The sequence below is a fragment of the Nicotiana sylvestris genome, chromosome 11 (assembly GCF_000393655.2).
Source record: "Nicotiana sylvestris chromosome 11, ASM39365v2, whole genome shotgun sequence".
Lineage (NCBI taxonomy): Eukaryota > Viridiplantae > Streptophyta > Magnoliopsida > Solanales > Solanaceae > Nicotiana > Nicotiana sylvestris.
The window spans coordinates 102185624-102257712 of record NC_091067.1 but is presented as its reverse complement, the minus strand read 5'-3'; the positions used below and the strand labels follow the sequence as shown (position 1 = coordinate 102257712).

The 72089-nt window shown below is 40.7% G+C and overlaps 2 protein-coding genes across 2 annotated transcripts; one reads left to right on the top strand and one right to left on the bottom strand.

The window, feature by feature from the left end:
* Positions 1–40393: 40393 nt before the first annotated feature.
* LOC138881414 (uncharacterized) lies at positions 40394–40795 on the top strand. Its single transcript, XM_070161636.1, has one exon. The coding sequence runs from the start codon at positions 40394–40396 to the stop codon at positions 40793–40795; it is 402 nt and encodes a 133-aa protein (XP_070017737.1).
* Positions 40796–49126: 8331 nt separating this feature from the next.
* On the bottom strand, positions 49127–49822 carry LOC138881413 (uncharacterized). The gene has a single exon (XM_070161635.1). The coding sequence runs from the start codon at positions 49820–49822 to the stop codon at positions 49127–49129; it is 696 nt and encodes a 231-aa protein (XP_070017736.1).
* Between the last annotated feature and the right edge of the window lie 22267 nt (positions 49823–72089).

Sequence of the window (72089 nt, the reverse complement as noted above, 5' to 3'; positions counted from 1 at the left end):
TTTCATTGATTTCCTTCTCTGATTTTTTGTAAAAATATTTCCAACCGGCTAAAGCAATCTTTGATTCATTGAGTGTTTGAGATGGATTGAATTTGGTTTTAAGCTTGGTTTGAATTCTGCTGAGTTACCACTCGATTGAAACTGTTTTCTGGACTGCTGCACTTCCTTCTTGGTTTTTGAGCTTGGTTTTGTCGGAGTCCTGGTTGTTGGGTTCTGCTACTGCTGTTGCTGAGCTACTGACACTCATTTCTTCTTTGTTTCTTCTCTTTTCCCAGGTACATTTCAATCTTTATGGGTGTCATTTGATGTGTAACTTGAAGTACGATTAGAGAATGAGAGGGATATGATGTTGTTGATGGACTTTACCTCGTCTTCTTTCAGTTTTATAATCACCATGTAGCTTTAAATGTTCTGATTAGTGTATTTGTCAAAGAATGGGTTGTAATTGAGAATTAGACCATGCTAGTTTTCCTTTTTAGTATTTCCGTAATTGGTGTTGGATTTCCCTCAGTGGTTCATCTGTTTCTTCTTTGAATCTCGTCTGTATTAGTGTAGTAAGTTAAACTGAGTTTGCCAAATGACTTTTAGTTGAGTTCTGTATGCAGAATGTGGGCATGAACATGATATTCTCTAGTTTCTTTATAAGTTAGTTTCCAATTTAGGATCATTTGGAATAAAGGTTCAAAGTATGATGAATGAGTTGAAAAGAAACACTTGCTAATGCGTGTCTGTTGAGTTTTGGTCGAACCAGCTTAGTCTGTGAGTGCGTAACCATGTGATGATTTCTGAAATTATTCAACCAAATGATTGCCTTAATGTATCGTATTGAATACTCCCAGTAGTTTATGATTTGCAAATGTGAAATACCCCTTTTTCTCCTTTGTTTGCACTCTCGTTTCTATGCCCATCTCAGTTTTGTTTGCTTCCTCCTCGTTGTATTCAATTAACTAGCAATCTTATTTTGCGGACCATTCTGAATCTGTCGGTTTTGCTGTTACATGGGTTCGATTCGCGACCCTTGTGACACTTGACTTGAGCGTGCTTTAATGGGAGCTTCTTGTTTAGGCTCGCTGGGTTACTGGGCCTCACATTGGGAAATGAAGTAATTTTCACTTAGTCTTAGCCCCTTTAGATTTACAATTTAAATTCAGCTGTGTTTTAACAAGTAGCTATAATTCCCTTAGATCTTATTTAGTTAATTTAATTAGTGGAAACGTGCCATTCGAAATCAAATAGTTTATGGTCCTCTAAGTATAGTTGAAATTCCCTTTTAAAATTGGAAGTCGAGGTGTGCGAACAAATGACAATTTCATGGCCCTTGTTTTGACCCCTAGAACTCGAGGTGCGCCATTTAGCAAATTTCCATGGCCCTCGCAAAGTTGCAAATTCATAATTGCTTAGGCGTGTTAGTTTAGTAATATTACATTCCTAAATTCAGGTGCGCATTTACGTGACCCAAATCCAAATCTCAACGATGTTAAAATATGTCAAAATCACGGGTGCATTTATGTGACGTGATTCGAGACGTGTTTTAATAGCGTTGCAATTTTCATTAAAAATATTTAAATAAAAGTGGTAAAGTTAAAATTGAAGCATAGGCTAAGACATGTATTAAAATCAGATAATAAGCCAATTATAAAGTTGAGCGACCGTGCTAGAACCACGGAATTCGGGAATGCCTAACACCTTCTCCCGGGTTAACAAAATTCCTTACTCGGATTTTTTGTTCGCTGGCTGTAATACAATGTCAACCTTTTCCTCGATTCGGGATTTGAACCGGTGACTTGGGACACCATAAATTATCCCAAGTGGCGACTCTAAATTTAATAAATAAATAAATCCCGTTTCGATTGTCCTTTAATTGGAAAAACTCCCCCATACATCCTCTTCCGGGGGTGTGGTAAAAAAGGAGGTGTGACAGCTCTGGCGACTCTGCTGGGGATCGAACCTAGAATTTCTGGTTCAGGGTTCAGAATTCAAGCTTAGATAAATTGTTATAATTGGCTTGTTTTATCTGATTTTTTTACATGTTAGGCCTAAATGTGCAAAATGTTGCTTTTACCGCTTTGATATTATCTGAACTGTATATAAACTGTTACGAAACCCTTCTCTTCTCATCTTTAGGGATGTGCTCGCTGGTCGAGACTCCTTATTCTGTTAGTGTCATACCTTGAAATAAGAAAGAGGCTATGACAAGTTACTAAGCCGGATGGACTTTTGGTTCCCGGTAGTACGTAGCCCCCTCCTCGGCTCAAGTTGTCCGCTCGGATACACAGTCTAGAACATATACCCAGGTTTTGAACCTAGAATAATTCAGCCTCATGCCGGATCCCTAGTAGGAACTTTTATTTGCATCATGTGCATTTTTACTTTGGAGACTCAACACAGGGGTTGGGTCTGTCTAGGACAGGTGTACCCGAAATGTAAAGACCATTATGATGCATTTTGTTTGCTACTTGTGCATTCATTTGCTTCGGATTTGCATGTTGATCGGCTTATAAGGAAAAATTAGAAGGGTTAATGAGATGGTTGAGAGGGATAAGTGTCTGTTTTGAAAAACCAATGTCTCAAACATACCGAAATTCTGCCAAAATTTTGAAAAAAAAAGAGAGAATTTTGTAGTTTTCAAAGAAAAGAAAAAAAGGGAAAATCTTTGTGTTTTAGAAAGGAAAAATAGTTGGTTTTATTTTGACAAATTTTCCCGAACTACGCCAGTTTGATTCCCACCGGATGTGGGATACGTAGGCAACCCCCATCGGGTCCAACTTCCTTTTTGCAAAAATAGCCCAAAAGAACAAATATTTTACTTTTGTTTGAAAATAATTAAGGTGACGCCATTCTTGTCAAAAATAGCCGAATGTCCCTAAAAGGGAGCCGGAAGGTTGTTTTTGCAAGAACAACCACATGTGGTCATTTTTTTTCAAGGTTTTCACCGGTTAGCCAACACAACCTTAAAATCTTCGACTCCGAGGTGCTGAAAGGCCGTATTTGCAAAACCGAATTTTATTTAAATGAAAAAGTGTCAATTTGTTTTTGAGTCAATTGAATCGTGATTTTTGCTTAACCACCCTAATAAATGTGCAGAATGAGCACAAGTTAGAATTTGCCAATAACAGTCGTGAACAAGATCCCTTTGGAGTTGCATATGTGGTGGGATGATTTGGGTAAATCGATACAAGACACGGTCAATCAATACTTGGGAGGCCTCAATGGGTTGTTGAAGATTAATCCTAGGGGGACATCATAAAGGCGTTGGTTACATTTTGGGACCCGGCCCACAACGTATTTCATTTCTCAGATTTTGAACTTACCCCAACATTGGAAGAAATAGCCGGATATATTGGGAATCCCAAAGTTCCCCTGAGACACCAGTACCTGATTGCTCCAAGGGCCGTAGTCCGTCCACAGGTTCTTAGACTTTTTGAAAATAAGCAGGGGGTCCACAACCCAGACTTGGCAGCTGGTTTTTGTACTTTGCAGTTTATATACAACAGATATGGTCATGTACGAGGGTTCAACAAGTCGGAAAATAAAATCTGCAGCAAAGGAAACCGCCTAAAATGGGAAGAACATTTATGGTGGTCTTCTTGGGACTTTTGGTGTTTCCTAGAAAAGATGGGAATATTGACATACGAATAGCCGGAGTTGTTAGCACTTTGCTTACTCTGGCCAATAGCACCCTCGCACCCATGATAGTAGCTGAAATCTTCCGCGCTCTCACAACCTGCAAAGCTGGAGGAGACTTTTTTGAGGGGTGCAACGTGTTGTTGCAGATGTGGATGATCGAACCCTTATGCCATCCTCCTCAATTTATGAGCTATGGGTCGATATAGAAGACATGCGTAGAAGAATTTTACACAAGGGTTAACGGTATCAGCCTGCCAGAAAGGGTCACAGAGTGGGAAGAGCACCTCCGTTCCATCACTGCAAGTCATATAGAGTGGACATTCGGATGATTGTCTGTGGATGAGGTCATATACATGCCATCCACCGGGCCTCATTTCCTCTTGATGGGACTCAGGAGAATACAGCCTTATGCTCCATATCGGGTTTTGAGGCAGCTGGGGAGATGCCAGATAGTTCCAAGAGATGAAGATCTTAGTGCCCAAGTAGTCGAGATCAGACCTAATGGTCAATTTTATGAAGCATCAATCCACCAAATCTGGAGCGAATGTCAATACTTAACAGCCAATAAAGACCCCATCTTCAGGAATTCGTCGAGGCATCACAGGAACAATGGGACCGGTTGGTCAAAGAAAGCGAGTATAGGGCTACCATAAGCAAATTGGAAAAACAAGTCAGGGACCTTCAGTTTGAAAATAGCTTGCAAGCTGCGGCGGATGAAGGAGAAAAGAAAAAGTTAGCCATAGAAAATAAGGCCCTTCGAGCCTAGATTCAGAAAATGAAAATAGCGGCAGAAAACCCAGCCCGAAGTGCCAAAGATGAGAAACTCATAGCTAACTTTAGGTAGAAAGTGAGTGATTATAGTTTTGATTTGAACAAAGTAGAAAGTGAACTAGCCAAGGCTCGAAAACAATTGGCTAAAAACGCAGATGAACGAGAACGCCTGGTTAAGCAGTTGAAAGAAAAGTACAATGATGAGGTCGCGGGATTAAAGAAAAGGGTTATCATCACGGAGAACCAAATGATCAAACAGGCAAAGTCGAAAGAGAGCATTCTTATGCAGCATTGGCACAATTAGAAATTTGCAACAACTTCAGGAGCAGAATCAAGCGATCGAGCAAACTTTGAAGGCCAGGGCCCACCAGATGGGGTGTTTGTTACAAGAAAAAGGTGTCATAAGAGAGAGAATTAGAAACATCACTGATTACATCGTTATGAAGTGCCAAATCTGTGAGGATATGACTCACACTACCTTCTTCGCGGCAGTGATGACATTCGTTAAGCAGATAATGAGTGATGTGGACCGACTTCAAAGGGATCTTGCATATAGGCCCGCGACGAGATCGAGTGACGTCCCGCGGGCACCAGGAGCATTGATGTATTCATGATTTTTCATTTGAGTCTGTATTTCTTTTTTCGATGGAGTCTTTCAGTTGTGTTGAGTCTGTATTTTCCTTCTGCTGGAGTCTGTCGTTTGTGTCGAGTCTGCATTTTCTTCTGTCAGAGTGTGATAGTTTATTTTTGGATTCTGTATTTCATCTTTTCATCAGCGTCTGTTAGTTTCTCTTGGAGTCTATTAGTGTTGAGTCTTTGTAATCAAAGTGTTTGCTTTTTCTGAAATTGAAAATCCCAATTCTTTTTACTATTTGCTTTCACACTTATCTCCCAGAACTACGCTCGAACTGATCCATGCGGGGTCATGATACGTAGGCAATCTCCATATGATTCTACCATAAACAAAAGATAAAAAGAAAGAAAAAAGAAGAAAAAAGAAGAGAGGAAAACAAGAGAGAGAAAAAAGAGAAGAAAAAGAAGAAGAAAAGAAAAGAGAGAAAAATAATAGGAAGAAGCAATGGCAAAACAAGAGAGAAATGAGAGGATAAAAACAAAAGAAAAGGCCAGAATGGAAAAAGAGAAGAAAGAAGTCGCAAATGGAAAAGCCAGGATGACGCAAGCAGCCGATCAAATGCATAATAAAAACAGTTAACTGCTTAGGTGCATGCATTCCCCAAATGTGCGGTTATTAATTTGTTAAAGTCCTAACCACTAACAAGGTTGTTGTTGATACATTGAGTTCAGGCAGGTGGTTAGTTGATTGGCATTCTGGCAACTCACTCATACAACATCCGATCAAAAGGCAAGCTAAATATGGCCAACCAAGAACCGGAGACAAGTATTGTTGACCCATCAAAAGAGGTGGAATAACTAGATGTTAATGCAATGAAGGAAGAGATGTATAAGTTAAAGCAGCAGATGGCTGAAGTGTACCAAGCCTCGGCCAAGGGGCATCCACCACCAGTTTATCCCGCCAACCCTGCCTATGTCCCACCATCGGCCCAACCTCAGGAGCCTCCCAATGTGAACTCATCTCCAGCCTTTCCAATCTACCAACAATGATATAGCGCCACTTCCCATACTTCTCAAGCTCCACCACCCAAACAAGTCCCACACCCTCCCCCACCAATTACACCTATTTTTGCGGCACCTCCACCTGCTACATTACACCGATATTCCAATGAACCTCTGTTACAAACTCACGACAACCAGTACTATCCCCCTAAACCCACCTTCATTGTTCCAGAACCATATTCTTACACCCCTCATCTTGATCTCCCGGCAGAGACCGAGAAGCCACCCAAAAATCCCGAGCATGAAGAGATGATCAGAAAGGTCAAAAGCTTAGAACAATCGTTCAGAGATATGAGGGGGTTGGGAGATCAAGTAAGTGTGGCCTATAAAGATTATGTCTGTTCCCAGATGTTCAGTTACCAACAGGGTTCAAAATGTCCAAGTTTGATCTGTTCTATAAAGATTGTAGCAAGATGAGAGGAGCGGGCGGAAGAAATGAATTGTTGATGGCATGTTTCAACCAAAGTTTGAGTGGATCGGTATTAGAATGGTATACCAGACAAGATCACAGCAGGTGGTACACATGGGACGATTTAGCCCAAGCTTTTGCCTGCCATTTTCAGTACAATATCATCTGTCATTAACAAAGATTGAGAAGAAGCCCGGTGAGAGTTTCAAGAAATATGGATTCCGTTGGAGAGACCAAGCAGCGAGGGTTGTCCCTCCGATGAAAGAAAGTGAGATGGTTGATTATTTCTTGAAGGCTTTGGAACCCACTTATTTTGGTCACTTGCTGTCAGCAGTGGGCAAGTCCTTTAATGAAGTTGTAAAAATGGGAGGCATGGTTGAGGAGGGACTCAAGTCCAACAAGATCATGAGTTATTCAGCAATCAAAGCGACCACCCAGGCCATTCAAAATGGTACTGGAGGTATATTCGGGAAGAAGAAAAAAGAGGATGTTGCTACAATTGAGTCGGGAGCTTGGGTTGGATCCAGGAACCTTCCACGTTACTATAACCCGCCTCGACCCTACCACCAAAATTACCCCCACACTTCATATAGTCCACCACAACACTACTACCCACCACCCGATCCCTATTTTTCCAGCCATCACATACAAACTTATACCCAATCTCCCGCTCACGCACAATGGCGTGCGCCGGCTCCACAAAGTCCATACTTAGCTCCACAAAATGCCCATCCACCCCTGAAAGCCTATAGAAATCCCCCTGGAATAGGTTTTCGTCCAAATCAAGCCTTTAATAATGAGAGATTGTAGAAACAGAAGACCTTTACTCCTTTGGGAGAATCATATGCTAGCCTATTCCACCAATTGAGACAGTTAGGTATGTTGAATCCGATCGAGGCTAAACTGCCAAATCCCCCTCCAAGAAATCTTGACCGCTCGATGAGTTGTGAGTATTGTTCAGGGACCCCGGGTCATGACACAGAGAAATGCTGGAAGTTGAAAACAGCTATTCAAGAGCTCATTAATACTAATCGAATTGAGGTCCAAGCCCCGAAGGCACCCAACATCAACCAGAACCCGTTGTCGGCCCATCATGAGACTAATATGATTGAGATAGTGCATAAGGGAGGGGAGTCTAAGAATCCTTCGCAAACCGTCAGGATGATTTGGGCTAGTGAAGCCAAGCCGTTTGAAAAGTCAACAAATGAGAAGTCTGTGATCAAGTTAAACGGGGAAAATAATGAACCATCTATGGAAGTCAAGAAGGGGTCCTCAAGCGACGTTGCAGGAAAACATGAAAGAGCAAAAGTGGTTGTGCCAGGAGTGACAAACAAGCCTGTGGTAATTGTGAAGGGCGCCTGCACAGATCCTGTCGTTATCAAACCGGTAACTCAATTACCGATAGTCAACAGCAAGGCAGTCCCATGGAATTATGAACGAGTGACAGTGACTTAAAAGGGGAAAGAGGTTAAAGAAGAAGTGTGTGAGACCCATAGTTTGACTCGATCGGGGAGATGCTTTACCCCCGAGGAGTTGAGAAAAGCTAAGACCTTGAAAGATAACCCAGTGTTGGTGAAGAAAGCGGTGACCGAGGAAGAAGCAGAAGAATTTCTGAGAAAGATACACGACTATTCCATTGTAGAGCAGTTAAAGAAGACACCGGCTAAGATATCGCTCTTATCATTATTGATCCATTCAGACGAGCACCGTCGGGCTTTGATGAAGATCTTGAACGAAGCCCACGTTCCTAACAAAATCTCAGTAAACCACTTGGAAAAGATAGCTAACAAGATATTTGAGGTAAACAGAGTCACCTTTTCTGATGATGAGTTACCCGTGGAAGGTACCGAGCATAATAGAGCCCTCTATCTAATGGTGAAATATGAAGATTCTGTGGTTACTCGGGTACTGGTTGACAACGGTTCCAGTGCAAATATTTGCCCGCTTTCTACTCTGAACAAGTTGAAGGTGGATGATGAAAGAATTCACAAGAATAGTATTTGCGTTCGGGGATTCGACGATAGAGGAAAAGATTCAGTCGGGGACATAGTGCTCGAGCTTACAATAGGGCTAGTTGAATTTACTATGGAATTCCAGGTGCTAGATGTGGTTGTTTCTTACAATCTGCTGTTAGGATGACCCTGTATTTATGTTGCCAAAGCGGTCCCGTCTACTATGCATCAAATGGTTAAGTTTGAATGGGATAGACATGAAATTGTTGTGCATGGCGAAGATAATTTGTGTGTTCCCAGTGATGCCATTGTTCTATTCATAGAGTTTGAAGACGACAAGGGGCCATGGGTTTATCAGGTTTTTGACACGGTATCGGTAGAGAAAATTCCTGAAGGGAAGTGCGTGCCAAATCCAAGGGTAGCTGCTACATCAGTCATGGTAGCCATTGAAATGTTGAAAAATGATTTTGTGCTGGGCAAGGGTTTGGGTGCATCTCTACAGGGTATCGTACAGCCGGTTTCTCTTCCTAAGAACTTGGATACATTTGGTCTAGGGTTCAAGCCCACAGTCACAGACGTGAGAAGAGCCAGAAAAATGAAACAGAGGTCATGGGCCCTTCCAAAGCCAGTCCCGCGTCTTTCCCGATCATTTGTCAAGCCTGGTACCCGAAAACGCTCAGTGATGATGGTCCACAGTTCAGTGGTTGATGTGGATGGAGATTTGATGGAAAGGTTCGAGAGGATATTCGCTGATGTGAACGTGTTGGAAGCTGGAGAGGGTTCTAGCAAGGTGGATGTGCAATTTGTTGGGCGTAGTGCAAAGATTAACAATTGGGAATCTACTCCTCTCCCCACCAGGAGGGAGTTTTGGTAGTTTGCTTTGATTTTCTTTCAATTTATCTGGATTATTCCAGAGTTGTAATTCAGATTCTATGTTCCGTCCGTTTGGATGTATAAACCCTGTTATCTTTAATTTCAATGAAATACAATTTCTCTTTTCCTCTCTTCCTAATAGTTTTATTTTTGTTTTACTTTCTTCCTTGTACAGTTCTTTTTATGCTAGCTTCAATGATATGACATGCATACGGAATCTCCGGCCCAGTCTTAAAAGCCAATCTAATTCTGAAATAGTAATTCAAGAAATAAAGTGTGATGTTGAATCGGAATATGACGAGGATGAAGCCATTGAAGAGATTAGTAAAGAATTAAGTCATTTTGAAGAAAAACTCAAGCCTAACCTGAGTGATAAAGAAGCAATCAATTTAGGGGACCAAGATAATGTCCGGGAAACTAATTAAGTGTCCATCTTGAACCACAACTCAGAGAGGAGATAATTAAAACACTATTCGAGTATAAAGATATTTTTGCATGGTCCTATGATGACATGCCAGGTCTAAGCACTGGCTTGCTGGTTCACAAATTGCCCACTAATCCGGCATTCCCCCCCTGTCAAGCAGAAGCTGAGGAAATTTAAAACTGATATGAGTGTGAAGATTAAGGAAGAAGTCACCAAACAGTTTGAGGCCAAGGTCATTCGGGTCACTCGGTATCCCACTTGGTTAGCCAATGTAGTGCATGTGCCGAAGAAGGATGGCAAGACCAGGGTGTGTGTTGATTATCGAGACCTCAACAAGGTGAGTCCCAAGGACAACTTCCCACTGCCGAACATCCATATATTGATCGATAATTGTGCCAAACATGAGATTGGTTCTTTGTGGATTGTTATGCGGGCTACCACCAGATCTTAATGGATGAAGGAGACGCAGAAAAGACAGCATTCATCACACCATGGGGAACGTACTGCTATCGGGTCATACCATTTGGTTTGAAAAATGCTGGGGCAACCTATATGAGGGCAATGACGACCATACTCCACGACATGATACACAGGGAGATCGAGGTTTATGTGGATGATGTGATTGTGAAGTCTAGAAAGCAGTCTCACCATGTCAGAGATTTGAGAAAGTTCTTCCAAAGGCTCCGCAGGTACAATAACAAGCTTAATCCTGCAAAATGCGCATTCGGTGTTCCGTCTGGAAAGTTGTTGGAATTCATAGTCAACCGACGAGGTATTGAATTAGACCCATAAAAAATCAAAGCCATCGAGGAATTGCCACCTCCAAAGAACAAGAATGAGGTGATGAGTCTGTTGGGAAGATTGAATTACATCAGCCGGTTTATTTCTCACCTCACGACAACTTGTGAGCCTATCTTCAAATTGTTAAAGAAAGATGTTGCAGTCAAGTGGACAGATGAATGTCAGGAAGCATTTGATAAGATAAAGGGGTACTTGTCAAACCCACCTGTGTTGGTCCCGCTAGAACTAGGGAGACCTTTGATTCTGTATTTGATAGTCCTGGACAATTCATTTGGATGTGTGTTGGGATAGCATGACATCACTGGCAGGAAGGAGCAGGCCATATATTATCTCAGCAAGAAGTTCACATCTTACGAGGTTAGGTACATTTAGCTTGAGAGGATGTGTTGCGCCCTAACTTGGGTAGCCCAGAAGATGAAACATTATTTGTCATCTTATACTACTTACCTCATCTCTTGCTTGGATCCGTTGAAGTATATCTTCCAGAAGCCTATGCCCATGGGTAGGCTCGCAAAGTGACAGATCTTGCTCACAGAATTTGACATTATCTATGTGACTAGGACCTCAATGAAAGCACAAGCATTGGCCAACCATTTGGCTGAGAATCCTGTGGATGAAGAATACGAACCCTTGAAGACTTACTTCCCTGATGAAGAGGTAATGTAAATTGATGAGTTGGAACATATTGAAAGGCCAGGATGTAAGATTTTTTTTTGATGGTACTGCTAACATGAAAGGCGTTGGAATAGGAGCGGTACTTGTTTTTGAAACAGGGCATCGTTACCCTGTTACAGCGCAGCTTCAGTTCTACTATACTAATAACATGGCGGAATACGAGGCATGCATTTTTTGGTTTGAGGATGGTTGTGGATATGGGTGTCCAGGAAGTCTTGGTCTTGGATGACTCGGACCTTCTGATACACCAGATTCAGGGAGAATGGGAAATACGGGATTTAAAACTCATACCGTACTGGCAATGTTTGCATGATCTTTGTCAATGGTTTCAATCAATAGAGTTCAGGCATATTTCGAGGATCCACAATGAGGTCGCCGATGCTTTGGCTACCCTGGCATCGATGTTATACCATCTAGATAAGGTTTATGTTGACCCGTTGCATATTCAGGTCCTTGATCAGCATTCTTATTGTAACATGGTGGAGGTAGAGCTCGATGGGGAGCCTTGGTTTCACGACATCAAGGAATACATCTAAAGGGGAGTATATCCGGTACAAGCCATAGGTGATCAAAAGAGAACAATTCGTCGCTTGGCAAGTGGATGTTTCTTCAGTGGAGGAGTTTTGTACAAAAGCACTCCAGATCTTCGGTTATTAAGATGTGTAGATGCCAGACAGGCCGCGACTATCATGACTGAAGTACATTCTGGAGTCTGTGGACCACACATGAGTGGGTATGTGCTGGCAAAGAAGATTCTCCTGGCAGGTTATTATTGGCTCACTATGGAGCGAGATTGTATCAGATTCGTGCGTAAATGTCATCAGTGTCAAGTGCATGGAGATTTGATTCATTCTCCACCATCTGAATTACATACAATGTCCACACCATGACCTTTCGTTGCTTGGGGAATGGATATCATTGGAACAATCGAGCCAACAGCGTCCAACGGGCACAGGTTTATTTTGGTGGTCATCGATTATTTCACCAAGTGGGTAGAGGCTAAAACATTCAAGTCTGTAGCCAAGAAGGCAGTAGTCGATTTTGTGCATTCAAATATCATTTGCCAGTTCGGGATACCGAAGGTAATCATTATAGACAATGGGGCTAATCTCAATAGTCATCTGATAAAAGAGGTATGTCAGCGGTTCAAGATTACTCATCGCAATTCTACCATATACCGCCCTAAGGCAAATGGAGCAGTTGAGGCAGCCAACAAGAACATAAAGAAAATACTTCGGAAAATGGTGGAAGGTTCTAGGCAGTGGCATGAAAAGTTGTTGTTTGCATTGCTGGGTTATCGTACTACTGTTCGTACTTTAGTGGGGGCGACTCCTTATTTGTTGGTGTATGGCACTGAAGCAGTGATACCCGCAAAAGTGGAAATTCCATCCCTTCGAATTGTCGCAGAGGCTGAGATCGATGATGAGAAGTGGGTCAAAACCTGCTTGGAACAATTGAGTTTGATCGATGAGAAGAGACTGGCAGCAGTGTGTCATGGCCAGTTGTATCAATAGAGAATGGCAAGAGCATACAACAAGAAGGTGCATCCACGAAAGTTTGAAGTGGGGCAGTTAGTATTGAAACACATTCTTCCTCATCAGGTTGAAGCAAAAGGAAAATTCGCCCCAAATTGGCAGGGGTTGTTCGTTGTGACCAGAGTGTTGTCCAATGGTGCATTGTATTTGACAGATGTAGAAGGCAAATGTGTAGAAATGGCTATCAATTCTGATGCGGTCAAGAGATATTATGTATGATTTCTTTCTTTGATTGTACTTGTTTGTATTTGGCATGTCTCGAATATTAAAATGACGAAGGTATTTTGTTCTGCTATCTAAATACTTTATCCCTTCTTTATTTTCTTTCATACCCCTCCTTCGGAATTAATAGCAAATATCGGAAACGCAAGCGTCAAGATAAGTAAAAGAAGGAGAGAAAAAGAGAAAGGAAAAAGAAAAGAGAAAGAAAGAATGAAAAGAGAAAGAAAAGAATGGAAAGAGAAAGAAAAGAATGAAAGGAAAAAGAAAAGAAAAAGAAAAAGAGGAAAAAAAACAACAAAAGAAAAAACAAAAGAAGAAAAGAAGAGAAAGAAAAAGAGAAGAAAAATCACAACAAACAAAGTAATTCCTATGTCATGAACTACGTTCGACCTGATTCCTTTTAAGGATACGTAGGCAGCCTCACAGTTCGGTCCCATCAAAATAAAAATCGAAAAGTCCCCAAGCAAGAAACTGGGGCAGAAGTTGTGGTTGTTGTAAGAAATCTGGTTCCAAAAGTTGTAATTTTGAACCCATGATAAGTTGTTTTGAGCCTTTTATGCCCTTTCTTTCTAATCCCATCCAAAAGTCCACATTACGGTCAAAAGAAAGACCTTCTGATCAGTCTTCAAGAAATGCCAAGGCAAGCAGGTAGCGGTGATTCACATCAGGGGCAACACTCTGGTCCAAGCAGGAGAAATAGAAATGAGAGAGTCTTATTGGTGAAAACCCTCACGGGCACCGTAAGGCGATGAGAGTTGAGAGAAATCAAAAATAATTGAGGGCAGCGTAAGGCGACGAGAGTTGAGAGAAATCAAAAATAAGAGAGTCTTATTGGTGAAAACCCTCGCGGGCACTGTAAGGCGAATGTGAGTTGAGAGATGAACTGACGAGAGAGGTCTGCTGGTGGAAACCTTCCAAGACACCGCAGGATGAACAAGGTCAGGATTTGGTTGAAGAAATCAGGTTATGGAAATTTCGGGGCAAAAAAGTGTGGTAATTGGAAGTTGATTGGTTGGACAGATTGGGCCGAGTAATCCAAAATGCGTGTCATGATCATTGGGGTCGGTTGCTCCACTCAGATAAGTCCTTTTTCTTTTTCCTCTTCAAATAGTCTTCCAGTTTTGGATTTCCTTATCCTTAATTCTGAAAGCCATTGCATTTCATTTCTTTTGGGTTTATTCCTCTAAGATGTTCCCAATGTTAGTTCTGTTTAAGCAAATAAGAAGGAATTTCAAAGCTCACTACTAGCTTCAAGACTGCAGAGCACAGCGCGGCCAGAGCATCCCAAATATAGCATGATGTAAAATGGGGCAAAGTGCCAGCAAGAGTTCCATCGGAAAAATGATTTGGTAATTTCATGGGAGATGCAGAGGTTCCGTCAAAGGGGTCAGAGGTGTGAAATAATGGTACAAGAATAGAACACTTGGGTCATTCAGGGCCAGTTCAGGGAAGCCAGTCAAAACAAAACAATGCAGCGGAGAGACCTTCAGCAAAGAATGCCATCAGCTAACCACCACATTTTAAACTGATAGAATTTTTCTTTGATGAAAATAGGTGCAGGAAATTTCGGTTGTTTCGGGGAAACCCTCCGTGGAGAAAGGCAGTCACCAAACAGGTTTGGATTTTTGATTTTCAGGACCCAATGGGACCTAATTTTAAGTTCAGAAATAGCATAATCTAGCATAAATGTATCCCAAAGGAATATAAGTTGGCTTAGAAGTTTGCATATTCAAGATAGGATTCAGTTAGGAGTTTCCAGGACCCTCCTGAATAATGGGACTTAGCTTTAAGATTTCGATTAGATAACAACATGTAGCATAAACTCTGATGTAGGACAGTATAATTTAGCCTTGAAAGTTGTCACCCTTAAGATAAGATTTGACCTTTGATTTTCAGGACCCTCATGGATAATGGGGAATAGTTTAAATGTCCTCTTAGATAGCAAGATTTAGCAAAAGTCACACCTTTAAAGGATATAGCATAGATTTAAAATTGTCGTTTAGTAAGAATTGTCAGGATCCCCTGGATAATGGGACCTAGCTTTCAAATTCTTAGTAATACTTGGTAATATGATTTAGTTTTACACTCACATCTGTGCCCAGCCACCAAACTGGGGCAAAAAAAATTTCTTTGTTTTTGCCTGTTTTGTTGAAATCAGGAGCCCGCCTGGAGAGCAGGGAATACATATTAATTCAGCAATCAGGAGCTCACCTGGAAAGCAGAGAATACATTTCAAGTCAGCAGTCAGGAGCCCGCCTGAAAAGCAGGAAATACATTTCAAGTCAACAATCAGGAGCCCACCTGGAGAACAAGGGAGCACAATTTAAATTTTACCTTTCAAGTTCTTATTGATAGTTGGTAATGTGATTCGTTTTACACCCGTACCGGGGCAGAAAATTTCCTTTGTTTTGTCATTTTGATTGAAGTCAGGAGCCCGCCTGGAGAGCAGGAAATACATTTGTTGAAGTCAGGAACCCGCCTGGAGAGCAGGGAATACATCTCAAGTCAGCAATCAGGAGCCCACCTGGAGAACAAGGGAGTATAACTCAAGTTTTAGCTTTCAAGTTCTTATTGATATTTGGTAATGTGGTTCGTTTTATACTTACATATGTGTCCAGATACCCAAACTGGGGCAGAAAAATTTTATTTGTTTTGTCTATTTTGTTGAAGTCAGGCGCCCACCTGGATAGCAAGGGAATACTGTTCAAGTTCAGCAGTCAGGAGCCTACCTGGAGAGAGGGAATACATTCAAGTTAGTAGTCAGGAGCCCTCCTGGAGATCAGGGAATACATTTCAAGCCGGCAATCAGGAGCCCGCCTGGAGAGCAGGGAATACAGTTCAAGTTAGAAGTCAGGAGCCCGCCTGGAGAGCAGGGAATACATTTCAAGTTAGAAGTCAGGAGCCCACCTAGAGAACAAGGGAATACATTCAAGTTTCAGCAATCAGGCGTCCACCTGGAGAAAGGGAAACATCTCAGATTACAATGCAAGGCGGCAACAAGGGGATTCCACCAGGAGAATACCAGTCAACAAGGCAACAAGAACCACAAGAGCAAGCCAGAAGATATAGATAGGATTTTAGAATGCATAGATCATAGTCTAGTCTAGCTTCTTTTCGTTTTATCATGGTGTAATAAGGGGGTTCAGTAAGCAGTAGCAGCAGCAGCAGCAACAGCAGTGAAATCAGAGCTTCATGGTAGTCTCAGCTACCAAAACTTCCCGAACTACACTGACCTAATTTCTTTATAGCCAAGGATATATAGGCGACCTCGGAAGCAGGGGTGCAGTCAAATCTTTCAAAAATGTTTCCCACGGAATACTCAAACGGGCAAAAATCGCTCGTACCCGCTCAGTTTATCTTTGCATAAAAACTCTTCGTGTTTCCGAGCAAAGAGGGGCAGCTGTCAGCACGTGATTTTTGCCCTATATGAATTATTCCCATAAATTCAAACAAAATAAATTTTTCCCATTGTTTGCAATTTCATGTATTTTTGTAGCATTTTTTTGATTAATTGGTTGCATTTGTCTGTGCACGTTTATTTTATTTAATTCATCAAAATATAAAAAAAATACATTACATTTGCATTTTTCAATTTATTAGTAGTTTAGTTGTGTTACAAAATACAAAAATCACAAAGATAACTCATTTTGCATTTTTAACTTTTAATTTTGAAATTTTTAGTTCTTTGGTAATTTAGGATTTAGTTAATTATTGAAAATACTTTGTTGAGTAATTAGCTTAATTTGATAATTTAATTTAGCTCAAGAGTTGATTTAGGATTTAAATTATAAAAAAACAAAGGAAAATTGAATTTGGAAAAGGAAAAGAAAAGAAGTAAGGGCTGTTTTGGGCTAAATTGCAATGTCCCAAGTAAATTTTCCCTCCCAAAACCCGCTCGAGTCGAGCCCAAACCCGCCCCTAATACCCGGTCCACCCCCCCAAAAAAACGACGTCGTTTTGGATTGTGGAATCTAAGCTGTTGATCCCCCCTTGATCAAACGGCTCAGAACTGAAGCTTCATGTGTATTTAAGTATCCGAATAACCCTAGCCCCCCCTCAGAACCCCCTTCTGTTCATCACCCCTGCCTCTCATCTCCTTGTCAAACCCTAACGCCGCCCTTCATCCCTTTGCCATTTCCGGTCGGCGTTGGAGCTCGAACACCACCCAATTTTCATCCATGCAACCATCGCCCTTCCCTCAACCCCAATCCACCGCCATTTCTTTCCAAGTCCTCACCGAATCAATCCCGTTTTGAATCGGAAAACAAAGAAGAAAAGAATCCGTCAAGCCTCCAAATTCCCTTGAACGATAGGGTTTGAAACGAGTATTGACCTTTTGTTTTCTTTGAGAACATACGGTTAATGTTTGTTTCGAATCAAATCAAAGTCGTAGATTTCATCAAGCTTTGTCCGGACGACCTTAAAGGTATTCTTTCCGTCTCTTCTCCGTCGTCTTCCTCGTCAATTTCATTATTTAACTATGTTTCTGGTGTTTCTCCTTCATCTTCATTTCGCCTTTTTCTTTTCATTTTTCCTTTTGTTTCTGTTTGAATTCATAGCCATGAGTTAACTTTAATTAATTTGGTTAAAGGGATAGAACTAATTCGGTTTGTTAGTATTGATTGGAGTCTTTTGGGGCCATCGTTTAAATGATAATATTTGGGGTCAGAGTTTTGGGTCTCAGAAGATTCAGGGGCTGGGTGAATTTCTTGGACCCTCGATTTATTGTGACCCGTCCCGACAACAGCCTTAGAGTTCTGGTTGTTCAGTTGGGCCTGACCCATAGTTGGATTAGGCTGGGAGGGTAAATAATCAATGCTCGAGGGGTAGTTTAGGAAATTGGGGAAGGGAATATTTGTGTAACCGAATGGGAAGCTTCTAGGAAGCTGGGGAAGGGAACTTATTTGAACTTCTGAATTTTCAAACAGGGGTATCTAAGATAAAATGAAAATTTGAGAAGGGCCTAAGGGCAGAATTTATTTCCTTATGGCTGCCCTACTTGCCTTGCATATAAAGATAGCTTTTCCTGCCTTTCAAGGCAGAGTCCAAGAGATAAAAAAATCCAGGAAAATACCAAACGGCTGAACTTTACTGTTTCATTGATTTCCTTCTCTGATTTGTTTTTAAAAAAATTCCAACCGGCTAAAGTAATCTTTGATTCATTGAGTGTTCGAGATGGATTGAATTGGGTTTTAAGCTTGGTTTGAATTCTGCTGAGTTACCACTCGATTGAAACTGTTTTCTGGACTGCTGCACTTACTTCTTGGTTTTGAGTTTGGTTTTGTCGGAGTCCTGGTTGTTGTGTTCTGCTACTGTTGTTGTTGAGCTACTGACACTCATTTCTTCTTTGTTTCTTCTCTTTTGCCAGGTACATTTCGATCTTTATGGGTGTCATTTGATGTGTAACTTGAAGTACGAGTAGAGAATGAGAGGGATATGAAGTTGTTGATGGACTTTACCTCGTCTTCTTTCAGTTTTATAATCACCATGTAGCTTTAAATGTTCCAATTAGTGTACTTGTCAAAGAATGGCTTGTAATTGAGAATTAGACCATGCTAGTTTTTCTTTTTAGTATTTCCATAATTAGTGTTGGATTTCCCTCTGTGGTTCATCTGTTTCTTCTTTGAGTCTCGCCTGTATTAGTGCAGTAAGTTAAACTGAGTTTGCCAAATGACTTTTAGCTGAGTTCTGTATACAGAATGTGGGCATGAACATGATATTCTCTAGTTGCTTTATAAGTTAGTCTTCAATTTAGGATCATTTGGAATAAAGGTTCAAAGTATGAAGAATGAGTTGAAAAGAAACTCTTGCTAATGCGTGTCTGTTGAGTTTTGGTCGAACTAGCTTAGTCTGTGAGTGCGTAACCATGTGATGATTTCTGAAATTGTTCAACCAAATGATTGCCTTAATGTATCGTATTGAATACTCCCAGTAGTTTATGATTTGCAAATGTGAAATCCTTCTTTTTCTCTTTTGTTTGCACTCTCATTTCTATGCCCATCTCAGTTTTGTTTGCTTCATTGGTTAATACCTTCCTCCTCGTTGTATTCAATTAACTGGCAATCTTATCATGCGAACCATTCTGAATCTGTCGGTTTTGCTGTTACATGAGTTCGATTCGCGACCCTTGTGACACTTGACTTGAGCGTGCTTCAAAGGGAGCTTCTTGTTTGGGCTCGCTGGGTCACTGGGCCTCACGTTAGGCCAAGCCCAAGTTCTGAAACAAAATGAAGTAATTTTCACTTAGTCTTAGCCCCTTTAGATTTACAATTTAAATTAAGTTGTGTTTTAACAAGTAGCTATAATTCCCTTAGATCTTATTTAGTTAATTTAATTAGTGGAAACGTGCCATTCGAAATCAAATAGTTTATGGTCCTCTAAGTATAGTTGAAATTCCCTTTTAAAATTGGAAGTCGAGGTGTGCGAACAAATGACAATTTCATGGCCCTCGTTTTGACCCCTAGAATTCGAGGTGCGCCATTTAGCATATTTCCATGGCTCTCGCAAAGTTGCAAATTTGTAATTGCTTAGGCGCGTAAGTTTAGTAATATTACATTCCTAAATTCGGGTGCGCATTTATGTGACCCAAATCCAAATCTCAACGATTTTAAAATATGTCAAAATCACGGGTGTATTTATGTGACGTGATTCGAGACGTGTTCTGATAATGTTGCAATTTTCTTTAAAAATATTTAAATAAAAGCGGTAAAGTTAAAATTGAACCATAGGCTAAGACATGTATTAAAATCAGATAATAGGCCAATTATAACAGTTGAGCGACCGTGCTAGAACCACGGAACTCGGGAATGCCTAACACCTTCTCCCAGGTTAACAGAATTCCTTACTCAGATTTCTGGTTCGCGGGCTGTAATACAGAGTCAATCTTTTCCTCGATTCGGGATTTGAACCGGTGACTTGTGACACCATAAATTATCCCAAGTGGAGACCCTGAATTTAATAAATAAATAAATCTCGTTTCGATTGTTCTTTAATTGGAAAAACTCCCTTATACATCCTCTTCTGGGGGTGTGGTAAAAAAGGAGGTGTGACAGGAGATGCTGCTGATCAGTGGATGAGGAAGCACGTGTTTTTTCCATCTGTGAAAGAACTGAGTAGAAATTCAATTAGCATTGAGAAACCAAACCGCACGACAAGAAAGAATGGATGTTAAGTTTTTCCTAACTCTGTAGCCTCTGAAGATAAATACAGACGTCTCCGTACTGATCCCTCGAGCTCTGCTAAGCTTGTCCATGAATTGTGAAACCTAAGTAACCTAGAGTTCTGATACCAATTTCTCACGACCCAGATTTTCCATCATCGGGAGTCGTGATGGCGCCTACTAGTGAAAGCTAGGCAAGCCGACTATTCCATTTTAATTACCCTTTTCATGTCTTTAAGTCCTTATAATTTCAAAACAAAATATCAAACAGCGGAATAATAATATCAATAACAAAGCGGAAGACAAAATCTGATAACTGAACTTAATACAAACTACGGAAGTCTAAATACAACTCTACCCAGAATTTAGTGTCACAATTTCACAGACTATATAAGATTACTACAAATAAAGTCTGAATAGAAATACACGAATCTGTATTTGAATAAGTAAAAACGGAAAAGAAATGATAGAAGGAGACGCCAAGGACCGCGGACGCCTACTACCTCGGGTCGCCTGTTGGACTGAAGGCAGCAACTCACTACGGTCCAAATGCTCTGGTACCAGTATCTGCACACAGTGCAAAGTGTAGTATCAGCACAACCGACCCCATGTGCTAGTAAGTGCCTAGCCTAACCTCGACAAGTAGTGACGAGGCTAGGACCAGACTACCAAATAAACTTGTGAAGTTAAATCATATACAGCGAAAAATAAAAGTAGATATCTATAGTAAAGATGGGAGGGGGAAAGATCATGCTGCAGGGATACCAGATAATAACAGAATATCAAAGAGGAGTGTAAAGAAACAAAAATTCAACTACTAACAGGAATAAGAAAACAAACACAGTATTCACTTTCATTTCTTTCTTGTTGCAGGCGTACAACCCTATCGCATTTCAAATATTACCGTGGCGGCGTGCCACCCAATCCCATTTCACATATTTTGTTGCAGGCGTGAAACCCGATACCATTTTATATGTCTCATTGCAGGCGTGCAACCCGATAGCATTTCAAATATTACCGTGGCGGCGTGCCACCCGCTCCCATTTACAAATCAACATCAGCCACAAAAAATCCCGGCAAGGGCACAAGAGTACAACAACAATATCCCGGTAAGGGAGACAATATAGTAAACAATAACATCCCGACAAGGGAAACAATGTCATAACAATAACATCCCGGCAAGGGAACCAACAATGATAATCAACATATTAAGCATGAACAAATCACAACGGAGTCACAAAAATTACAATACGAGACTCACGGGCATACTTGGCATCGACGTATAGATTCTTATCACCATGCCTATACGTCGTATTCCACAATTAACACATAGCAAATAAGACACAACTCCTAATCCCTCAAGCTAAGGTTAGACCAAACACTTACCTCAAACTTCCATGACCAACTTAAGCCTCAAACACCGCTTTTTCTTTAGAATTCGCCTCCAAATTACTTGTATCTAGTCCAAATTAATTTAACAGCATCAATAAATGCTAAACAATTCATACTCAATGCTTAATTATAGGTTTTCTATCATTTTCCCCAAAAAGTCAAAAATCGACCCCGGACCCGCTTGGTCGAAACTTAAGGTTCGGACCAAAACCCGATCACCCATTCACCCACGAGCCCAAATATGCATTTAGTTTCGAAATCTGACCCCAAAATGAGGTCTAAATTCCAATTATTTAAAAATCTCTAACTCTACCCAAAATCCCAAATTCTACCATGGAAGAACAATATTTAGGCCTAGAAATCTAATAGGTATTGATAGAAAATGAAGGAGATGGTTTAGGAACACATACCTATGATTTTGTGTTGATTTTAATCTTCAAAAATCGCCTATGTTCTGATTTTTGGGGAAGGAGATGTGAGAAAATGGTTTATTCCCGTTTCTGTTACTGTTTAAAAGAGCTGCGCGACAGTGTTCATCGCGTTCAGGAGAACACTGTCGCGATCGCGAAGAGCTGCCAGAAGTGGACTTACACGATCGCGAGTCATCCTACATGTTCGCGAAGGGTTGGCCCCCCTGACCTTCTCGTTAGCAGACCAGTGTATGCGTTTGCGTAGAAGAATTACAACATCCCAGACCAGCCCCCATTTTACAATACGCGTTCACGGGAAAAGAGTCGTATTCGCGTAGAGCAGCCCCCCAGTGCTCCGCATTTGCGTCCCTTACTTCGCGTTCGCATAGAACAAGTTCACCCCAGCCCCAATTTCCCTTTCACGATCGCGAAGCATAGAATATCTGTGCAACAGAAGCAGCATTTCTGCAACTTTTCCTAAGTATAAAAACCTTCTGAAACCTAACCGAAACTCACCCGAGCCCTCGGGGCTCCAAACCAAACATGCATACTAACTCAAAAACATCATATGGAGTTACTCGTGCGATCAAATCGCCAAATTAACAGCTTTAACAACGAATTTAGCATCAAAATTAAACAAAAGTTTCAAGAACACTTAAGTGTCAAATTTCACAATCGGGGGTCTGATTCACGTCATTTCAAGTTTGTTTCTTACCAAATTTTACAGGCTCAACTTAAATCATATATAAGACCTGTACGGGCTCCGAAACCAAAATACGAGCCCGATACCATCACATTCAAACATTTAAATTTCTGAAAACTCTTACAATTTCAGTTAAACAATTTTCTTCAAAAATTCATTTCTCAGGCTTGGAACCTCGGAATTCGATTCCGGGCATATTCCCAAGTCCCATATTTTCCTACAGACCCTCCGGGACCGTCAAATTATGGGTCCGGGTCCGTTTACACAAAATATTGACCGAAGTCAACTTAAATTTATTTTAAGAGCAGAATTTATCATTTTCCACAGATTTTCATATAATGACTTTCCGGATACACGCCCGGACTGCGCACCCAAATCGAGGTGAGACAAAAGGGAAGTTTTAAGTCGGAACACAGAATTTATTTCTAAAACAAGTGATGACCTTTTGGGTCATCACAATATATAGATGTAGAACAAAGCGGGGCATAGATAGAAAAATTCGCTCACTCTCAACAAAGAAGTACCTCAAGCTATTGGAAAATGCTATAAGCTTGACTGTCATGTGGTTTTCCACTAATGTAGGAGTTTTTGAGTCGAAATCATGTAGGACTTTTGTAAGGTTGTAATATAGGCTTAGGGATAGGTATGATATATATGGATAATAGTGATTTAATTCCCTATGGGCACTACACTTAATTTTATTATTTAAGCACAATTGCCTTTGCTCTTATTTAAACAATGACCTCTATTTTGTTTCATCTCTTTCAAGATTTTTTTTTTATAGAGATGCTGGAATTTCTTTGTTTCTATCCCCTTTCTTTTTAATAAATTTATTTTTTTAAGTAGAATTTCAGTAGCAACTATCCTTTTCAGTTCTCATGGCAACATCTCAAAAGATCGACAACCTCAAATAATTATTCTTTCACCAATTATTTTCACAATTTCATCTCACACCTACATTTTTATATTCAGATCAACTCTTAAAGTGCCCAAAAGGTAATTTGGTGAACAAAGAAAAAATCATAACAACAAGCAAGCTAAGGGTTAAAGCTTGCGGAACAAAAAAATAAAAGATAATTTATTTAGGATCAACTAGGCTAACTAGGGATAAAAATAATTAAGGTACGTTAATTTAGGCCTTGACTCAACAAAGAAGGCCTACTTTCATTTCTCAACTCAAAAATCTACCTAGAATTTCGCTTCAACCCACATTCAAGGCAAGTTCCAGATTTCCATAAAAAGCAAGAGAACTAGACACTAGAAGCTATCTGCACAATACACTTGGGCCAACGAAAAATATGATTTCAATCACCAATAAGTAAGTATGAGCTTAGAAAAGTGATTATAAAACCTGTGAATGGTATTTAATCGAATTTGTCTTTTCTAAGTATCATGTTTTTCAAGTCAAATCAAGTTTAGCCAACTTATTTTCCAAAACAAGTTAAAACAACTAAAAGTCCTAAAAAATGATCAGTTCAAAATATTACGACCATGGCAAAAGAACTGAACAAGAAATCCATGAAAGTACATGAAATAAGTTGCCTTATGAATAAAGAAAAATCAAAAAAAAATTCAATTTTTTTATTTAAATTTTTATAATTTTACTAAAAACTCATTTTTCAGTTGTAAAATATACGTTTTTTAATATATATTTAACGGGAAAAAAACTTAAAAGAAATACATATATAGCAAACATATCCTCTACCCCCAAGCTTAATAATGTCATGTCCTCATGATAAATAAATTAACAGTAAATGGAGATAAAGGAGCTTCCCTGATTTTTTTTCCGATTCTGGCCTCATTTCCTTTTTCTTGCCTTCTCAAGATAACTCTCACATAACAAAGACAAGATTATGGCGAAGAAATGTTCTTTTTCATGATAGGAGAAAACTTTCATTATCAATTAATAAAAAAAATTAATATATAAACACACACACACACAAACATATATATATATATATATATATATATATATATATATATATATATAAAAGAAAATATTATACGTTACTACTAATAATTACTTAAACGATTAAAGAGAGAGAAAGAAAATAGTTCTGAGTTTAACGTCACCAGCTCGACTTGTTTTAAAAACTAGGCAAAAAGGATTGTTGAAGCCTGTTTGTCAAAGAATATGCTGATATAAGGCTTCAAACGATGACCGTTTACTTTGAATTTATCTCCCACATTTGTACATTGTATTCCAATGGCACCATAGGAGGTTACTTCTGTTACAATGTACGGTCCTTTCCAGAGCGACTTAAACTTTCCTGGGAGTAATCTCAATCGGCTATTGTACAATAGAACTTGATCTCCAACTTTAAAATCTTTATGGCGAATGAGCTTGTCATGCCATTTTTTTGTCTTTTTCTTATACAATTTAGCATTTTCGTATGCTGTAAGTCTTAATTCTTTCAACTCATCAAGCTGCAATAGACGATTTTTACTTGCATCTGGTAAGTTTAGATTCAACTATTTTATAGTCCAATATGTTTTATGTTCTAATTCCACAGGTAAATGATAAGATTTTCCAAAAACTAGTCTATAAGGAGATGTCCCTATGGGAGCTTTGAAAGCAATTCTATATGCCCATAAAGCATCATCTAACTTTAAAGACCAATCTTTTTGAAAAGAACCTATAGTTTTTTCTAAAATTCTTTTTAATTCTCTATTGGATACTTCAACTTGCCCGCTTATTTGAGCATGATATGGAGTTCCTGTTTTATGAGTTACTCCATATCTTGACAATAAACTAGCGAATTGTCTATTTATAAAATGAGTTCCTTGATCACTTATTATAACTCGTGGAGTTCCAAATCTTGAAAAAATATTTTTCTTGAGAAAAGCACAAACACTATGAGCATCATTTTTTCTAGTAGCAACTGCTTCTACCCATTTTGAAACATAGTCAACAGCTACCAAAATATATTCATAGCCATTAGAAGGAGGAAAAGGACCCATATAATCAATGCCCCAAACATCAAAAATTTTACACACAAAAATAGAATTAAGAGGCATTTCATCCCTTTTTGAAATGTTACCGATTCTCTAGCATTTATCGCAAGTGGCGACATAATTCCTTGCATTTTTTAATAGAGTAGGCTAAAAAAATCTAGTTTCAAGTACTTTAGCTGTTGTCTTTCTTCCTCCATAGTGTCCTCCTACAGCCCCATCATGGCAGTGACTTAAGATGTTGTTCATTTCTGTCTTCGACACATATCTCCTGATTATATCATCTGCACAAAATTCAAACAAGTAAGGATCTTCCCAGTAATAATGTCTTGCTTCTTTTTTATGTTTTTTCTTTTGTTGATAACAAAGATCTTTTGCAATCCATCCTCCAGCCAAATAGTTAGAAATATCAGCGAACCAAGGTGATCGATTTATAATGGTTGTGACTGAAAATATATGTTCATTGGGAAATCCCTCTTTGATATCTTCTACCTTAGTAGGAGGATTTTCCAAATGAGACAAATGATCAGCAACCTGATTCTCATAACCGTTTTGATCTTTCATTTTAAGATCAAATTCTTGCAAAAGGAGTATCCATCTTAGCAATCTGGGTCTAGAATCCTTCTTTGCTAAGAGGTACATTAAAGTTGCATGATCTGTATAAATTGTAACCTTCGTTCCTATCAAATAGGAATGAATTTGTCAAACGCAAATACTATTGCAAGTAGTTCCTTCTCAGGTGTAGCATAATTCTTTTGGGCTACATTGAGGGTTCTATTGGCATAGTAAATAGGCATGAAAATCTTGTCTCTCTTTTGTCCCAATATCACTCCTGTGAGCACGTGATTTTTTCCCTATATGAATTACTCCAACAAATTCAAAACAAAATAATTTCTTTCAGTGTTTGCAATTTTGTTGGATTTCGTGGCATTTTCTATTAATTATTTGCATTTGTCTGTGCACGTTTATTTTATTTAATTCATGAAAAATACGAAAAATATTTTGCATCTGCATTTAGGATTCAATTTTATATTTTTAGATTAATTAGTAAATTAGTTTGTTTTATAGAAAATGAAAATCACAAAAAATAATTCATTTTGCATTTTTACTTTTTAATTTTGAATTGTACAGTTTTCTTTAAACTTAGGATTTAATTAATTATTGTAAATACCATGAAGAGTGATTAATCTAATTGGGTAGGTTAATTTAGTTTAAAAATTATTATTATTAATTTGGGTTATTTTAATTTTGAAAAGAAAAAAATTTTGAAATTGAAAAAAAAAGATGAAAAGGAAAGAAATGAAAGAAATCCAAATCTGGGCTAAACGAAAATTACCCAATACCCAGCACAAACCACCCTAACCCGGTCCGGCTTCCCCCCAAACTAAACGACGTCGTTCCAATAAGTATTAATCTAAGCCGTTGATTTCCCCTTGATCAAAAGGCTCAGAACTGAAGCCTCAGGGGTATTTAACTGTCCGAAAACCCTCCCCCCCCAGAATCCCTTCGGCTCACCACCCTCACCAGAAACACCCCGAAACCCTAGCTAAGCCGCCCCCAAATCACCGGCCTCCGGTGGTGGCGCCACCTCCAAACGCCACCAAAATCACACCCAATAGCCTCCTCACTCCCCTCTTTCCAGATCCATACGCCATTACCCTCGAATGTTGCCTCAGTTCCTCGAATCTTAGATCAGAAACGAACCCCAGAAATCCCAAGTCAAGTTTTGGCAAAATTTCCTGCCGAATCTGATTTTATTCGTGTGTTCTTCGTAAGAGCACACGATTAACATCAGATTTGGCCGGAAAATCCGAGGATCTGAAGACCCAGGCTCCCCTTTTATTTGTCGAACTTTTCTTAGGTAATTTTTCTTTCTTTCTTTTGGTTTAATCTGTCCCTCGTTTGTGTTTAAATTTTTTGTTTCTTCTCCTCTTCTCGAATCATTCTTCATTTGTTCCGGAATCTATTCATTCATGCATGAGTAATCGGAGTCTTGTTAGGTTAGTTTTAAAATTGTTAGTTTGGTTAAGTTTAGTTAGTAAACCATTTAGGCTAAAGTTTAATTGTTCTGTGTTATTTGGTAATCAGATAACTGCTAGTTGGGCCGAATAGATCTTTGATATTGAGGGATGGGTTTTTGGGTCTATTCTGGTTCATTTGGGGTTGAACAGTTGGGCCAAATTGATCCATGGCCCACTCAGTCTGTCTAAGTATCAACAGGGGTTCTGCTAGGTTGGTTTCCTAGAGCACATAACCATGGCTCGAGGGGTAGTTTGGGAAACTGGGGAAGGGAATCCATGAGTAACAGAATTGGGAAGCTTCTAGGAAGCTGGGGAGGGGGACTTCCTAACAAATTGAAATTTGAACCAGGGGTAGTTAAACAAAAAGGAAAATTGGATAAGGGTTCCTAAGCTAAAAGGAAAATTTGAAAAGGACTAAAAAAAAAATTGAACCCTTAAGGCTTCCCTGTTTCTTGCCTATAAAGGCATCATTTCTTGCCTTTCAAGGCAGACCCAAAGCTGAAAGAAGAAAAGTTCAAAAAAATCACAAACGGTTAAAAAATTTGAAAAAACACACTGTTCCATTGAACTTTCTGCTTTGAAACCCTCAGGCTTTCAATTCCTGAGGCAACTTTGCTTTATTTGGGGTTGAAATGAATTGAGTTCGAGTCTTTAAAGTTTGGTTTTTATTTCTGTTGGGTTGTTGCTCGACTGAAATTGGTTTTTGGGACTGTTGCACCTCATTTTTGGGTTTGAAAGCTGGGTTTGAGTTTGTTCGTGTGGAGTACTGTCTAGTTTGGGTTTCATCTTGAATTCTTTGGGTTTAATTTGCTGACTCCATAACTGTTCCATTGCTTCTCTGCTGTTGCTAGCTACTGATTTCTTCTCTTCTGTTGTTTCTCTTTATTCCCAGGTATGTATTGACTCTTGATTAACATATGAAGTGCAAATGTGAAGCCATGTAACCAAATTGAAGAGAAGTGGCAAAATCTAGCTTTCTACTGTCGAGTAATTGTGTGGATGTGTTGTATTTTGTCCATATGTTTAGCTTTACTCTGTATATTTCGTTCATGTGTTAGTCTGGTATTTCATTACAAGGCCTGAATCTGTGGTTTTTCTTTTGAATGAGGTTTGGACTCTCGTTTGGCCTGATTTAGCTGAAGTTTGTTAAACTTTGGAGATGTTTTTCTTTAGTAGTGTTTAAGCATCCCTCAAATTAGTTCTTTTATTTGTTCTTCCTCAACAAATCTGGTTCGTATTCTGTTGCCCATCCATTAGCTTTTTGAATAAGCTCAGTACTTCAGTTTATTACCTAGCCTTACTTGACTCATGAATAAATTCACAAAGGCTTTCAAATAGATATAGGGTCTAATTTTTAAACTTGATAATTCTCAGATTAGTTTAGTTCTTTGCATCTTGTTGTTTTATCTTATGGAAATGACTAAAGGCATATAATTCTGACGAACGCATCGGCTTGGGCCCGATTTGGCATTGGGCCATGGAGTTTGGTTCTCCTCTATCTATGGGCTTAGTCTGGAGCCCAGATCGCAGCACTGATACATGGAGCACGCTGCAGCCCACCTGGGCCTGAACTCATAGCCCATTTCTGAGTGGGTGCGTGCAGTTCATTCCTTGGACCGAGTTGAGCCCAGTTCTCATTTGACCGATGTTGCCAATCTCGTTTGCTATAGGCACAGTCCAAACCAATGAAAATGATGTCCGCACAGGCAATAGTTCAAAATTACGTGATTTCAGAATAACTCCTTGATAATCGAAGCATGCCATCTTAAATAATAATAATAGTTTAAGGCCCCATAATTTTATATAAAGAATTTATACATTTGGATGTGAGGCATACCATATTAGAATGGATATAGTTCATGGCCTTTACAAAGTTGAATATTCCTAGAGAAACCTTTAGGGCCATTTAAAATACTATCGTGGTTGGGGACACGTTCGCGTGACACGGTTACGATTTCTTTAAAAATAAACCGAAGTATACGTTCGCGTAACTTCGGCTAAATGTTCTTAATAATAACAGGCGTTATTAATTGTGGACACGTTCGCGTGACAAGATTTCTGACGCACCAAAAGAAAGGAGTATACGTACGCGTAACTCAATTCTTTAACTACGAATAATCAAGTGATTTAAAAGCGGTAAAGGGTAAATGCACATAGGATCTAAAGTCAGTAATTAAACAATTTTAATAAGCCAAGTATGATCAAAGCGACCGTGCTAGAACCACGGAACTCAGGAATGCCTAACACCTTCTCCCCGGTTAACAGAATTCCTTACCCGAATTTCTGTGTTCGCGGACCAATAATAGAGTCAAACTTCCTCGATTCGGGATTTTAAACCGGTGACTTGGGACACCATAAATTATCCCAAGTGGCGACTCTAAATCTTTAAATAAACAAATCCTGTTTCGATTGTCCTTTAATTGGAAAAACTCCCTTGTATTTATACCCTTTGCGGGATGTAGTAAAAAGGAGGTGTGATAGCTCTGGGCACTCTGCTGGGGATCGAACCCAGAATCTCTGGTTCAGGGTTCAAGAATTCGAGCTTGTTAACATGATTTTTACTTGGCTTTATTTATTGTTAATATTACTGTATTCTGTGAATCTTTTGTGCTAAATGCTATCTGTTTACCACTTTAATATTATTTGAATTGTATATAACAGTCTTCTTACGCCACCCATCTGAGTCTTCTGGAAATGGTGCATACGTTCGCGTAGCCCGCTTTTCTATAGAAATTATACCAAATAGAACGAGGCTGGGCAAGCGACAAGGCCGGGTAGACTTCAGTGCTCCCGGTACGTCGCCCCCTCCTCGGCCCTAGTTGTCCGCTCGGGTACCCCAAGTCTAGACCAAAACCACAGGATTTAAACCTAGAAAAACACAGCCTCATGCCAGATCCCTAGTAGGAACGTTTGTTTGCATCATGTGCATTTGACTTAGGGGACTCAACACAGGGGTTGGGTCCATCTAGGACAGGTATGCCCGAAATAACAGACCATCCTGATGCATTATACGTGCTATGTGAATATTTATTTTGGCTTGTATGCTGACCGGCTAGGGAAAATGAAGCAAAAAAAAAGGGAAAACCAAGAGTGATATAGGGAAGGAAATAAAACCCGGTTCTAAACATCCTGGTATTTGAAAAGCGTCCTGAAACTCCGCCTAAAACTTTTCAAAAAGAGTTATTTCAAAAGAGTCAAACACTGTGTTCTTTCAAATGTGTCAAAACTGACCGAACTACGCAGGTCTGATTCTCACCGGATGTGGGATACGTAGGCAACCTACATAAGGTTCGGCCTTATTTTTGAAAAAAAAAAGAAAAAGAAAAACAAGAAAAGAGAGTGGGTGGTCGAGTGAACGCAATCTTGATGTTTCGTCGAAATAAGCCGATACAGTTTCGGCAATGTCTTAAAATGTTCTTGTCAAGATGGCCTCAGAGTATTTTTCAATTGTCGAAAGGCTATTTTCATAAAAAAAAATGGACAAGTTTGTAAGGGGTCATAAAATGATTCCCCTCAGCCTCAAAATTCGCGCGAAATTGGGAAGGGGCCGCATTTGCAAAACAGCCATTTGGCTAAAGTTGGCATATAGGGGAAGAAATTATGGTTCTTTTCTTTTCCCTTTCATTTTTCTTTTTTTCTTCAAAAAACTGTTTACAAAAGGGTCAACTCGAGTCAACCCTAACCTTAATCTTCCACAGGAACAAATGAATACCATCCAGGAACCGCCAGAAGTGGTCAGGGAACAGGCTCGGCTACACTTGCGTATGTGGTGGAATGATCTAGACGAAGATGATCAGAAATGGGTGAAAAAGCACTTGGGTGCTCTTATAGACATCTTTGAGATCAAACCACGGGAAGATTTGATCAATGCTTTGGTAACTTTCTCGGATCCTGTCCATAATGTCTTTCATTTCTCGGATTTCGAGATCACCCCTACTTTGGAGGAGATAGTCGGGTACATTGAATTCAGACGGGATTTGAGGAAGCAACAACTTATATTTCCAAGGGCTCCATCGGTGCACCAGTTCTTTGACCTCCTGAATATTAGTAAACAGACGAATAAGGAACGTGTGAGCAATGGGTGTTGCGCTTTCCATTTCTTATACTTCAGGTTCGGGCATTCTGCTAGTTTTGAAATGCATGAAAAGGGTCTGAGCAACAAACAAAATAAGGGCCTTTGGCAAATTCATCGTCGGTTCACATTTATTGTGGCATTCTTGGGGATCATGGTTTTTCCAAATGAGAAAGGGACGGTGGATATTCGTATGGCTAGAATTTCACAAATCCTTACTACCAAGGAAAATCATACATTTGCCCCATTGGTGCTAGCAGATATCTATCGCGCATTGACTTTATGCAAAGCAGGGGCTCAATTTTTTGAAGGTTGCAGCACCATTCTGCAAATGTGGTTGATCGAGCACCTTTGCCATCATCCAAGATTCATGAGTTATGGTTCGAGCTCAAATAACTTCATCATCAGTTATGAGGAGAGGATAAAAGATTAAAACACACCAGAAGGATTTGAAGCATGGGTTTCTCATTTGAAAGTGGACTATAGGATTGCTTGTTATCAGGTCTAGTGGACTATAGGATGGCTCCCGAGGACAGAGGCCATCTATATGACTGCTACCAAAGGATACCTGAGGATAATGGGCGTAAGGAGTATTCAGCCATATGCACCGCAGAGGGTCTTAAGGCAATTGGGAAGGTATCAGATTGTGCTTGAAGATGAAGATCTAAGCACCCAGGTCATAGAGTTACATCCAGAAGCTGCATTGCCCGAGGTTGTAGTTCAACAGGATTGGAATAGCTGTCGGTATCTAAAAAATGGCACCCAAGTACCAGACATCGCCAAGGGGGAAGTAGATCCAAATTATGCTACTTGGTTTGAGAGAATGTCTTATGTAAACGATGAGCCAAAGCCCGAAAGGCCCTCCAAGAGGCCTAATGTTCGAGCCTTTGATGATAAAATTCAAGAGAGGTTAGTTTGGGGGGAGAAGGAAAAGGAATATAAGGCCATCATCCATGGTCTACGAGAAAAGTTGAGAAATGTCACATTTAACAATGATTTGCAGGCACAAGAGGCCGAAGGTGAAAGGAGAAGATTGGTACGAGAAAATGAGGCCCTTAGAGCTCAGGTTCGACAGTTGAAAATTGAAGCCGAGAACCCAGGCTGAAGCAGGAAAGATGAAAGGCTCATTTACAACCTCACTCAAAAGGTAGCGAGATTGGCTAAAAACGTCGAAGGGCGGGCATCTTTCATTCAACAGATGAAGGAAAAATATGAAAAAGAGTTCACAGGTTGGGAAAAGGCAATTGGCAACCTCGAGGGTGAAATGGCTAAGCAAGCCAAAAATTTTAAGGCTGAAAGAGAACATTGTTACGCCTTAATGGCACGGCTAGAAGGGGACTTGCAACAAATCCAAGAGCAGAACCAGGTAGCCGAACGAGCTTTAGAAGCCAGAGCCAAACAAATTGGGCGTTTGTTGCAAGAGAAGGGCATCATAAGAGAGCGAGTCAAAAGGGTCGCCAACTATATCGCAATGAAGTGCAGTAGCTGTGAGGATATGACGAGATCTATGTTCTTCGCTACCGTGATGATATTTGTTCGCCGGGTAATGGAAGATCTCTACCACCTTCAGGGGGATTTAGAGAGTTGGCCCGCAGCAATGCTGAACGACTCCTCGCTGGTCCCGGGAACAATTGAGGCATTGATGTATTCGTGATTTCTTGAGTCTGTATTTTCTGTCCGTTAAAGTCTGCCAGTTGTTTTGGAGTCTGTATTTCTGTTATCAGAGTATGTGGGTTGTTTGTTTTTTGAGTCTGCATCTCGTTCTTTCATCAGAGTCTGTTAGTTTCTTTCTAGTCTGTTAGTTTCAGTCTTTGTAATTAGCATTTTTATATATATGGAAACTAAAAATCCCAAAATGTTTTTTACTTTATTTCACAAGAACTACGCTTGGTCTGATTCATGCGGGGTCATGATACGTAGGCAATCTCCATAGGATTCGACCGTAACCAAATAAAAGAGAGAAAGAAAGAGCGGAAAAACAAGAGAGTAAAGAAAGAAAATAAGAGGAAAAACAAGAGAGTAAAGAATAGAAAAGAACGGAAAAACAAGAAAGAAAAGAGAGGAAATAAGAAATCAAAAGAGAATAAAAACGAAGAGAGAACAGAGGCAAGAATGAAAGGAAGGGAAAGAAAAGAGAAAAGGGGGGAAGTTTGCAATTGAAAGTAAGAAAAGGCCGGGATGACGCATGCAACCGATCAAATACATAATGGAGACGGTTAGCTGCTTAGGTGCATTCATGCCCAATGTGCGGTTTCTAATCTGTTAAAGCCTAACCGCTAACAAGATTGTTGTTTGATGTATTGATTCCAGGCAGGTGGTTAGTTGATCGGCATTCTGGCAACTCACTCATACAACACCCGATCGAAAGACAGGCTGAATATGGCCAACCAGGAACCGGAAACAAGTATTGTCGACCCATCGAAAGAGGTGGAAGAAATGGACGTTAATGCGATGAGGGAAGAAATGTATAAGTTGAAGCGGCAGATGGCTGAAATGTACCAAGCCTGGGCGAAGGGGCATCTACCACCAGTTTATCCCGCCAACCCTGCTTATATCCCACCATCAGCCCAACCTCCGGAGCCTCCCACTGTGAACTCATCTCCAGCCTTTCTCCTCTACCAACAATACCATGGCGCCACTTCCCATACTTCTCAAGCTCCACCACCCAAACAAGTCCCATACCCTCCTCCACCAATTACACCTGTTTTTGTGGCACCTCTACCTGCTACGTTACACCGATCTTCTAGTGAACCCCTGTTCCAAACTCACGACAACCAGTACTATCCCCCGAACCCACCTTCAAAGTTCCAGAACCATATCCTTACACCCCTCATCTTGATATCCCGACAGAGACCGAGAAACTGCCCAAAAATCCCGAGCATGAAGAGATGATCAAAAAGGTCAAAAGCTTAGAACAGTCATTCCGAGATATGAGGGGATTGGGAGGCTAAGTAAGTGTGGCCTATCAGGATTTATGTCTGTTCCTAGATGTTCAGTTGCCAGCAGGATTCAAAATGCCCAAGTTTTATCTGTATGATGGGCATGGTGACCCGGTAACACACTTAAGAGGATTCTGTAGCAAGATGAGAGGAGCAGGTGGAAGAGATGAATTGGTGATGGCATATTTCAGCCAAAGTTTGAGTGGATCGGCTCTAGAATGGTATACCAGACAAGATCACAACAGGTGGTACATATAGGACGATTTGGCCCAGGCCTTCACCTACCATTTTCAGTACAATCTCGAAATTATCCTAGACTGTCTGTAGTTGACAAAGCTTGAGAAGAAGCCCGGTGAGAGATTCAGGGAATATGGATTCTGTTGGAGAGAGCAAGCAGTGAGGGTGGACCCTCCGATGAAAGAAAGAGAGATGGTTGATTATTTCCTGCAGGCTTTGGAACCCACTTATTTCGGTCACTTGGTGTTAGTAGTAGGAAAGTCCTTTAATGAAGTCGTGAAAATCGGAGGCATGGTTGAAGAGGGACTCAAGTCCAACAAGATCATGAGTTATTCAGCAATCAAGGCAACCACTCAGGCCATTCAAAACGGTATTTGGGGTGTGCTCGGGAAGAAGAAGGAGGAGGATGTTGCGATAATTGAGTTGGGAGCTTGGGTTGGATCCAGGAACCTTCCCTGTTACTACAACCAGCCGCGACCCTATCCCCAAACTTACCCCCACACTCCATATAACCCACCACAACACTATTACCCACCGCCAGATCCCTATTTTTCTGTCCATCACGCACAAACCTACACCCAACCTCCCGCTCATGCACAATGTCGTGCTCCAGCTCCACAAAACCCATACCAAGCTCCACAAAATAACTATCCACCCCCAAAATCCTACAGAAATACTCCTGGAACGGGTTTTCAACCCAACCAAGCCTTTAAGAATGAGAGGTTGCAGAACCAAAAGACTTTCACTCCATTGGGAGAATCGTATGCTAGCCTATTCCACGGACTAAGACAGTTGGGTATGTTGAATCCGATCGAGGATAAATTGTCGAATCCCCTTCCAAGAAATCTTGACCGCTCGGTGAGTTGTGAGTATTGCTCAGGGGCCCCAGGACATGACACAGAGAAATGCTGGAAATTGAAAACAGTTATTCAAGAGCTCATTGACACCAATCGGATTGAGGTCCAAGCTCCGGAGGCACCCAATATCAATCAGAATCCCTTGCCAGCCCATCACGAAACAAATATGATTGATATAGTGCATGAAGGAGGGGAGCCTAAGAAGCCTTCACAAAACGTCATGATGATTCGGGCTAGTGAAGCCAGGCCACTTGAAAAATCAACAAGTGAGAAGTTTGTGATCAAGTTGAACAGGGTAAATAATGAACCATCTGTGGAGGTCAAGAAGGGGTCCTCAAGTGACGTTGCAGGAAAACATGAAAAAGAAAAAGTGGTTGTGCCAGGAGTGATGAATAAGCCTGTGGTAATTGTGAAGGGCGCCTCCATAGATCCTGTCGTTATCAAACCGGTAACTTAATTACCGATAGCTAACAGCAAGGCAATCTCATGGAATTATGAACGAGTGATAGTGACTTACAAGGGGAAAGAGTTTAGAGAAGAAGTGTGTGAGACCCATGGTTTGACTCGATCGGGGAGATGCTTTGCCCCCGAAGAGCTGAGAAAGGCTAAGACCTCAAAAGATATTCCAGTGTTGGTGAAGAAAGCAGTGACTAAGGAAGAAGCAGAAGAATTTCTGAGAAAGATGAAAGTGCAGGACTATTCCATTGTGGAACAGTTAAGGAAGACACCAGCTCATATCTCGCTCTTGTTATTATTGATCCATTCAGACGAACACCGTCGTGCTTTGATGAAGATCTTGAACGAGGCTCACGTCCCTGACAAAATCTCAATAAACCACTTGGAAAAGATAGCTAATAAGATATTTGAGGTAAACAGAGTCACTTTTTCTGATGATGAGTTGCCTGTAGAGGGTACCGAGCACAATAGAGCGCTTTATCTGACGGTGAAATGCGAAAATTCCGTGGTTACTCGGGTACTGGTTGACAATGGGTGTAGTGCAAACATTTGTCCTCTCTCCACATTGAACAAGCTGTAAGTGGAGGATGAAAGAATTCACAAGAACAGTATTTGCGTTCGGGGATTCGACGGTGGAGGGAAAGATTCAGTCGGGGACATAGTGCTTGAGCTCACAATAGGTCCAGTTGAATTTACTATGGAATTCCAGGTGCTAGATGTGGCTGTTTCGTACAATATGCTATTGGGACGACCTTGGATTCATGCTGCCAAAGTGGTCCCGTATACTCTGCATCAAATTGTCAAGTTTGAATGGGATCGACAGGAAATTGTCATACATGGCGAGGATAATTTGTGTGTGCCCAATGATGCCATTGTTCCGCTCATAGAGGTTGAAGACGACAAAGGACCATGGGTTTATCGGGTTTTCGACACAGTATCGGTAGAGAAAATTCCAGAAGGGAAGTGCGTTCCAACTCCAAAGGTAGCTACTGCATCAGTCATGGTAGCCATTGAAATGTTGAAAAATGGTTTCGTACCGGGCAAGGGTTTGCGTGCATCTCTACAAGGTATTGTGCAGCCAGTTTCTCTTCCAAGGAATCTGGATACTTTTGGCCTAGGGTTCAAGGCCACAGTTGCGGATGTGAGAAGAGCCAGGAAAATGAAACAGAAAGCATGGGCATTGCCAAAGCCAATCTCGCGTCTGTCCAGATCATTCGTCAGGCCGGGTAGCAGAAAGCAACTGCTGTCAAAGGTTCCTGGATAGCTGATTGGTGCCGATGGAGACTTGGAGAAGGGGTTCGAAAGGTTATTTTCCGAGGTTAACATGGTTGAGGCTGGGGAAGGGTCCAGCAAGGCAGATGTGCAATTCGTGGGACCACGTGCAAAAGTCAACAACTAGGAAGCTACTCCTCTTCCTACCCGGAGGGAGTCTTGGTAGTGGGTTTTGATTTTCTTTTAGTAGTCTGGATTATTCCAGGGTCTGTAATTCAGATATTATGTTCCGTCTAGTTGGATGTGTTAAAGCCCTGTTATCTTTAAATTCAATGAAATGCAATTGTTCCGTTTCCTTCATTTCTTCTAATTTTGCTTTTGTTTTCTTCTTTTGAACAGTTCTTTTTATGCTGATATCAATGACATGACATGCATGAGGAATCTTCGGCCGAGTTTTAAAAGCCAATCTAACTCTGAAATAATAATACAAGAAATTGAGTGTGATGACGAGTTGGAATTTGATGATGATGAGGCCTATGAAGAAATTAGTAAGGAACTAAGTCATTTTGAGGAAAATCCCAAACCTAATTTGAATGATACAGAAGCAGTTAATCTATGGGACCAAGAAAATGTCCGTGAAACTAAAATAAGTGTCCATCTGGAACCTCAACTCAGGGAGGAGATAATTAAAGCATTGTTCGAATACAAAGATGTTTTTGCATGGTCCTATGACGAAATGCCGGGCCTAAGCACTGACTTAGTAGTTTACAAGTTGCCCACTAACCCGGCATTCCATCCTGTCAAATAGAAGCTGAGAAAGTTCAAAACGGATATGAGTGTAAAGATCAAGGAAGAGGTCCCCAAGCAGTTCGATGCCAAAGTCACGCCATGGGGAACATATTGCTATCGAGTCATGCCATTTGGCTTAAAGAATGCTGGGGCAACCTACATGAGGGCAATGACAACAATATTCCATGATATGATACACCAAGAAATTGAGGTGTACGTGGATGATGTGATCGTAAAGTCTAGAAAGCAGTCTGACCATGTCAGGGATCTGAAGAAGTTCTTCCGAAGGCTTCGCAGGTACAATCTCAAGCTTAATCCTGCAAAGTATGCTTTTGGGGTGCCATCTGGAAAGTTGTTAGGGTTCGTAGTCAGCCGCCGGGGTATTGAACTGGATCCATCGAAAGTCAAAGCCATCCAGGAATTGCCACCTCCGAGGAATAAGACCAAGGTGATGAGTTTGTTGGGGAGATTGAATTATATCAGCAGGTTCATCACTCAGCTCACTACAACTTGCGAGCCTATCTTCAAACTGTTAAATAAAGATGCTGTGGTCAAATGGACAGATGAATGTCAGGAGGCGTTTGATAAGATAAAGGGGTAATTGTCAAATCCACCCGTGTTGGTCCCGCCAGAACCAGGGCGACCTTTGATTCTATATTTGATGGTTTTGGACAATTCATTTGGCTGTGTATTGGGTCAACATGATATCACTGGCAGGAAGGAGAAGGCCATCTATTACCTCACCAAGAAATTCACGTCGTATGAGGTTAAGTATACTCATCTTGAGAGGACATGTTGTGCACTAACTTGGGTGGCACAGAAGCTGAAACATTATTTGTCATCGTATACTACATACCTCATATCTCGCTTGGATCCATTGAAGTATCTCTTTCAGAAGCCTATGCTAGGGAGGCTTGCAAAGTGGCAGATCCTGCTCACAGAGTTTGACATTGTCTATGTGACCCGAACTGCAATGAAGGCACAGGCCTTGGCGGACCATTTGGCTGAGAACCCGGTAGATGAAGATTATGAGCCTTTGAAAACTTATTTCCCCAATGAAGAGGTGATGTACATTGATGAGTTGGATCAAGTTGAGAAGCCGGGATGGAAACTTTTCTTTGATGGGGCTGCAAACATGAAAGGCGTGGGGATAGGAGCAATACTTATTTCTGAAACAGGGCAGCACTACCCTGTTACGGCTCAGCTTTGTTTTTACTGCACTAACAACATAGCTGAGTATGAGGCATGCATTCTGGGTTTGAGGTTAGCTGTGGATATGGGTGTCCAGGAAGTCTTGGTCTTGGGTGACTCGGACCTCCTGGTGCACCAGATTCAGGGAGAATGGGAAACACGGGATTTGAAACTCATACCGTACAGACAATGTTTGCATGATCTTTGTCAACAATTTCAGTCAATAGAATTCAGGCATATCCCAAGGATCCATAATGAAGTCGTCGATGCTTTGGCTACTCTGGCATCAATGTTATATCATCCGAATAAGGCTTATGTTGACCCTTTGCAGATTCAGGTCCGTGATCAGCATGCTTACTGTAATATGGTGGAAGAAGAACTTGATGGGGAGCCATGGTTCCATGATATCAAAGAATACAACAGGATGGGGGTATATCCGGTACAGGCCACAGGTGATCAGAAAAGAACAATTCGACGATTGGCAAGTGGATTTTTCTTCAGTGGAGGGGTATTGTATAAAAGAACTCCAGATCTAGGATTGCTAAGATGCATAGATGCCAGACATTCCACAACTATCATGACTGAGGTACACTCCGGAGTTTGCGGACCGCATATGAGTGGGTAAGTTCTGGCAAAGAAGATTCTCCGAGCAGGTTATTACTGGCTCACTATGGAGCGAGATTGCATCGGTTTCGTGCGCAAGTGTCATCAAATCCAGGTGCACGGAGATCTGATTCATTCCCCACCATCTGAATTGCATACAATGTCGGCACCATGGCCCTTTGTTACTTGGGGCATGGATGTCATCGGGCCAATCGAGCCAACAGCATCAAACAGACACAGGTTTATTCTGGTAGCCATTGATTATTTCACCAAGTGGGTTGAAGCGATAAATTTCAAATCTGTGACCAAGAAAGCAGTGGTCGATTTTGTGCATTCAAATATCATCTGTCGGTTTGGGATTCCGACGGTAATCATCACGGACAATGGCGCTAATCTCAACAGTCATCTGATGACAGAGATATGTCAGCAGTTTAAGATTATACATCGCAATTCCACCCCATATCACCCTAAGGTGAATGGCAGTCAAGGCAGCCAACAAGAATATAAAGAAGATACTTCGAAAAATGGTGGAAGGTTCTAGACAGAGGCATGAAAAGCTATCATTTGCATTGTTGGGTTATCGCACTACTGTCCGTACTTCAGTAGGGGCCACTCCTTATTTGTTGGTGTATGGCACGGAGGCAGTAATACCCATAGAAATTGAAATCTCATCCCTTCGGATTGTCACTGAGGCAGAGATTGATGACGTTGAATGGGTCAAAACTCGTTTGGAGCAATTAAGTCTGATTTATGAGAAGAGATTGGCAGCAGTATGTCATGGCCAATTGTACCAACAGAGAATAGCGAGAGAATATAACAAGAAGGTACATCCACGGAAGTTCGAAATAGAGTGTTGTCCAATGGCGCGTTATATTTGACAGATGTGGAAGGGAAATGTGTGAAAATGGCTATCAATTCCGATGCAGTCTAGAGATACTATGTATGATTTCTTTGTTTGATTGTACTTATTTGTATTTGGCATATTTTGAAAATTAAAATGACGAAGGCGTTTTGTTCTTCTATCTAAACACTTTATCCCTCGTCACCCTTTTTGAGCCTTATTTATTTTCTTTCTTACCCCTCCTTCGGAATCAGTAGTGAATATCAGAAACATAAGCATGAAAGATAAGAAAAGGAAGAAAAGAAAAAGATAAAGAAAGAAAAGAGAAAGAAAAGATTGAAAAAAAAAAGAAAAAAAAGAAGAAAAAAGAAGAGAAGAAAGAGGAAAAGAGAAAAGAAGAAGAAAAGCAATAAAAAGAAAAGGAAGAAAAGCAAAAGAGAAAGAAAAGAAGGAGAAAAGAGAAAATCACAACAACAAAGTAATTCTTATGTCATGAACTACGTTCAACCTGATTCCTTTTAAGGATACGTAGGCAGCCTCACGGTTCGGTCTCATCAAAATAAAAATCTAAAAGTCCCCATGCAAGAAAACTGGGGCAGAAGTCGTGGTCGTTGTGAGAAATCTGATTCCGAAAGTTGTAATTTTAACCCATTTGAATTATTTTGAGCCTTTTATGCCCTTTCTTTCTAACCCTGTCCAAAAGCCCACATTATGGTCCAAAGAAAGACCTTCTGATCAGTCTTTAAGAAATGTCAAGTCGAGAAGGTAAAGGTAATTTATGTCAGGGGCAACACTCTGGTTCAAGCAGGAAAAATAAAAATGAGAGAGTCTTATTGGTGAAAACCTTCGTAGGCACTATAAGGCGACGGGAGTCAAGAGAAATAAAATAAGATGGTCTTATTGGTGAAAGCCTTCACAGGCACCTTAAGACGATGGGAGTTGAGAGAAATTAAAATGAGAGAGTCTTATTGGTGAAAACCCTCACGGGCACCTTGAGGCGAAAGTGAGTTAAAAAGTCAACAAGTGAGAAAGGTTTGTTGGTGGAAAACTGTTTTAAGGCACCGCAGGATGAACGAGGTCAAGGTTTGGGTAAAGTAATCAGGTCATGGAAATGCTAAGACGACGAAGTACGGCAACTGAAAGAGGATAGGTTGGACAGATTGGGCCAATTAATCTGAAATGCATGTCATGATCATTGGTACCAGCTGTTCCACTCAGATAAGTTTCTTTTTCTTTTTCCCTTTGTAGGAGTCATTCGGTTTCGGATTCTTCTTATCCTTAACCCGCAAAGTCATTTTCTTTTGGGTTTATTTGTCTAAAATGTTTTAATGTCAGTCTTGTCCCAAATAAGTGGAAAAGAATTTCAAAGCTCACTATCAACTCCCAAAAATTGCAATTCACAATGTCGTCAGAGTATACTAACGACAGCATGATGTAAGGTGAGGTACAAGGAATCACCAAAAGTTTCATCGGTGGAATGGTCTGGTAATGTCATGGGAGAGGCAAAGGTTCGGATAGAGGGGTCAGGGGTTGAGATAGCAACATGGGTATAGAACACTCAGTTCGTCAAAGGTCATGGGATTTGAAAGTCAGTAAGAAAGTCAAAGTGGTTCAGGGCCAGTTCAGGAAAGCCATTCAGAACAAAACAATGCAGTGGAAAGATCTTCAGCAAGAATGCCATCAGCTAACCACAACTTTAAACTGACAAAATTTTCTTTGATTAAGGCGGGGGCAGAAAATTCATTTGTGTCGGAGAAACTCTCCGTAGGGGAAAGAGCAAGCATCAAAACAGGTTTGACCGTAAACTTTCAGGACCCTCCTGGAAAATGAGACCTAGTTTAAAGTTCAGAAATAGCATAATCTAGCATAAATGTATCCCAAAAGAATATAAGTTAGCTTAGAAGTTTGCATGCTCGAGATAGGATTCAATTAGGAGTTTCCAGGACCCTCTTGAATAATGGGACTTAGCTGTAAAATTTCGATTAGATACCAATATTTAGCGTAACATTTTGCTGTAGGGTAGTATAATTCAGCCATAAAAGCTGTCACTCTTAAGATAAAACTCGACTTTTGATTTTCAGGACCCTCCTGGATAATGGGGAGTAGTTTGAAGACCCTCTTAGATAACAAGATTTAGCAGAAGTCACACTTTAGAAGATATAACTTAGATTTTTAATTGTCGTTTAACTAGGAATTTCAGGACCCTCCTGGATAATGGGACCTAGCTTTCAATTCTTAGTAATACTTGGTAATATGATTTAGTTTTACACTCACATCTGTGCCCAGCCACCAAACTCAGGAGCCCGCCTGGAGAGCAGGGAATACATTTCAAGTTGTAGTCAGGAGCCCACGTAGAGAGTAGGGAATACTTTCAAATGCAGCAGTCAGGAGCCCGCCTGGAGCACAGGGAATACATTTTAAGTTGAAGTCAGGAGCCCGCCTGGAGAGCAGGAAATACTTTCAAGCGTAGCAGTCAGGAGCCCGCCTGGAGAACAAGGGAGTAAAATTTAAGTTTTAGCGTTCAAACTCTTTGTTTTGTCTATTTTTGAAGTCGAGTACTTTCAAGTCGAAGTCAGGAGCCCGCCTGGAAAGCAGGGAATACTTTCAAGTTTAGCAGTCAGGAGCCCGCCTGGAGAACAAGGGAGTACAATTCAAGTTTTGGTTTTTCGAAATTCTTATTGATATTCGGTAATGTGATTCGTTCTACACTTACACATGGGCCCAGCCACCAAACTGGGGCAGAAATTTTTTTTTGGTTTGTCTATGTTGAAGTTAGGAGCCCGCCTGGAGAGCAGGGAATATATCTCAAGTTGAAGTCAGGAGCCCGCCTGGATAGCACGGGAATGCATATCAAGTTCAGCAGTCAGGCACCCACCTGAAGAAGGGGAAAACATCTCATACTACAATTCAAGGCGGCAACGAAGGAAATTTACCGAGAGAATACAAGGCAACAAGGCAACAAGAAACACAAAATCAAGTTTGAAGATCTAGATAGGATTTTGTAAAGCATAGGTCATAGTCTAGTCTAGTTTCTTTTATTTTTGACATGGCGTAATAAGGGGTTCAGTGAGCAGCAGCAGTAGCAGCAGTGAAATCACAGCTCCATGGTAGTCCCAGCTACCAGACATTTCCGAACTACACTGACCTGATTCCTTTTTAGCCAAGGATATGTAGGCAACCTCGGAAGTAGGGTGCGGTCAAATCTTTCAAAAATGCTTCCCACGGAGTATTCAAACGGGCAAAAATCGCTCGTATCCGCTCACTTATCTTTGCACGAAAACTCTTCGTGTTTCCGAGCAAAGAGGGACAGCTGTGAGCACGTGATTTTTGCCCTATATGAATTACTCCAACAAATTCAAAATAAAATAATTTTTTTCAGTGTTTGCAATTTTGTTAGATTTCGTGGCATTTCCTGTTAATTATTTGCATTTGTCTGTGCACGTTTATTTTATTTAATTCCTGAAAAATACGAAAAATATGTTGCATCTGCATTTAGGATTTAATTTTATAGTTTTAGATTAATTAGTAAATTAGTTTGTTTTATAGAAAATGAAAATCACAAAAAATAATTCATTTTGCATTTTTACTTTTTAATTTTGAATTGTATAGTTTTCTTTAAATTTAGGATTTAATTAATTATTGTAAATATCATGATGAGTGATTAATCTAATTGGGTAGGTTAATTCAGTTTAAAAATTATTATTATTAATTTAGGTTATTTTAATTTTGAAAATAAAAGAATTTTGAAATTGAAAAAAAAAGAAAAGGAAAGAAATGAAAGAAATCCAAATCTCGGCTAAAACTCATTTAATTGTCCCCAGCCCAAACTAAAATTACCCAATACCCGGCCCAAACCACCCTAACCCGGTCCGGCTTCCCCCCCAAACTAAACGACGTCGTTCCAATAAGTATTAATCTGAGCTGTTGATCTCCCCTTGATCAAACGGTTCAGAACTGAAGCCCCAGGGGTATATAACTGTCCGAAAACACTTCCCCCCCCCCTCATAATCCCTTCGGCTCACCACCCTCACCAGAAACACCCCGAAACCCTAGCTAAGCCGCCCCCAAATCCCCGGCCTTCGGTGGCGGCGCCACCTCCAAACGCCACCAAAATCACACCCTATAGCCTCCTCACTCCGCTCTTTCCAGATCCATACTCCATTACCCTCGAATGTTGCCCCAGTTCCTCGAATCTTAGATCAGAAACGAACCCCAGAAATCCCAAGTCAAGTTTTGGCAAAATTTCATGCCGAATCTGATTTTATTCGTGTGTTCTTCATAAGAGCACACGATTAACATCAGATTTGGCTGGAAAATCCGAGGATCTGAAGACCCAGGCTCCCCTTTTATTTTTTCGAACTTTTCTCAGGTATTTTTTCTTTCTTTATTTTGGTTTAATCTATCCCTCGCTTGTTTTTAAATTTTCTGTTTCTTCTCCTCTTCTCGAATCATTCTTCATTTGTTCCGGAATCTATTCATTCATGCATGAGTAATCGGAGTCTTGTTAGGTTAGTTTTAAAATTGTTAGTTTGGTTAAGTTTAGTTAGTAAACCATTTAGGCTAAAGTTTAATTGTTTTGTGTTATTTGGTAATCAGATAACTGCTAGTTGGGACGAATAGATCTTTGATATTGAGGGCTGGGTTTTTGGGTCTATTCTGGTTTATTTGGGGTTGAACAGTTGGGCCAAATTGACCCATGGCCCATTTAGTCTGTCTAAGTATCAACTGGGGTTCTGCTAGGTTGGTTTCCTAGAGTAAATAACCATGGCTCGAGGGGTAGTTTGAGAAATTGGGGAAGGGAATCTATGAGTAACAGAATTGGGAAGCTTCTAGGAAGCTGGGGAGGAGGACTACCTAACATATTGAAATTTGAACCAGGGGTAGTTAAACAAAAAGGAAAATTGGATAAGGGCTCCAAAACTAAAAGGAAAATTTGAAAATGACTAAAATAAAAAAATTGAACCCTTAAGGCTACCCTGTTTCTTGCCTATAAAGGCATCATTTCTTGCCTTTCAAGGTAGACCCAAGAGCTGAAAAGAAGAAAAGCTCAGAAAAATCACAAACGGTTAAAAATTTTGAAATAACACACTGTTCCATTGAACTTTCTGCTTTGAAACCCTGAGGCTTTCAATTCCTGAGGCACCTTTGCGTTATTTGGGGTTGAAATGGATTGAGTTCGAGTCTTTAAAGTTTGTTTTTGATTTCTGTTGGGTTGTTGCTCAACTGAAATTGGTTTTTGGGACTGTTGCACCTCATTTTTGGGTTTGAAAGTTGGGTTTGAGTTTGTTCGTGTGGAGTACTGTCTAGTTTGGGTTTCAGCTTGAATTCTTTGGGTTTAATTGGCTGACTCCATCACAGTTCCATTGTTTCTCTGCTGTTGCTGGCTACTGATTTCTTCTCTTCTGCTGTTTCTCTTTATTCCCAGGTATGTATTGACTCTTGATTAACATATGAAGTGCAAATGTGAAGCCATGTAACCAAATTGAAGAGAAATGGAAAAAGCTAGCTTTCTACTGTCGAGTAATTGTTCGGATGTGTTGTATTTTATCCATGTGTTTAGCTTTACTCTGTATATTTCGTTCATGTGTTAGTTTGGTATTTCGTTACAAGGCCTGAATCTGTGGTTTTTCTTTTGAATGATGTTTGGACTCTCGTTTGGCCTGATTTAGCTGAAGTTCGTTAATCTTTGGAGATGTTTTTCTTTAGTAGTGTTTAAGCATCTCTCAAATTAGTTCTTTTATTTCTTCTTCCTCAGCAAATCTGGTTTGTATTCTGTTGCCCATCCATTAGCTTTTTGAATAAAGCTCGGTACTTCAGTTTGTTACCTAGCCTTACTTGACTCATGAATAAATTCACAAAGGCTTTCAAATAGATATAGGGTGTAATTTTTAAACTTGATAATTTTCAGATTAGTTTAGTTCTTTGCATCTTGTTGTTTTATCTTGTGGAAATGACTAAAGGCATATAATTCTGACCAACGCATCGGCTTGGGCCCGATTTGGCATTGGGCCATAGCGTTTGGCTCTCCTCTATCAATGGGCTTAGTCTGGAGCCCAGATCGCAGCACTGATACATATAGCACACTGCAGCCCACCTGGGCCTGGACTCATAGCCCATTTCTGAGTGGGTGCATGCAGTTCATTCCTTGGACAGAGTTGAGCCCTGTTCTCATTTGACCACTGCTGCCAATCTCGTTCGCAATAGGCACGGTCCAAAGGCCAGAAAGCCAATGAAAATGATGTCCGCACAGGCAATAGTTCAAAATTACGTGATTTCAGAATAACTCCTTGATAATCGAAGCATGCCATCTTAAATAATAATAATAGTTTAAGGCCCCATAGTTTCAAATAAAGAATTTATACATTTGGATGTGAGGCGTACCATATTAGAATGGTTATAGTTCATGGCCTTCACAAAGTTGAATATTCGTAGAGAAACCTTTAGGGCCGTTTCAAATACTATCGTGGTTGTGGACACGTTCGCGTGACACGGTTACGATTTATTTAAAAATAAATCAGAGTATACATTCGCGTAACTTCGTCTAAATGTTCTTAATAATAACAGGCGTTATTAATTGTGGACACGTTCGTGTGACATGATTTCTGACGCGCCAAAAGAAAGGAGTATACGTACGCGTAACTCAATTCTTTAACTACGAATAATCAAGTGATATAAAAGCGGTAAAGGGTAAATGCACATAGGATCTAAAGTCAGTAATTAAACAATTTTAATAAGCCATGTATGATCAAAGCGACCGTGCTAGAACCACGGAACTCGGGAATGCCTAACACCTTCTCCCGGGATAACAGAATTCCTTACCCAGATTTCTGTGTTCGCGGACCGATAATAGAGTCAAACTTCCTCGATTCGGGATTTTAAACTGGTAAATTGGGACACCATAAATTATTCCAAGTGGTGACTCTGAATCTTTAAATAAATAAATCCCGTTTCGATTGTCCTTTAATTGGAAAAACTCCCTTGTATTTATACCCTTTGCGGGGTGTAGTAAAAAGGAGGTGTGACAACTCCAACTGCTATATCACTTTCATCACACATTATTTCAAATGGTTCGCTCCAATCAGGAGAAACAACTATTGGAGCATTAGTCAAATGTTCCTTGAGAATCTTAAATGCTTTTCTGCAATCATCTGAAAATTCAAACTTCACATCTTTCATCAGTAGGTTATTCAGAGGTTTTGAGATTTTTGAGAAATCTTTTATAAACCTTCTATAAAAACCTACATGCCCTAAGAAACTTCTAATGTCTTTAACAGTGGTAGGAGGGGGAAATCCTGCTATAAGATCAATTTTAGCCTTATCAACTTCTATCTCTTTAGCAGAAATTTATTTCCCTAAACAATTCCCTTTGTTACCATGAAATGACATTTTTCCCAATTAAGAACTAAATTTGTCTCTTCACATCTTTTAAGCACCAAAGTTAAATGATAGAGACAATCTTCAAATATCTTAGCAAAAAGTGTGAAATCATCCATAAATATTTCAAGAAATTTTTCAGTCATATCTGAAAAAATTGCCAACATGCAACGCTGAAATGTAGCAGGAGCATTGCATAGTCCAAATGGCATTCTTCGGTAGGCATACGTACCTTGGAGGCATGTGAATGTGATTTTCTCTTGATCTTCTAGAGCAATTGGTATCTGATTATACCCAGAATATTCGTCAAGAAAACAGTAAAACCCATGGCCTGCAACTCTTTCAAGCATTTGATCAATAAATGGCAAAGGAAAATGATCTTTCCTTGTGGCGTCATTAAGTCGTCTGTAATCAATACAGACTCTCCATCCTGTGACTGTTCTAGTAGGTATGAGTTCATTATTTTCATTTTTTATTACTGTCATACCTCATTTCTTTGGTACTACTTGTACAGGACTTACCCAAGGACTGTGAGATATTGGATAAATGATACCTGCTGCTAGAAGTTTCACCACTTCTTTCTTGACGACTTCCTGCAATGCTGGGTTTAGTTTCCCTTGGGGTTGGACTATTGTCTTGTAATCATTCTCCATAAGAATCATGTGCATACAAATAGCTGAAATGATTCCTTTGGTATCAGCTATAATCCACCCTAAGGCTGTTTTGTGTTTTCTCAAGACTCCAATCAGTTTTCTTTCCTGTTCTACAGTCAAAGAAGGTGAAATGATTACTGGAAATAATTTAGGTTCAAGAAACATATATTTTAAATGAGAAGTAAGTTCTTTGATTCAATTTTTAATTGAACTCCTTCTTGTGAGACTTTCTCATTTTCTGACTCTTTTTCTAGAATTTCAGCTTGTTCTCTAATTACGGGGTTATCATCACTTATGGTACCTGACCTAGCCAAACATCTCTCCAATGAATCAGTAATTAACTAATTATCTTTGTATTTGTCTACACGGTCATCTATTAAGTCAATTTGGAAACAAGATGATAATGACTCATCCCCAAGAAATTTCATCATTTTCTGCATGTCAAAAATTACTCTTTCCTCATCAACTCGCAATATTAATTGTCCTTGATGAACATCAATAATTGATCTTCCTGTTGCGAGAAATGATCTACCTAAAATTAATGGTACCTCAGTATTTTCTTCCGTTTCAAACACTATAAAATCTACTGGAAATACAAATTTGTCAACTCTGATAAGGATATTTTCAATAATTCTATTTGGTCTCTTAGTACTTTGATCAGCTAATTGAAGAGGCACTTCAGTATCATTCATTTCACCAAGTTCTAATTTCCTAAAAATTGAAAAAGGCATTAGATTTATTGAAGCACCTGAATCACGTAATGCCTTTTCAAAGCCTCCCACGGTACAAGGAATTGTAAAACTTCCCGGATCACCAAGTTTTTGTGGAAGCTTATTTTGAAGTATAGCACTACATTTTTCTGTAAGCTTAACCACTGAAACGTCTTCCAATTTTCTTTTACTTGACAAAAAAATTTTAAAAAATTTAGCATATGAAGGCATTTGTGTCAAAGCATCTGTGAAAGGTATGTTAATGTAAAGTTTCTTCAAAATATCTAGAAACTTTGAAAACTGTTTGTCAAGCTTTTCTCTTTTCATGTTTTGGGGAAAAGGGAGAGGTACAGAGTGAGGATTTGTTATTAATTCATTTTCTTGTACATTTTTCCCTTTATTCTTTTGTTCTTTTGGAAACTTAGATTTTATTTTATTCTTGTATTCATTTACCTTTTCCACTTCTTATGGCTTTCCTTCTCTATCTGCATATGGATCATCAAGAGATTTACCTGGTCGTAGAGAGATGGCTTTGAGGTGTTCTTTTGAGTTTTTCTCAGTGTTGCTTGGTAGAGTGCCTTGAATTTGTCCAGACATGAGGGTCGCTAATTGGCTTACCTGAATTTCCAAATTCTTAATAGCTGAATATTGACTTTCAACCTTCTCGTCAGTAGCCTTAATGAATTTGTACATCAGGTCTTCAAGGCTTTGTTGATGTGCTCTTTGAGGCTGCTGCTGATATTTTTGAAAATTATGTTGCCCTCTATTTTGATTTTGAAAACCAGGTGGTCCCAATACCTGCTACTTTTGATTAAAAAATCTTTGAGGATTTTCAACACCATTAGGATTACTCCACTAAAATCCTGGATGTTTTTGCGCCATGGGACTACCAAATGAGTAATTATTTTTATAGCCAATCACATTTACATGTTCCTCATTTTGTGTTGAAGCTTGACATTCATAATTTGGATGATTACCTAGACAAACATCATAATTCTCAAGTTGGTATGATGTGTGAGCACCTACCTGAAAAGCCTCAACTTTGTGTTAAGTTCGCAATTTGTTGTGTCAATGAATTCAAAGCTTCAACTTGATTATTCCTGTTGTTTTCTTGATAATCATTCTTTCTAAAGGCCATTGAATAGCATTTTCCGAAATCTCATTAAGCAATTGCATTGCTTCTACAGTAGTTTTTCCCATTAATTATCCTCATGATGCTGCATTAATTACATTTCTAGCAGAGGGTTTAACACCATGATAGAAAATATATAAAATGTCAGGGTCTTAGATATGTCATGACCTAACTTTCCCTCCGTTTGGGTATCGTGATGTCACCTAGTCTTAGGGACTAGGTAAGCCTAACTCATACTGAAATACCACAATAATAAATAAAATTTAACAGTCTTGAAGCAAAAATCTCTACAAAATTTATAATTCCCAAAATCCGTTAGTACAAGTCATAAGCTCTACAGAGTTAGCTACCACTTCTAAATATAATTGCTCAGAAAAGAGTGAAAAGCAGTTGAATACAAGTAAGAAGGTGACTCCGAATGTAACGACCCAACTGGTCATTTAGCTTTTTAGAACCCCGTCCCCCCTAAATAAGACTTCCCGCGCTTGCTTTAACTAATTTATGACCTGCGGGGATGGTTGGTTCGGGATTTAGAAGAGTTTGGGTTGAAATAGGCACACTTGACTTCCTAAGATTTTCTTAAAAGGCTAAGTTTGACTTTGGTCAATATTTTTAGTAAATGGACCCGGACTTGTGTTTTGGAGGATCCGTAGGAAAATATGGGACCTGGGCGTATGCCCGAAATTGAATTCTGAGGTCCCTAGCCCGAGTAATGAATTTTTGTTAGAAATTGTTAAACTGAAATTTTAAGGATTTAATGAAATTGAATAATGCTTGATCATGTTGGTATCGGGCTCGTATGTTAGTTCCGGAGCACGGTACAGGTCCAATATAACATTTAAGACTTGAACGCAAAATTTGGTGTCAATCCGTGTAGTATAAGTACATTTCGGCGCGTTAGAAGTAAATTGAAGAACTTGAAGTTCATAAGTTTGATTCAATTGGTTTTAGGGGGTGATTCTTAGATTTAGCATTGTTTCGGGCGTTCTGAGGGTTCGAACAAGTCTGTTTTATGATTTAAAACTTGTTGGTATGTTCGGATGGGGCCCGGGGGCCCCGAGCATCAATCGGATGAGGCTCGAGTGAAGTTGGAAAAAATGGCAAGGAGCTGAAGCTCCAGCTATCTGTCATAACCGCACTTGCGGTTGGTCAGCCGCAGGTGCGAGACCGCAGATACGGTCGATTCATCGCAGAAGCGGTCAAGGGAAGGAGCCCAAGAACCACAAAAATGGTTGCGCAGGACTAGCTCCAATACCGCAGAAGCAGTCCAAACCCCTGGCCCAATTCCACAGATGCAAACCCCCTCTCGGAGAAGCGAGACCGTAGACGCAGACCCCTAACCGCAGGTGCGGAAATCGCTGAAGGCAGTGCCTTCATTTAATACGAGAATGTGTCATTTTTGACACATTTCCAACCATTGTTTGGGCGATTTGGGAGCTTCCAAAGAGTGATATTCCATATAGCATCTTGAGGTAAGTTCATCCCACTTATTTCTAGTTTAATACTTGTGTCTTGGGTAGATTAACACACAAAGATTAACGAAAAATCATGGGGTTAGAGAAAAACCTAGGGTTTTGATAAAAGTTAGATTTAACCACGAAATTTGTTATGAATGAAGTAGAAATCATATATTATTGATCCTTAGGTTATAAAGAACAACTTTCTTCTAAAAATTTTGGAATCCGGGCGTGCGGGCTTGGGGTCGGATTTTAGGAAACTTGCGTTTAGGGTTGGGAAATTACTTTAATAGTTAGAATGCGTACTTGTGAGCTTGTATTGACTAGTTCCTACCTCGTTTAATTAGTTTTGGATCGTTCGGTTCCAAATTGAGGGATTAAGCATGTTCTTGGTATTGGAAGTACGTTTTGGAGCGAAGTAAGTCTCCTTTCTAACCTTGTAAGAGGAATTGTCCCCATAGGTGTAATAATTGAATAAATTGCCACTAAATGTGGGGGCTATGTACGCACTAGGTGACGAGAGTCCGTACGTAGTTACTACTATGTTAAATGTCCGGGTACTTTAGGACCCGTATCATGTCATATTTGTGAATGTTTATATCCTTTATGCTAATGAGATCACTTAAAATATGCTAGAGACTTGGAAATGAACATATGTGGATGTATGCACTTGTTTGAACACTTGTATGAATTATTTGAATATAAATGTGCCTTTATGAACCTTCTTGGTGATAATTGATATTTATGGATCGGGCCGATCACCTCGGTAGAAATAGATACATCTATGGTTCGCGCCATTTGACCCTCTAGCAGTGCACAATTTCTTTTCTATTGGGCCGTACGACCTTGGCATAACGTGCGCATGATATTTATGTGAAATCTTATTCATGACTTACTTTGTTAAATGCTCTGAAATGTAAATAGCTAACTGTGATACGATTTAGTAATAACTTATCACTTCTTGCTATAAATTGATATTATCTGTGACATCCATGCTTAGGATAAAACTTTATTATATTATTTGACCCTAGTAAGTATCAAGTCGACCTCTCGTCTCTACTTCTTCGAGATTAGACGGGATACTTACTGGATATATATTGTTTATGTACTCATACTACGCTTATGTACTTAATTGTACAGGATCTGAGGTAGGTACATCTGGCTACCAGTCTGTGCGTGTTCTTGATCATAGTCCTAGACTTCCACAGTGAGCTGCTCTCTTCCTATGTAGTTCAGCAGCTTGATGGAGTCTCTCTTTACTTTTGGCTGTCTATTCTATTTTAGACAGTAGGATAGATTTACTCTTTTGTATATTCTACTAGATACCCACATACTTGTGACACCAGGTCTTGGCACACACATTAGTAGACTATTCTTTTGGGGATTGTATAATTGTTTTGGTACGTTACTAATTATCACTTGTTTTAACTTCAAATTAAGAAATTGTTGTACGTGTTTTGGTAAAGTAAAAATGAGAACTTATTAATATTTCCGCGTTGGCTTGCCTAACAATGGTGTTGGGCGCCTTCACGACCTATAATTAAATTGGGTCGTGACAACTTGGTATCATAGCACTAGGTTCACGTAGGTCTCACAAGTCATGGGCAAACCTAATAGATTCTTGCGGATCAGTACGGAGACGTCTATATTTATCTTCGAGAGGCTATAGGGTGTTAGGAAGCTACTCTTTATTCATTTCCTATCATGTAGTGTTTGGCATACTAAATCTCCCTCTTCTATTCTCTCACAGTTGGTGAGGACACACACGACAGATGTTCCAGACCCGAGAGGGGCTACTCCCTTCTTTTCTAAAGGCCGAGGCAGAGGCCGAGGGAGGGCATCGGCCCGAGGTAGAGGACGAGGGCATCCCAGAGCTGTTCCAGTAGCACCACCGGTAGATCCTACGGGAGATCCTATCATTGAGGAGCAGGGCGAGGTGCCCGTAGCCGAGCTTACCCAGGTGGACTTTATGACAACACCGGGTTTCTGGGAGGTCGTGGGTCGTATGTTGCGGTTCATGAACACCATGACTCAGGCTGGTTTATTTTCAGCGGATCCAGCTGCATCACAAGTAGGAGGGAGAGCACAAACCCCTACTGCTCAGGCTCCTGGTCATGCAGCTATAGTGTATCAGACTCCGGGTGCACTACCCACGGATGGGGCTCAGCCAGTTGCTGCAGTGGTGACCAAGCCCAGACCAGCTGCGGATGGTGACCCATAAAAGTTGTTGGATAGATGGACTAGACTTCACCTACTATCTTCGGGGGTGAGTGTCATGAGGATGCCAAAGATTTCATTGATAGGTGCAGGGACAGACTGCACAACATGAAGATATTGGAGTCGCATGGGGTTGACTTCACTACTTTTCAGCTAGAGGGCAGGGCCTGTAGATGGTGGCAGTCCTATGTTCTTGGCAGGCCAGTAGGTTCTCCTCCCATCACTTGGGGCAAGTTCGCACAGTTATTCTTGGACAGGTATATTCCACCCTCCTAGAGGGAAGAGTTGTGGTATCAGTTTGAGCAGCTTGAGCAGGGTCAGATGTCCGTGACCGACTATGAGGCAAGGTTTTTTGAGTTATTCCACCATGCATTGATGATACTTCTTACTAACGCAGAGAGGGTGCGGAGGTTTGTTGAAGGGTTGCATTCTAGCATTAGGGCCAACATGGCCCGAGAGGTGGAGATTGGGACTTCTTATCAGCTAGTGGCGGAGATTGCTCGGAGGATCGAGGGCTATTGTTTGAGAGGTATGGAGCAAATGCAGCAAGAAAAGAGGGCTAGATTATCTGGAGAGTTCAAAGGTGCCCCGGCTATGGGTAGAGGTCAGTTTGGGAGGGGTCAGCCCAGCAGGCCCCCATATTCAACACCATCACCTGCTCGGGGTGCTCCAACGTGCCCTATTTCAGTGATATACCAGAGAGTTCTTGTCGCCTGCCAACTATTTAGGGTTCCTCCAGTGGGTATTCAGGTCCCCAAGGTTCTTCTAATTCCTATTTCAGTGCTATATCGGAGAGTTTATACCATCCACCGACTATCCAGGCTTCTTCCAGCGGGTCTACAGGGCATTAAGGTAAGCCATTAGGGCAGTAGGTCACCGTAATGCGGGGTTATTTTGAGTGCGGAAACCTGGGTCATATGTGGAGATACTTCCCCAGGCTTCGGGGCTAGGCAGTACAGCAGGGTCAGCAGCCTATGATTTCAGCACCGGTTGCCCAACAGTCTAGAGGCGGGGGACAGACTGGTAGAGGTTGTCCTAGATGTGGAGGACAGACAGGGAGAGGTCAGCCAACTACTGCTCAGTCGGGTGGAGGCCAGCCGGCGCTCCATCTAGATTTTATGCCCTTCTGGCCAAGTCAGATGCATTGGCCTTAGATGTCGTTATCACAGGTATTATTTCTATCTGCGTTAGAGATGTTTCGGTATTATTTGATCCATGGTCTACCTATTCATATGTATCATCTCTATTTGCTCGTTTCCTGGTTATTCCTCCTAAGCTTTTGGGCACTCCTATTCATGTGTCCAGTCCTATGGGCAATTCTATGGTTGTGGATCGGATCTACCGATCCTGTGTGGTCATAATCTATGGTTTCAAGACTAGAGCGGATCTCCTATTACTTGATATGATCGACATTAAGGTCATCCTAGGCATGGATTTGTTATCCCCATACCACGTCGTCCTTGATTTCCATGCCAAGACTATTACATTAGCAATGCCAGGGTTGCCAGGGTTGGAGTGGAAGGGTTCCACAGTTGATACATCTAGTCAGGTTATTTCTTTCCTGAAGGCTCGGCATTTGGTCGAGAAGGGGTGTTTGTCTTTCTGGCCTATGTTCGTGACACCACCGTAGAGTCTCCAATGATTTATTCAGTTCTAGTAGTTCAGAAGTTTTCCGATGTGTTTCCTTCTGATCTTCCTGGCATGCCACCAGATCACGATATTGATTTCTGTATTGATTTGGCTCCAGGTACCCAGCCTATATCTATTCCATTATACCGTATGGCCCCGAAATATTTGAAGGAGACACTTGAGGAGTTGTTGGCAAAGGGGTTTATTAGACCCAGTGTGTCAGCATGGGGTGCACCAGTGTTGTTTGTAAAGAAGAAGGATGGGACCATGCGGATATGCATTGATTAGCGCCATTTGAACAAGGCTACCATCAAGAACAAGTACCCGTTGCCACGCATTGATGATTTTTTTTAACCAGTTGCAGGGTGCTAGGGTGTTCTCTAAGATCGACTTGAGATCAGGGTACCACCAGTTGAGGATTCGGGACTCAGACGTTCCGAAGACTGCTTTCCATACTAGATATGGTTATTATGAGTTTCTGGTGATGTCCTTTGGCTTGACTAATGCCCCAGGAGCATTTATGGACCTGATGAATAGGGTATTCAAACCTTATATCGATTCTTTTATCATCATCTTCATTGACGACATCTTGATATACTCACGTAGCCTGGGGGAGCACGAGTAGCATTTGAGAGTAGTGCTTCAGACCTTGCAAGAGCAGAATCTATATGCTATGTTCTCCAAGTGTGAGCTTTGCCTAGAGTCAGTGGCATTCTTGGGGCATATTGTGTCAGGAGAGGGTATTAATGTGGATCCCAAGAAGATTGAGGCAGTTCAGAGTTGGCCACGTCCTACTTTAGTGACCGAGATCAGGAGTTTCCTGGGGTTAGCAGGTTATTATGGATGATTCGTGCAGGGATTTTCATCTATTGCATCACCTCTAACTAGATTGACCCAGAAGGGTGCTCCTTTCCGTTGGTCCGATGATTGTGAGGCGAGCTTTTAGAAGCTCAAGACAGCTTTGATTACAGCACCAGTTCTTGTGTTGCCTTCCGGTTCAGGGATGTATACAGTATATTGTGATGTTTCACGCGTTGGCTTGGGTTGTGTATTGATGCGGGAGAGGCGAGTTATGGCATATGCTTCACGCCAGCTGAAGATTCATGAGAAGAATTATCCTGTCCACGATCTAGAGTTGGCGATGATTGTTCATGCTCTTAAGATATAGAGGCATTATCTGTATGGGGTGTCATGTGAGGTTTACACTGATCATCGCAGCTTACAGCATTTGTTCAAGCAGAGGGATCTCAATTTGAGACACCGTAGGTGGCTTGAGTTACTGAAGGATCCGGACAAGGAAAATGTGGTCGCGGATGCCTTAAGCAGGAAAGTAGAGAGTATGGGTAGCTTGGCATTCATTTCAGCAGAGGAGAGGCCACTAGCCTTGGACATTCAGTCGTTGGCTAACAGACTTGTGAGGTTATATATTTTAGAGCCCAGCCGAGTCTTTGCGTGTGTTGTTGCTCAGTCTTCATTATTGGGGGCAGATCAAGGCCTGGCAGTTTGATGATCCACATTTGGCGGTTCTAAGAGAGACAGTGCTACAGGGTAGTGCCAAGGAGGTTTCCATTGGCGAGGATAGTGTTCTGCGACTCCAAGGTTGCCTATGTGTTCTTAATGTTGATGGTCTGAGGGAGAGGATTCTAGAGAAGGCACACAGTTCGCGATATTCCATTTATCCGGGTGCTAAGAAGATGTATCGTGACTTGAGGCAGCATTATTAGTGGCGGAGGATGAAGGAAGACATAGTGGAGTATGTGGCTAGGTGCTTAAATTGCCAACAGGTTAAGTATGAACATCATAGGCCAGGTGGCCTACTTCAGTAGATGCATATACCTGAGTGGAAGTGGGAGTGTATTACTATGGACTTCGTAGTTGGGTTGCCCCGGACCTTGCGGAAGTTTGATGCGGTGTGGGTCATTGTTGATAGGTTGACCAAGTCGGAACACTTTATTCCTGTTGTGACTACTTATACTTCAGAGAGATTGGCTCAGATTTACATTCGGCAGATAGTCCGGTTGTATGGTGTGCCTATTTCCATCATATCAGATAGAGGCCCTCAGTTCACTTCCCATTGCTGGAGAGCCGTTCAGAGGGAGTTGGGGACCCGTGTGGAGCTTAGCACTACATTCCATCCTTAGACCGACGGACAATCAAAGCGGACAGTTCACATTTTGGAGGACATGCTTAGAGCATGTGTGATTGACTTTGGAGGATAGTAGGATCAGTACTTGCCCTTGGCAGAGTGTGCTTACAACAACAGCTATCAGTCCAGCATAGAGATGGCTCCAATTGATGCTTTATATGGTCGGCAATGTCGTTCTCCTATCGGGTGGTTTGAGTTTGGTGAGGCTAAGTTGTACGGTACAGACTTGGTGCAAGATGCCTTGGAAAAGCTAAAGTTGATTCAGGAGAGGCTTCGCACAGCTTAGTCCAGATAGAAGAGTTACGCGGATCAGAAGGCGCGTGATGTATCATTCATGGTTGGTGAGAAGGTCCTCTTAAAAGTCTCGCCAATAAAGGGTTTTATGAGATTCAGGAAGAAGATAAAGCTGAGACCAAGGTTTATTGGCCCATTTAAGGTGTTGAGGTGAGTTGGGGAGGTTGCTTACGAGTTTGCTTTACCCCTCTCCCCCCAGCTTATCAGGAGTTCATCTAGTTTTCCATGTACCGATGTTGCGGAAGTATCACGCCAACTTGTCCCATGTGTTAGACTTCAGTATTACTCAGCTGGATGAGAGTCTGGGTTATGAGGAGGAGTCAGTTGCCATTATTGATAGGCAGGATCGTCAGTTGAGATCCAAGAGGATTTTCGCGGTAAAGGTCCAGTAGAGGGGCCAACTAGTTGAGGAGGCGACCTGGGAATCCGACGAGGACATGTATAGCAGATATCCCCATCTTTTTCCTAGCTCAGGTACTTTTCTATGTCTGTTCAAGGACGAACGTTTGTTTAAGATGTGGAGAATGTAACGACCTGACTGGTCGTTTTGCTTTTTAGAATATTGTCCCCCTAAATAAGCTTAAGCTTGCGCTTGCTTTAACTAATTTATGACCTACGGGGATGGTTGGTTCGGGATTTGGAAGAGTTTGGGTTGAAATTGGCACACTTGACTTCCTAAGATTTTGTTAAAAGCCTAAGTTTGACTTTGGTCAACATTTTTAATAAATGAACCTGGACTTGTGTTTTGACGATCCTAGAGGGTCTGTAGGAAAATATGGGACCTGGGCGTATGCCCGGAATCTAATTCCGAGGTCCCTAGCCCGAGTAATGAATTTTTGTTAGAAATTGTTAAACTGAAATTGGAAGGATTTAATGAATTTGAATAATACTTGATCACGTTGGCCGCTTCTGCGATGAATCAACTCCTGAAGCCCATCTACATTGGGTACACATATCCGGCCCAGCATCCTCAATACCCCGTCATCACCAATAGGCATATCTCTAGCATCATCGTGCTGAACTCTATCCTTTAGGACAAGCAAATGAGGATCATCATACTGGCGCTCTCTGATGCGATCAAATAAGGAAGACCGAGAAATCACTTAAGCCAATACCCGACTGGGCTCCAAAATATCCAACCTCACGAACCGATTGGCCAAGGCCTGAACAGCAACTGCAAGAGGTGTCTCCCCAACTGGAATGTACGATAAACTCCTCATGTTCACTGCCTTCCTACTCAAGGTATCGGCCACCATATTGGCCTTCCCTGGATGGTACAAAATAGTAGTATCATAGTCCTTTAGCGGCTCCAACCATCTCTGATGCCTCAAATTGAGATCATTCTTCTTGAACAAGTGCTGGAGGCTACAATGATCAGTAAACACCTCACAAGACACACCATACAAATAATGCCTTCAAATCTTCAATGCGTGAACAAAGGTAGCCAAAACCAAATCATGAACAGGGTAGTTCTTCTCATGGGGCTTCAACTGATGAGAAGCATGAGCAATAACTCTACCCTCCTGCATCAATATACACCCAATACCAACTCTCGAAGCATCACAATACACGGTATATGAACCTGAAGCTGATGGCAAAACTAACACTAGATTTGTGGTCAAGGCAGTCTTGAGCTTCTGAAAGCTCTCCTCGCATTTATACGACCACATGGAAGGAGCACCCTTTTGAGTCAACTTGGTCAAGGGCGATGCAATAGATGAGAATCCTTAAACAAACCAATGGTAATAACCCACCAAACCAAGAAAGTTGTGAATCTTTGTGGCTGAGGACGGTCTGGGCAAACTCTAAACCGCCTCTATCTTCTTCGGATCAACATGAATACCCCCGCTAGACACCACGTGCCCCAAGAAAGCCACTGAATTGAGCCAAAACTCACCCTTGGAGAACTTTGCATAAAGTTTCTCCTCCCTCAATCTCTGCAACACAACTCTCAAATGCTCCGCGTGCTCCTCCTGACTACGCGAGTACACCAGAATATCATCAATGAAAACTATGACAAACGAGTCGAGATAAGACCGAAACAATTTGTTCATCAAATGCATAAATGTTGCTGGGACATTGGTCATCCCAAAAGATATCACCAAGAACTCATAATGACCATATCGGGTCCTGAAAGCTATCTTAAGAATATCCGAGTCCCTGATCTTCAACTGGTGATAACCTGAACAGAGATCAATCTTGGAGAAGACTCTCGCTTCCTGAAGCTGGTCAAACAAATCATCGATACGAGGCAAAGGGTACTTATTCATGATTGTTACTTTGTTCAACTACCTATAATCAATGCGCATCCTCATCGTGCCATCCTTCTTCTTCACAAACAGAATAGGCGTGCCCCAAGACAACACACTAGGCCGAATAAACCTCTTATCAAGGAGTTCTTGAAGTTTCTCCTTCAACTCATTTAGCTCCGCTGGTGCCATACAATACGGCGGGATTGAAATGGGCTAAGTGTCCGGCACCAGATCAATACCAAAATCAATATCCCTGTCCGATGCCATGCCTGGCATGTCTGTAGGAAACACATCGGAAAAATCCCTCACAACAAGAATAGAATCATTACTAGGAGTCTCTGCACCGACATCCCTCCCAACCATCCACCGGGACTTCAGAAATGAAATCCCCTTGCAGTAGAACCTCACCACTCAATCCATTGCACACCCGGCATAGAAAATGTCACAACCTTAGCGTGACAGTCCAATATAGCACGACACGGAGATAGCCAATCCATGCCCAATATAACATCGAAATCCACCATACATAACAACAAAAGATCCATTCGAGTCTCCAGACCCCCAATGGTCACCACACACGACCAGTACACATGGTCTACAACAACAGTATTTCCCACCGGAGTAGATACACGAACAGATAAAATAAGAGACTCATGGGGCATATCCAAATAACGAGCAAAGTATGATAATGCATAAGAAAAGGTGGAACCGGGATCAAATAACACAGACGCATCTCTGCGGTAATCGAGACAATACTTGTAATCACAGCATCTAAAGCAACAACATATGGTCTACCTGGGAGGGCATAGAAACGAGCCTGACCACCACCTAATCGACCTCCCCCTTTGGGGCAACCCCTAGCTGACTGACCCCCACCCCTAGTTGCCTAAGCGGGTGGTGAAGTAACTAGAGCTGAAGTAGACCCCTCTGTTGAGACGGACCCTCAAGAAGATGAGGACACTTCCTCCTCATATGCCCAAACTCTCCACACTCATAACAACTCATCGGTGTTGTAGATGGGGACTGAAGGGAAACCCTGGCACCGGAATGACCAGTAGAAGGACCTGGCATAGAGGAACCTTGAACTGATAGAGCACGGGATGAACTCTAGGCTGGAAGAGCACTGACTGATGAATGGCCTTAATGAGAACTGTGAGAACCATAACCCGATGATGCCCCACGATAACCTGGGCGAACTGACTAAGCCTACCTGAATGGACGGCCTTTATCGTGCTGAAACTGACCCCTCAAAGGAGCAATACCAAAGCTACCAGATCCCTGAGGCCTCTTGGCCTCCCTCTCCTCTCGCTCCTGGCAGCGAACCGACTCAAACTCGCGGGCGATCTCAACAACCTCCTCAAAAGTAGCACCTGATACACTCTCCCTAGTCATGAGAATCTGAAGCTGATATGTGAGGCCATCAATGAACCTCCTGATCCTCTCTCGATCTGTGAGAACCAACCAGACCGCATGACGAGCTAACTCGGAAAACTGCATCTCATACTGTGTCACAGTCATATCACCATGACGCAACTGCACAAACTACCTACACAGCTCCTCTCTGCGAGACTGTGGCACATACTTCTCCAAAAAGAGAACAAAAAACTGCTACCAGGTAAGGGGCGCTGCACCAACAGGACTACGCCTCTCATAATCCTCCGACCAAGTAAAGGCAGCTACAGAAAACTGAAAGGTAGTAAATACTACACCATTGGTCTCCAGAATACCTGATGTACGAAGGATCCTCTGACACTCCAAGAAACCCTGGGCATTCTCGCCCTCAGTACCACTGAAAGTTAGAGGCTGAAGTTTACAAAACCTCTCCAATCGACGCTGCTCGTCGTCAAGCATAATTGGTACCACATACTCCTGAGCTGATGCAACCGGCTAGGTTAGAGGTGCCCCCGGTGTCTAGAGTCCCTACACAACCTATTCAAGTGTGGGAGCAATGGGGGTCTGAGTGCCTCCCTCGTCCTGAGAAGTAGCTACGGTAGTAACTGAGATCACCTGAGCCAAACCAGTGCACACAGATAGAATCTGAGCTAGAGCTTCCTCAAGGCCTAGAATCACAATAGGCACAGCCGGTGCCTGAGCTGGTGCTACTAAAGCATCCGCAACTGGGACCTGATCCTGAACTGTGGTGGCTGGTGGATCTGCAGGTGTTGCCCTAGCTACTGTGCGGGCTACACCCCTGCCCTTACCATGGCCTCGACCGTGTCCTCGGCCTCTAGTGGCCCCAGCTGGTGGTACTGGTGGTCATCCATCCTGACCGATAGCACGTGCCATCATCATCTGTGAGAGAATAGAATAATAGAAGTTTAGTACTCGGATCAACAGATTCGTACGACAAGAATTTCAAGAGTATGATGTTTTTCCTAAAGGTTTTGCAGCCTCCTGAGGATAAATACAAACGTCTCCGTACCGATCCGTGAGACTCTACTAAACCGGCTCATGACTCGCGAGACCTATGTAACCTAGGCTCTGATACAAATTTGTCATGACCCCAAATACCCGATCGTGATGGCGCCTATTACAATACTAGGCAAGCCAACCCAATCAAGTATCCTCAATAAATTCCTTTTAATAAAACATTTTTCTAACATTAATTAAGTCTCAATTTTTCATAACAAATATTTAAATAACGGAAATGTGTGAAAAACAGTAAAACATTAAACCAACTCAGCCCAACAAATATGGTGTCACGAGTCTAGAGCCTCTAAATACAACTAGCCCGGCTGTCTATTACATAACAATTCTAAAAATGCAGAAAAACAAGGATAGGGAGGAGGAAAGCAAGGATGTGGATGTCATGCAGCTACCTTTCAGTCTCCGGCAAACTCCTATAATGCTGAGGACCCTTACTCTGCCTCTCGAACACCTAGATCTGCACACAAGGTGCAGGTATTAACGTGAGTACGTCAACTCAGTAAATAACTAAAGTAAATAAGGTCTGAGCGCAGTGACGAGCAGTTAAAAATCATATATAAGAGTACACAACAGACTACCAAATCAAACTCAACAGTTTAAAAGTTAGTTACTTCGTAAAAACTTCAGTTTCACTTGAAATACTTTGAAATCATTTACTTAGCAGCTTTCAACATTGGCTCATTTTAAAAGAAGAGTGAAATCAGTAAAGATATCATAAATGGGCCCCTCGAGCAAGGTATCACTCATAAATATAGCCTCTGGGGCAAGCCTCTCAGTCGCTCGTGACTCAGCTCTCGTCATTCAGTACTCACACTCAGCACTCAGGCTCAATAATATCTCATAATAGTAATAATCATAATAACCACTGCGGCGTGCAGCCCGATCCATAGTTTATAGTCGACTACGCTCATTGGGGGGTGTATAGACTCCGGAGGGGCTCCTACAGCCCAAGCGTCCTATCGTTGTGGCGTGCAGCCCGATCCAATATATATATCGTTGCAGTGTGAAGCCCGATCCATATAAGTATCGCTACAGCGTGCATCCCGATCCACGGTGTGCAGCCCAATCCTCACCATTAGGTCCTCAACCACTCTCAGTCATTAACCTCATAGACACTCGGGCATAAAAGTGGAAATAAGGGAAACCCAGCCTAAAAATATTTATAATCCTCATCATTAGGTCATCAACTACTCTCAGTCATTAACCTCACAGCCACTCGAGCATAACAGTGGAAATCAGGGAAACCCAGCCAAAACAGTTTTCACATTTCAAGAAGTAGAGTGATAAAAACGAGTTTTAAATAATAAACAGGTAAAACATGACTGAGGATATGTTTTTAAACAAATAGAGTGAGGAAAACAGTAAAAATGCCCCTAAGGGTCTCAACAGGTCGGCACGAGGCCCCAAACGTGGAATACAGCCCAAAATATAGTATTAACCTCTAAAATACATAATATCATAAGAGTTCAAATCAAATCAAATATGTGGCTTAATAGTCGCTACGGGACGAACCAAGTCATAATCCCTACCTGTGCACGCTCACACGCTCGTCACCTAACATATGTGTCACCTCATTTATCAAAACAATACGAAATACTTGGGTTTGTACCCTCAGTTCCAGATTTACAATGGTTACTTACCTCAAACCGGATGAAATACTACTCCGCGACGCCTTTGTCTCTTGCCTTGGCCTCAATTCCCGTCGAATCTACCCAAAATCAGAATTATAATATTAGAATATGCTAAGGGAACGAAACCCATGCAAAAATAATCAAATTATACCAAAAATCCCAAAATTTGCCAAACCTGACCCCCGGGCCCACGTCTCGAAATCCGATAAAATTTACATCAATGAAATCTTTGTCACTCCACGAGTTCATTCATATCAAAAGTACCAAAATCCGACAACAATTGGTCCCTCAAACCCTTACTCAAAGGTCTCCAATCTCAAGCCCTAGTTCCCAATTTTTAACCCTTAATTCCCATTAATTCCAAGTCAAATTAATGAAATAACACCATAGAAACGAGTTTAGGGTCCAAAAACATTACCTCTATGAAATCCCCTTGAAATCCCTCTTTAAATAGCTCCCTCAAGCTCAAACCCGCATGAAAATGGTGAAGAATAACTCAAAAATCTCAAAGGAAATATTTTATACCTTCTGACCCATTCTTTTCGCACCTACAGTCCCATTACCGCTTCTACGGTCTTGACCACCGCACTTGCAGTTTTCACTTAAATGCCCAAAGTCGCATCTACGATAAGATATTTGCACCTGCGATAGCGCAGGTGCGCTCGCCTAGCCGCTTCTGCGGTTCCAGCTCCCCATAGCCCATTCCACTTTTGCGACTTGTTTCCACATCTGCGGGGGTCGCACCAGCGACCTCCCAACCGCAGATGCAATTATGACAGCAGTTCTAAAACTTCAGTTACAAAAAACCCAACTCAAATCTTTCGCCAACCATCCAAAATCACCCTGAGTACCCCGGGACCTCTACCAAAGGCACAAACAATTCACATACCACTAGCCAAACTTATACCAATCTTCAAAACACCTCAAACAACATCGAATCAACCAAATCACATCGAATTCAAGCCTAAGGTTCCAAAATCTTCTGAATTTTGCACACACATCCCAAATGACACAACAGACTTACTACAACTCCCAGAATTTCATTCCAACCCCTATATCAAAATTTTAACTATCAACTGGAAAACGCCAAAATTCTAATTTTGTCAATTCATGCTTAAATCTACTACGGACCTCCAAAACACATTCCGATCACACTCCTAAGTCCAAATCATCTCCCGAAGATATCCAAACCATCGAAATTCACATCCGAACCCTATTTCACATAAGTCAACATCCAATTGACTTTTCCAACTTAAGCTCAATCAAAAGAGACTAAGTGTCTCAAACCTTACCAAAACCTTTCCAAACCCGAGCCAACCAACCCGATAACTCATAATACCGATAAACACAGCAATAAGAAGCAGAAATGGAAGAAACAGAGCGGTAACTCATGAGACGACCAGACGGGTCATCACAGTAACTCTTACTTTGGTTTGTTATTGCCGAGGTCTGCTACCTAACTCCATGTTACTCTCTTGTTGCTTATCATATATGTATAAATCAAGTCCTTTAATGCTTCCTCAATGTTGTTCATCTTAAGAATGGTATCATAATCTCATCTCATTGTTTGGAACTTTTATCCATATTGGTGATTCACCTTAATATTGATCTATAATCTATCACTGATAACTTGAAACCTCTTACGTAATACTTTGTCATTAGGGCTCACATCGTATCGGGGAACATTTGAAGTGATTTTTCTAATGCACCTAGGGACAATACTATACTTCAATACCCGTATTTCATATCATCCCAACATGATTCATCTTATGAGGGGTATTCTAATCCTGTGCAATTTATGAAATCTCTTTTCTCAAAATCATTACTCAATCGAAGGCCTAAACGCCATCCTCTTATTTATCACCATTACACCCTTATTATACTACTAGGGCAGCATTTCATCTATTATAATATCTCCTAGTATTAGGCACATCCAAGTTTATTCAGGCTATACTGAGCTTTTTATAACATACGGAAACCATCAACTCTCGTGTTTGATTGGCTTAATCCCGAGGTCTTACCTATTCTTGTCACCTTCTAACTTACCTTTTCTTATCCTCACTCCCATATACCTAAAACCTTGTTACTCTACCATACTTTAGCTTGTGACCTACAAATATCTATTTATACTATTCACAACCTTCCTTTAACTTGCTAGCACCATAGATTTCCTTTCGTGCCTTCTCAATTGTCTTTAAATGTAAGCACTTACTTTTCCCAGTTGTTTTTCCACTTGTTGCATAAATACTTGGCTTGTCTTATTGCCCACAAATACTGTAATTTCTTGTACCCCATATGATCTCAAACATTACCTTTGATTTTTATCCCATTCATTAGCCACGATAGATGTCACTTTCTTATGGAGTGTATACAATATTGTAGTGAGACTATTAATACAAGATCATTTCCTCTTTAGGTCACTATGCTTAGGTAGAAACCTTCTTCCTTATTTCCACAGCTAGTCTTTTCATTGTAGTAATTAGGGAAGACCCTCTGACTCTTGTAAAGTTGCGAGCTTATTACATCGTATACCCGATGGAATTTTTGATGTTATTACTCGGGTATAATTATCCTTAGTTACTTACCTCCATGTCCTTGTGCTTGTAGGGTTGCTTCTGAACTGAAATTTTGACTATCTCCCCGGTGGCACTTTCTTTTATTTCCGTAACACTCATACGGTACCTTTGACTATCCCAAATCATATCTGAATGTTTCTCAAGGATCACGATGTCATTATATCTCCAAGATTGAATTCCCTATGTTTGGTTTGACTATGTTTATCTTTCACGATCTGTTGATTTATATGTATCTTCTTGTCTATCCATAACTAGACTCTTCCCGAATCAACTATTAACTACTCGTTAGTCCATTCTCATGTCTATATTCCACGTAATCTCTCTTGGGTTATTTCCTTTTTCCTATATTACCCCTCGTACTGGCTCCTTATATACCAAGTGTTCATTCTCACTTATATATCAATAATATTTAATTGGGGAACCCTTACTTCCTCTCTCCGGCATCGTGGTTGCATAATGTTCTGGAGTCGTAACATATCTGTAGGATCTGAATAAATGCAACCTCATTCATTTCGTCTTTCTACCACATTCTTCCTTTACTATTCCATAGTTACCTAATCCACTTAACTCCGACTTAATACAATATCACACCATCCCTCCCCCCCGGCGGGAGCACTAAGATTTAGTGCTATAACAATTTATCTATAGATAATTTACCTCTTCATCTTTTGCATGTTTTCACATCATCAATGACCCTTACTCACCTTATGGTAACCCTTATGTTTTGAGGATAACTGAATTTCTTATGCACAAGGGAGACACCTAGTGTAGCTGGCACACTTAGTCGTTAAGCTTAACTCTGCTCACAATGCTTGCTTTAGGGAAGTGTCTTCCTGAATGAACTTTAAAGGTTATTATTTTATTGTCCATTCTATTATTATCGGAACGCTATCTCTAAAATTCTTATAATGCCGGCTATTATCAAATCTTCTGATCCCTAATTCATGTTCAGTTTATCTTGTTCACTAGCCCATATTGATTTCTATTACTCTGAGGGTCTAACTTAGCCTTCTGGTAATCACGTTCGACTCACCAACTCATTTCTCGAAATGAGGGTATGACTTTATGGCTTATACAACATTATTGTCTTAAGGCCTGTAACCTTTTGTCTTTTCCTTCACGTGACTAGAGACTCTATCATTCTATCATATTTTGATTACCGTGATCACCTATTTATCACATCTTACTTATAATACTTCATTTACTCTCTTTTTATTTTCCAGCTAATATTTTTGTCTATCACTTTATTCTGAAAACTTCAACAAAACGTTCTTTCACTTTTAGCTCTTCTTGCTTCATCTCACTGGCTCTTCGGGACACCTAACATCCTCTTTCCTTCTTTTTCTTTTAACTAGGAATGGGAATCATACTAAGGTAAATATTTATCCCTTCTAGGGATTTTAGTGCCTATCTTCTGAATTTTATGAACATGCTAGTATTCATGTCTAACTATACTATTCTAGAGTGCATCATCTGGGTGTCTCACAAGGAGAACTATCACCACGTTTGCATTATCCTTCAGAAATGTTAGCTAATGATAACAATTCATCCACAATTTTGGGTTACTCTAACCCGACTGTATCCTGATCTCCCATCCTTCTCTTAAACTATATGTGTTAGCTCCCATAGAGCATAATTGAGATGAGTGTGGTCAATTGTATATATCTTTGCTACTGTTGAAAGTAACTCAACACGTTTATACTTCTTTGCCTGAATTGTAAATACTGATAATCTTTACTAACTGGGACGTCGTACCCTTCTATACCTTGCTTCTTTTACCTGTTGAAACTTGTATCTACCTTCTGATTCTCTTATTGCTTTTTACCAAATGGGTGGATAGGTGTTCATGCCTTTGGGATCCTTATCAAGAAGCTTAAACTTTTTAGTACACACATGATATGCCTCACATTTACTCATAATAAGCATGATGCAAAATTGAGTTCCTCTGACTCAACTCTTCCACAGCCACATTCAATCTCTTACCAACTGTCTTTGTAGATGTAGGTATCATTTTATTACAAATAAAGTCGGATTTAGGAGTTTGAATTCTTACAACTGAGCTCTACCACACGATCTAGAGTAAGAAGAAAGAGTGGCGGTCCTAAATGCCCTATAGCCTCCTGCTTATAAGTGTGGTTCACACACACCTATAACAAGACTCTACTAGATACGACTTGTAGACTCCCTAGGAAAGAATTGCTCTAATACCAAATCTGTCACGACCCAAACCGATGGGCCGCGATGGGAACCCGGTGCCCTACCCAACTGAGTACCAACGTAGTGTATCTTTCTTATCATACCATCATGGGTAAATGGGCCGAAAGGGCTATCATGATATAACCAGAATAAAACATAAGGGAATACTCTACATAGGATGACCCAACATGTAATACAAACTTATACATATGACATACAGGCCTATAAGACTAAAGTGATCACTCGTACACTAAACATAGGCCGACAATTCCATACAATCTTTCATATACATGACATCTGTCTACAAGCCTCTAAGAGTACATAAACATCATAATAGTCGGGATAGGGTCCTGTCATACCAATCAATACATGTCCAAATCATATTGACCAAATAGGCAACTCCGGAGCAAGTGGAGTGCACCAACACCTTCCACTGATCTGATAGCCTACTATGAGGACTGTCAACCTATCTATTGGGACCTGCGGGCCTGAAATGCAGCGTCCCTAGGCAAAAGGGATGTCAGTACGGATAAAGTATCGAGTATGTAAGGCATGAAAGCATAAATAAGAACAGTAATGTAAAGAGAGAGAGAGGAGAAACAAGCTGTAGCATCTGAGTGCCTCTGAGGGCTACTAACATGAAATGTATGATACATATATATACATAAACTTTTAAAAAATATGCCTCTTTACATTATCGCACCCGGCCTCAAATAGGACAGGGTAAAAATGTACCCAGCCATCATAAGGCTCGGTAGAATCGTACCTGGCCACGTGGAGCTAGGTAAACCTAACTGATTAGTGGTTGCATAATAGGTGTCGTACCCAGCCGACTATAGCGCGACTCATTAGAGTAAAATCGATACTATATAATGCATGTTGGACTCATGGAATCACATTCTAAAACTTTAGAGTGACATAAGGTCATTACACCTTCGATTAACATTATGTACATCCATACCATCACCATGAACCTCAGTAGGATTCAAGGATCATACATACTTTCTTAGAATAACTTTATAAGGAAACACAACATGGGCAACCTTAGTTGCTAGGAGTAGATCCGTTATGAAATAGCGTATTCATTTTACATTAGATCATGCCAAAAGAAAGAAAGGAGTGCCTTAATATACCTTAACTCCTTTGAGTCTTTAATACCTTCCAGGAAATTCTTCAAACAACTCAACTCAATCAACTACAGCATGCGGAGATTCAGAATCAGAGTTGAGTAAAGGCTAAGTCCGCAACTTGAACTAGTAGCTCTTTATGTAAATTTGGGCAGCATCTCCCTTATAACAAGGGCCTCCTACAATACCATACACCAACAACAACAACCAAATAAATCCAGCAACATATAAATATCAATAATAAGACACCATATAACAACAACAAGTCAAAAAACTACTTTGCGACGAGCGGCAAGCTCCGATTGGAATCCATATAACCCATATAATCCCTTATAGACTTCTTACATTAACTTAAAATCATCATTTAAATGATAATGAAGTCATTCATCAATGATTTCATCCTTATATCGGATATTTATAACAATGGAAACAACCACAACTCCAACTATCTTCAATTAGCAACTTTATTAACTAGTTCAGGTCTAGTCCATCCATTTAACTTAATCAATATCAAGATAACATTTTGAAAGTGCAAGAACACAATACACATACCTATTACAGTATCTTCAAGTAGAAATCCAAGTTATATTTAGCTTACAACAGCCCTCAATGGCAATACAACACCATAGAAGTGACTTAACTTAATCCAAGTATTATCTTGTAGTTTATCATCCTAACAACTTAACCAACATACAAGAAATATTAAGCACAATAAGTAGGATGATATACTCACCTTAGAAAGTAGCAATACATGAAATTTTAGCCAAACACATCCCACAACTATCCTCAATGACAACACAACCTCAAAGAGATGTTATTCTTCACTAAACTAACTTTTGATGTTGAAATATGGTTTAATCCATTTGCAAGACTTGAAATAACCTAGGGTTGATATGAAAATCTTGGGAGAGTATTTTAAAGAACTTAAACCACTTAAAACAACCTCCCACACGAGCTGTAACCACCCAAAAATTAGCAACAACAAGAAGAACAATAAACTTACTAGCGCGATGGGATTCCAGACACTTGATTTGTGCTGTTTGACTTTTATTTGGGTATTGGATCATGAGAGAACCTTGAGAGTGTGTTTTTAGGTGTCTAGGGTCTGAATATACTGAAAAATAATGAGTTAAAATGGGGTTGAGGCATGTTATATATATCTCAACCGTCTATGTGGGTCCCATAGAAAGTTGCTTGGCACAGTCTCGCAAAAATGCCAATATCTCTCTACTCTGACGTTGTATTGATGAATGGTTTAATGAATTAGAAACTAGACTCATAGATATTCAATTTGGTAGGTAGACAATCCAATAATTCCAAGTATTTTCGGAGAAAACCTCAGCTATATTTGACCTAATTTTCAGCATATTTATGAATGTAACTTGTGATGACCTTTGCCAACTTTTATTGCAGAACTTGCTTGCCTTCAAAACGTAGAAAATGACTATCATATTAATAAAATAACTAAAATCATAATCTCCTTACCATGTAAATAGCCCTTGTCTTACCC

Excerpts from the sequence above, each read along its gene's own strand:
- LOC138881414 (XM_070161636.1), top strand. The coding sequence starts at position 40,394 with ATGGCAGTCAAGGCAGCCAACAAGAATATAAAGAAGATACTTCGAAAA.
- LOC138881413 (XM_070161635.1), bottom strand. The coding sequence starts at position 49,822 with ATGAAAAGAGAAAAGCTTGACAAACAGTTTTCAAAGTTTCTAGATATT.